This window comes from Rhamphochromis sp. 'chilingali', assembly GCF_963969265.1.
Source record: "Rhamphochromis sp. 'chilingali' genome assembly, chromosome: 4".
NCBI classification, from domain to species: Eukaryota; Metazoa; Chordata; class Actinopteri; order Cichliformes; family Cichlidae; genus Rhamphochromis; species Rhamphochromis sp. 'chilingali'.
The window spans coordinates 43,497,967-43,570,055 of NC_137948.1; the positions used below are offsets into that span (position 1 = coordinate 43,497,967).

Here is a 72,089-nt window from a genome sequence, read left to right on the forward strand (position 1 = left end):
AGGGCCACTTTAGTGTTCAAGCAGTACAAAAAACCAACCAAGCAAACGTGAAAACACCCACAAATATTTCTGAAAACATAGTTTTTGTTTGTTTTTTAAAATGTCAAATATTGCATAACAAGACAAAACTGCAAACATGAACACAGTGTGTTTTTCTCACTACAGGAGTGAAGTCTGGAGACAGGCTAGGGTACTCCATGTGCTCTTTATCCACGTTTTTGTTGCCATCACAGTGTGTTTTGGTTCATTCTAATGCTGGAAGACCCATCCACGACCCATGTTCAGTGTTAGGGAACACGAGACTTTCACTACATGGTTGTGTCCATTGGCTTCTCAGTGCGGTGAAGTCATCCTGTACCCTTAGCAGAAAAACAACCACAAAGGATAACGTTTCCACAACCATGCACAGCTGTGGGGATTGTGCTCTTTGGATCATATGCAGCATTTCTCACATTCCCAACATGGCAGGTCAAAGAGCTGCAGTTTGTTTGATCAGACCTCAGCACTTTCTGCCAAGTCTTCTTAAACCATGTAGATATTCACTGGCAAACTTGAAATGGGTCTCAACAAATGCCTTTGTGAGCAAGGGCAAGTGCTGCAAGATTTTAATGCTCTGCCTTCTGATTATTCACACCCCATGAGGCAAGACTTCACAGAGATTTAAAAACAAAAAACCCCTTCAACCTGGCAATTTTGGTTCAGGAGGCCCACCACGGTCCAGTTAAATGTGTGCAGATTTGTGCAATTTCTTAAAGCAATGGAACAACTGAGTAATACATGTAAAAAGGGAAATCAAGTAAATATGGAAACATCAAAATAGCCATTATTTTAACTGAATCCTTGCATCTCTCCCTTCATCTGTTTTCTTACATCTTTATCTGCAGGTAGTCTTTATCCTTCGAGCCTCTACCAGAGGCCTGGGAGCTCCAGGGTCTGCTGTCCTACCCCTGCACTCTTCTGGATAGAGATCAGGGATGTTGTTCCTGGGCTCTACTGGAGCCACTGGCCCAGTTTGGACAGTTCAGACGACCACTGTTGCCTTCATGAGTGTATTTGTTTATCCACCTTGAGAAATCACGAACACTTCATCTGTGATTGTTGTTTTTTTTCTTACCACTGTTCCTGCTATGGCGTTACCGCCCATCTCTGATGATTACCATCACCATAGCAGGAAAAAACAGTGGTAAGAACACCCCCCCCACTAACTAAGAATAACAATAACATAAATAATATAATGTGTAACATGGGCAGTATTAATGTGTCCCAGTTTTTTTAGCTGCAGTGACAGTTGACATGGCTGTGAGCAGTGTTTCCTACCTGTGTGGGCCTCAGTGGTGCACGGACACAAAATAAACAAATGATTCGTTTTCACGCGTGTTTAATGAATGAAAGATTTACTGTGGTACAATCAAACATTCTGTTACAAAGGTCCAAAATAACAACGGTGTGCTCTTGTTTCTGACACTTGACTCCAGCTGCAGTAAAGACATTCTTCACTACAGAGGAGGCATTAAAGAGTAGAAGTAAAACGTCAGGGATGGGGTCAAATTTACAGACATTACTTTTGGTAAACAGGTTTGATGAACTTAATTGCAAATAATATTGGCAGCTTCCAGCGTCACACCTCATCCTGTAGTAGATGCAGCTGCACTACATACACGGGGAAATCGTCCTGACTTATCACCAAGACTTAAAACTTGACCTCTGACACCGACTTTGAGGTCAGATGTTGAGGTCACCAGGATTCGACCTCATCCAAGATCTTTAGTCGCTGCACCTACGTCACCTGGATCTGCAGTAATCATATTTACAAAAATACACAATCAGCCTTTCACAGCTTGTTTGCTTAATTAAAACTAGCATTTGGCTCTAATGAGTGATGAGGCTCAGCTGCATGAAGCTAACTCGTATTAACAATATTAAAGCCCAGTATTGTAGAGGTGGCATCAGCCGAGAGGAGGGAAGTAGTGATAAAATACTGAATGCTGAAGCTCCGAGTGCCAGCAGTAATGACAGCATCTCCCAGTCTCAGCTGTGAATGTGAACAAAGGTTAAGTGATCTTCATGGAGGAGAACGAGCCTGGAAGCTTGACAGAAACAGATTTCTGATTTACTCACAACAGTTTGTTCATAAGCCTTATGAATTCCTTGACCCAGAGGAAGTTTTAAAAGAAAAACGTTAAAGCAGCAAATCAAAATATCTAAGATGCCAAAGTCAGGTTATCCTTGAGTTTTCCTTTGGACAAAGCAGGAGGCGAGAAGACAAACACAAAAAGAGGCATCAAAGTCCCTTTGACTCACTGCCTCATTCAACAGCTCCCCAAGGTGAGGCATTTGCATTTTCACTTGGTTGCACAGTTCAGCATTCCAGAGCAGTTAATGGAGCTAAAATCAATGACAATCTCAGTCCTCTTGGGCTTGAACTGCCTGTGAAAACACCAAACACACACAGACTGGTCAGAGACGCACCTTTACACACAGAAAATGCTTAAAGAAAAGAAAATGCACCTTTGAAAGATTTTTATTGGCCTCCTACTCTGATAAGTTATAACAAGGTTCATGTAGAGGTTTGTAACCACAAAAATCCATAGTTCAGCTCACAGACACGTCTTGGGATCTTTTTAAGCCACATCGAGCATCATAACTTGGGTCTAGCAGGTGTTCCTGAAACGGCCCCCGAGTTGCACAGGCCTCCCCGAGTCTTGTCTGTATGATGAGCTTTCTAGAAGTGCAGGGTTACGATACTCGTTTGAAACAACTGTGATACAAACAGTGCTGTGGCTGCAGACAGACACAGCTCTTCCCCTCACTAACAGCAGAGTCCAGACTGTAGAGAACTAATCGTAGCAAATAAAGAGTCGAATCCAGAGCAGCACAGCTGCAACTCAGGCCTGAACAGAGAGGCTGCATGCAGGTCTGTACAAGATAATAAAGTTGATCATTTCTACCTTTACGATTATTTATTAGTGTGTTTCTTATTTTGTTGTGACCAGCTGTGTTCTTATCTTTAAAATGCAGGTGTGATCAGTGCATCGTTCACAGTGAGTGCTCTGGTGGGTACCTTTTTATTTTAGTCTAACAGCAGACCTTATCTACAGCTCATTAGATCTTGTTTTAACATATGGCATAGAAACTGAACATTTAACAGTGTTTTCTGAAAACCCTCTCCTGTCTGATCATTTCCTGATAACATTTACATTTACAATAATTGATTACACAGCGGTGGAGAGTAGACGTTTATCACAGTAGATGTCTTTCTGAAAGCGCTGTAACTAAGTTTAAGAATATAATCCACCCACTGTTATCATCTTCAATGCCCTGTACCAACACAGAGCAGAGCAGCTATCTGAACGCTACTCCAACAGAGGTCGATTATCTTGTTAATAATTTCACCTCCTCACTACGTACGACTCTGGATACTGTAGGTCCAGTGAACACTAAGGTCTCTAATCAGAAGTACCTGACTCTGTGGAATAATTCTCAAACACGTACCCTAAAGCAGATGACTCGTAAGCTGGAGAGGAAATGGCGTGTCACAAATCTAGAGGATCATCATTTAGCCTGGAGAAATAGTTTGCTGCTTTATAAGAAAGCTCTCCACAAAGCCAGAACATCTTACTATTCGTCACTGATTGAAGAAAATAAGAACAACCCCAGGTTTCTCTTCAGCTCTGTAGCCAGGCTGACAAACAGTCAGAGCTCTGTTGAGCCAACCATCCCTTTAACGTTAACTAGTAATGACTTCATGAACTTCTTCACAAATTAAGTTTTAATCATTAGAGAAAAAATTACCAGTAATCATCCCACAGATGTAATATTATCTACAGCTACTCTTAGTACCATTGATGTTAAGTTAGACTCTTTTTCTCTAATTGATCTTTCTGAGTTAACTTCAATAATTACTTCCTCCAAACCATCAACGTGTCTTTTAGACCCCATTCCTACAAAACTGCTCAAAGAAGTCCTGCCATTAATTAATTCTTCGATCTTAAATATGATCAGCCTATCTCTAATAATCAGTTATGTACCACAGGCCTTCAAGCTGGCTGTAGTTAAACCTTTACTCAAAAAGCATCTCTAGACCCAGCAGTCTAATTATAGGCCAATCTCCAACCTTTTTTGCTTTAGTAAAAAACAAACAAACAGTTAAATGTGTAACTTCTTTACACTGACAGAAAAGAGTTTCACTGGTCTGGCCACCTTAGGATCAAAGTGAGCTGTTTGTGGTTGTAAAATGTAAAATGACTTTGATCCCTCTGGTCTATAGGGTTGGTGAAATCTTGATTTGGTACTTTCTTGGGATCACCAGCAGGTGGAGCTGTGGCTGCTCTGCACACCCTTGATCCTATTTTTCAGCCGTTCATCCCAGCTGAGGAAAACGACACGTTTCTCCCGCTGAAACAGGCGCTTTACTTTTCTTTACATCTTCTTTTCCCTTTAAATCAAATACATCAATCATCCTTTTCTGACCTCCATAACAATTCCAACCCTTTCACCACATTTTCACTTGCACAGTTCATTTGTTGTGCTCCCTTCCATGTCTGTCCGCTTAGTTCTCAGATCTGGTGGTCCTTTGTTTATACTGACTTATTGTAAGTCAACACGTCTAAAAGATAGCTGTTGTTGTTAATTGGGGCTATGTAAATAAGCGTACTGTATGTCTTGATGCATGCTCAGTCATCCAGGTAAATCCCACAGTTTGATTGTGTTCATCTGGACGCAGCGCTGTCAGAGGGAGAAACCTCTCGTCACTCATCCAATTTACAAATGCAACCTGAATTTTGTGAATTTGCAGAGTTCTTGGTAACTTTGTAAAGCAATCAAATAGAAATAGAACAAAAATACACCCACTTTAGCCTCTGCACTCAAGAAATGTTTTATTGCAACTGATATAAAATCTGAAGTTTAAGATTTGGATGCAGTTCCACTTACTCGTGCTATTGGATTTAGCATGCATCTATTGGGCAGTCTCAACTACAGTCACAGTATGACAACATTCACAGAGATTTTTCTCTGTACTGAATGAAGGAGGAATTGTGTGAAATTTAGGTGAAGCACCATCATCACAACAACTTTTAAGAACAAGCACAAGCTTTCGTTTTGCTATTTGGCCATAATATCTGCAGCAGTGGGATTCTGCAAGCATGGAAAAGCTTCCTGATACATCCTGAGTTACAACATTCTGAAAGTGTCCGAGACAGACTACTGCAGAAACGTAACCACCGCCTGGCCTGAATTCAGTCTCTGGTCCGGAGTAGTTTGGCCGTACTTAAGGCAACAAAGCATCAGTTTCTCCTTCTAGACTAACGTGTAACTTACCTGCACTCGATCTTTGCCATACTGAGCAGCCTTCTGGAAGCAGTCATTTCAGGTGTGTCATGGTACTTATCAGAAAGATACACCACCTCCTTCAGACCTGGAGAAAGTGAGGGAGGGGTCATAAATTAATCTTATTTGATATTACAGAGGATGGAATATTGCAAATCAATTAAGGTTAATTGATTAAACACTAAGTAACAGACACACCGATGAGGGTTTAACACTTTTTAAATATACACGCTTTTCTGTTCCAAAGGACTGACCCACTCTGCAGCCTGATGTAGCAGTGAATCACATTCTTAAATGTAAAAAAGGCCATCTATGTCCACTGTGAATGACCATTATTGAACAGAGGTGGTGGCCACAACCCACACTCACACTTTGCACCAGGTTACATCGTGTATGTCAAGTTTATTTATAAAGCACATTTAAAAACAACCAAGGCTGACCAAAGTGCTGTACAAGAAAATACAAATATAAAATACAATAAAACACAAGTACATAAAACACCTCACTGATAAAACAATAAATTAAAACAATAAGTTAAAGCTTGCTAAAAGCCAATGAGAAGAGGTGAGTTTTAAGAGCAGTTTTAAAAGTTCCTAGGCTTGTGGAGAATCACAAGCGTGAACCTTTAATCTGACAAGTAAGTCAGGTGATAGGATGTGGCTCACCTGAAACCCCTGGAGGTAGTAATAATAATAATAATAATAATAATAATAATAATAATAATAATAATAATGGATTGCATTTATAGCGCTTTTCGAGACCCTCAGAGCGCTGTACAATTCCACTGTTCATTCAGTCTCACATTCACACTGGTGGAGGCAGCTGCAGGTGTAGCCACAGCTGCCCTGGGGCAGACTGACAGAAGCGAGGCTGCACCACCTCCGGTCAACACCAGCAGGTGGTAGGTGAAGTGTCTTGCCCAAGGACAAAGACAGACAGAGCTGGGGATCGAACTGGCAACCTTCCGGTTACAAGATGAGCTTCCCAACCCCCTGAACCACGGTCGCCCCCTACGCCCTCTTATCACACCTTGGCTCATATGATAACACTGATGACTAATAGATGGTCAGCGACCACTGGGGTTTAAACACTGTTGGTTTGAAAACAGCCTCTCGTCCTCTTGGATGAGAGGCTGTTTTCATCTTCAAAAAACCTAAAGAAGTCAAACTGCCTTCCTTTCAAGCTCCTAAGACAACCACATCCTGGGTGACCGAGTACCTGCACAGACAGCAAATCGCATTGTTATTATAATTTATGTCTTCTCTGAGCAGTCTAAATCATCTAGAACTAAATGAAAATGTGAATAACTGGGTGGTCTTTGAAACAAATAGGGGGAAAGATGTTGTTCTCACGATGTGGTCAAGCATGCTGCAAACACTGGTACTTAGAAAATGTGCCAAGAAGAGGCAGAAAATGAAAGCTGACTGAAACAGATGCCACACACCTCAAACTTTTAAGTACTGGGAGAGAAAAGAAGATTACTGCTACGAAGAAGTCTTAACTAGTCTGAGAAGATTTTCAGAATGACCATAATCAGACAACTGAATGAACAAGGCTGAAAAAGGAAGAATAGCTGCTAAGAAGCAGCGACTGAGCATTAAGGAGGTCAACAAATGTACAGGAAGACTTCAGATCTCTCAGGGAGCTGCAGGTGACTGCAACTAGGTACTGTTCCTGTTCCTGTGCACGCACGCACGCACGCACGCACACACACACACACACGCACGCACGCACACACACACACACACACACACACACACACACACGCACGCACGCACGCACGCACGCGGGGTTACATTTCTGGAAACAACATGGGGAAATTTGTGAAAATTGACATTGTCTACGACAGCATCTTGTTGCATCATGGAAACCCTTCTGGACTGTTGTGGGCACCAACAAGACAAAGGCCACAAGCAAACTTTAAAGCGACGCCGAGCTTAACTAACCAAGAAAAAGTAACTTTGATTCGGACAGTCCGTCAGTTCAAGTACTCAAGTGTGGACTTTAATTCCACTGCACACTTTTGGGATTTGGTGGATTTGGATGGATCACACAAAGTTTCATCCAAAGCAGGTCGATGGGAACAGCTAGAAACCTTTTGTAAGTCACTAACAAAAGAGCATCACAGCAAATACAAGAGCAATGCCAGAAAACATGCAAGCTGTTATCAAAGCCGAGAGAGGCCATAAAAATACTGTTTCTAACAAGTTTCTTTGTAGAATAATAGCTGGGCACAAATGGAAATGTGCTTTAATCACAATTTTTTAAATAGTTTTGACTCTACTTGACAACATATTTTAAATCAGTCATTATGGGATGGAGGTGTGGACTTTTAACTGAATATATAACTCTTACAAGGGACAAGTCACAGAAAGACAAATACAGTCGTCTGACTTTGTTGGGTGTCTGCTAGATTTGTTATTCAGACAAACTGGTGATGGCTAACCAATCAGACCATAATAATCCATTATTATTATTATTATTATTAAAAATGAAGTGAGTTCTGCCAACATTGGCGGCTGTGACTCCTAATATTATTACCTGGACCTTCATGAATCAGTATGAATGTAGAAACAGTTACAGTGTGTGCTGTTAATACTCACCTGCCTGAATAATGAGCTTGGCACACTCATTACAGGGGAACAACGCCACATACATGGTGCAGTCCTTCACATCAGCACTGTTCTTATTCATAATAGCATTCAGCTCTGCGTGGCACACTGTGAGACATGACATCGAAACAAACCTCAGTCACTAAAACACACTGCAAGTTTGATAGCACTTCATCATGTAGCCTCTGCTGCCCCCAACTGGCCAAACGTTTGAAAATTGTTCCACCCACTTCCATGATCACAGGTGCATAAAATCACACACAGATAAACATCTGTGAAAGAATGAGTCGCTCAGGTGTGAGGGCAGATGAACAGATACTTTTGGCAGTATGGTGCAAATGTAGATAGGATTTGGTTTACTCCAGACATTCTCCCACACATAAGGTGGATGAAAGCAGGAGTGCTTTGTTACTTTAATGCACCAAATACACCATTTTAAAACAAGCTGTTGTAGAAGAAAGCAAAAATGACAGTGTGCATTCTCACCATAAGGGTATTTAGTGTCAAGCCGGTCATCAGCAGAGCGAGACCATGGCAGCAGGTCATCATTACAGCCATTAGGCATACCATTGTAACCGATGCCCACTATCTTATTCTCCTGGTTCACTATACATGCTCCCACCTGTGAGAGACACCGAGACAGAGGGACATAAAGAGAGGGACACACACAAAGAACTGATTCCTATATTTATAAAAACAAGACCATCAAATTAAAATTATTATACCACCACGTCCTATTTTACAATAATGCATGCCCCAAATTCGCTCCCTGACAGACTTTCTAATATTCAGCTCACCTTAAATTTGTGTGTGTTTTCTCTTTCTTTCATCTGCATATTTAAATTGGGAGGAAATACAATTTTTGGGGCACGTTCAATTTTTCCCTGTTTTTCTTTCCTTCAGAGTCTGAGTAACTGTGTTAAATAATCATTACATCAACAGTGAACATCACATCTGAGCAGGCCTAAACCTTGTCTCCCTGTTTTTGGCAGCAAGAGGAAACAAACTAAACTAGGATTGTGCGAAGACAGCTTGACAATGAAGGTGACGTTTGACCGTTTTCACATTAAACTATTGCATTAGAAACATTCCTGCTAATACATTATATTTTAACACAATGGGAGATTGTGCCTTTCGGCCGGCCTGGGAGCTCCTCAGTGTCCTCAGACAGCTGGGGAGAGATGAGCGAGCAACCACACATTCTCATGCCAACATGCAAATGACAACAACAACAGTAAACTCATAGTAAAAGACTCTTCTAAACCTGAACCACACCTCAGTTCTGTACACCAGAAATTTGGATATGAACTCATAGTAAAGTATCTGTTTCAGCCCTGACACATAAGCAAACGCAGACGTACCTGGGAGCTCGGGTCTTTGCTTCTTTGTGCTGACAGAAAAGCCACAGCCATGAAGTACTCTGGCCACTCAAGGTAGTCCTCTCTTTTCTTGGTTTTGCCACTATAGAGAAAAAACCCAAGAGATTTATGAAGTTATGTGAGAGAAAACAAAAACTGTCCAATTCTGGTTTAAGGGACTTCACAGCTTTGTGAGCCGTCACTCTGGTACCTCACCATCAATGTTACGATTCAGTTTGTGTTATCTGATGTGTACATTCGTATGTATTAATTGATGAGCTGCCAAAACAATCATTTACATATAAACACCACAGAGTCTCCTGAGTAGAAGCTCAATGTGCATAACCTTTAGTAAAAGCTTGAACATAATGGTTTTCAGTATCAGCACTTGTAACAAGACTGATACTATTCAGATATACACCAATTAGTCACAACATTAAAACCATGTCACTAATACTCGGTAGATCTTCCTCCTGCCCCAAAATCAGCTAAGCTGTCAGAGTATGGAAAGAGTGGACACAGTGCCTGTTGTGTCTGGCACTGGGATGTTGCTCTGGCTGCCCTCTGCAGCAGTTTAGAGGGATGGTAGGGTGCCAGCGTTAGTGTCCAACAGACAATGACAACACTGAGAGTTTTTAATTATATTAAAAGATGAATAAGAATTGTATTACTATTTAGTATTGCACATTATTTTTTTAATTAACATTATGAATAATAAAAATAATATTTCCCCCAAAATGACTCACATAAGCCCCCTGACAAACAAACCTCTGTACTGAGCCACAAACGATAACACAAACTACTGAGAGCCACGGGGCTTATGTTTGGAGAAACAAGGGCCAGATGTGCAACCAAAGAAAACTGTCCCAGCAGAGAAAAAGCAGAGGCGGCAGTGTTAGGCTGTGGGAGATGCTTCCTAGTGTCTGGAAAGGGGGAACTCATCGAGGTGGAAGAAATCATGAAGACAGAAGGATAATGGGAAGATGATGAAAGCTTTAAGCAGTCAACAGCAAAACTGGGTCTGTTGTTGCAACAAGGACCAAAACATGTGTCGATCTCGGAAAACTCCACTTCAAGCGAGACTAAACAGATAACCTGGAGTACAGGAAGTGTATTTGGGACTGACGTCACTCCCGATTATCGTGTTTGAGAGAATAAATGTAGAAAAAACGGGATTTAATTTGGTTCTCGGCAAGGTAGAGCCGTGCAGGTATCACTGGGAGCAGCATAATACTTTGCGCTTATCAGGAACAGAGCCTCTGCACACGGTGAGTCAAAATCCACAACAGTGCAGATTAAAGGTTCACGCTTTTACTATTGGATCGGTAACTTGGGGTATGTTCCGACCTTTTATGCAATTTTTTTTTTGGCATTCCACAAAATCTCTCCAACTGGGAACTTCCGGCGATGCAGGAACGCACCATAAAACTCGAAACGTCACTAACAGCCCAGTGAGACAGTTTTACGACCTCCGAGCATTAAAAATAAATGTGAAAAACACTGTGACGGACTGATAAATGAAAGACATTGGCTCAGGGTGGAACATATACTAAAACACTACGTAACAGCGCACCACACGCGGACAGACTCAGCTGCTTCTCGGTGGAAATCCGAGCCTTTCCCGTCACGTGTAGAGAAAGGTTACCTGTTTAAACTAGAACGCTGTTGGGTTTCTTCCATATTGTAACAAGTAACTGGTATAAATCCCTCTGACAACGGCAGCCTTTGTTGATACCGCACGATGGTCGCTACGACACCGTGAACCACGTCACAACACAGGAAGAAATCTCCCGCGCTTAAGGCCGGACTGTGAGGAGTTTTTCTGCCCTGACTTTTGCTTCAAAGGACTGCAGCTTCTTCGGTCACAGTGGCGGATCGAGAAAGTCTTACAGGGGTGGGGCAGGGTGGCATATACGTCGTTGGTAAAGTACGTGAAAATCACCTATATGTAAATGGAGCCAACAAAGCACTTTAAAACTATTTATTATATCATTCTCTCCACAGCAGGCTGAAAAGCCTCCTGTAGACCCGCCCACATGTAACTCACACTGGGTTAATTGTGTTAGAGGACAGGACAGTGCTCTTCCTTGATAATTATTCACACAATGACCATATGACACATTTATAGTAAGTTTAACATTAATGACGTTTCTTATTGGCCAAAGGTCCTTGTACCCCCTCAACTGAACTGTACAGATCCACTTCTTTGAACTATGACATTCAGTCATAATGAAAACGATAAACACCCACATCACTAATTACTTGAGCTCAAGCTCTAAGAACATAATTAGAAGGTTAACAGCTGCCATATAAAGAGCAGCACTTGTGAAGTACACTTCATGTCTGTTTGGCACTAACAGGTCATTCATCAGCTTGTGCAGCTACACTATAGAGATAAAATTCAGGTATTTGCAGTCAACAAGCTACAAGGGTATAAAAGTGGCTCATTCTAAGGAGCTCTGAATTCTGAGCACGGTAACGTAATAGCATGGCACCTTTGCAACAAGTCCCTCTCTCCTATATTCTGTGACCAGCTGTAAGTAGTATTACTGCAAAGTAAAAGAGTTCAGGAAGCCCACCAAATCTGTAGCCAAACGTTAAAGAGGGAGGGTCACTGACTGATGAACTCATGGTGCACCAGGACCTTTATTAAGACAAAAGTAACAAAAACATCATGTGAAATCACAATTTTCCATTTTAGTGCTGGAACTGGTGACACCAGCAGACTCTTGTATGCGAGGCTCTCCCAGAGCGCTCTGTTTCTGGTGGAATGCCGTTCAGTCGGACGCAGGTCAGGTGACTGATAATATTCAGTCTTTACCCTAAAAAGCTCTTTGTCTGAATCGTTGTGCTGATAACTTTCTGTTGATGCATTGAGCTGACTGTGAGTGCTCCGGTTTACATCTCTGCATGAATTATATTAATGCTGTCAAACCTTTTACTCCCTTTGATATCTCTGTCTGTTTGTTAAGCCTCACTATTTTTCTCTGATTAAACTCATTAATGGGTGGATATGTACCTGTATAATAAGTATACAGTATACTAAAGTATAGTAAAGCTTTAGTGCACTAAAGTATAGTAAAGCTTTAGTGCACTAAAGCTTTGAGTGTTATTATTCAGTGTGTTGTGGATGATTCAGTGTGCAACAGACTGGAGGTGCTCTTCAGCCTGCAAATCTCACAGTTAAAGAAGTATAACTGCATCAAAACAGCTTTACACTGAAAATCAGGCTGCTTCTACTGCAGAAGTACAATCAGGTACTTACAAGTTGGCAACGTTTTGTATCCCGTCAGTAGCCCATTTACACTCTTCCTAAACAAACAAACAAACAAACAAACAAACAAACAAACAAACAGCAGGTTAAGAAATAAACACTTCAATTTGGACACCTTGGAAAGTTTTCTGTTTTCAAATGACACAATCTCAAACACACACACACACACACACACACACACAGGTGATGGCAAAGCTGCGTGTAGCCACAGCCACCCTGGGGCGCACTGAGGAGAGGCTGCTGGACACTGGTGCCACCGGGCCCTCTGACCACCACCAGTAGGCAATGGGTGAAGTGTCTTGCCCAAGGACACAACGACCGAGACTGTCCGAGCCGGGGCTCGAACCGGCAACCTTCCGGTTACAAGACAAACTGCCCACTCTTGAGCCACGATCGCCCAAATAAATAAAATCCAGGAATAATGTTCTCAATTGGTCAGTAAATGGTGATTTCCTACCAAGTTTGGTCTACAAAATAAGTTTCTGTAGTGATAGCAGAGATAAGCCAGAAGTCGTCCTCATACGCCCAAATATGGGCCTTGTACCAGGAAGCAAGTTTAACATACCCAGGGTATCTTTTTGTTCTGGATTCACTGACACTAACATCAGCAATCACGGTGAATGGTCACATGAAGCTGGTTATCAACCTGTTAAGTTACCCTGGCTTTCCTAATCTAGGTACACGCGCGTGCAAGGGGTGACACTGGCAACATCTGACCAATCCCACTGAATACTGAGCAGCAGCTTTAAATGTGTCAGACAGTAAGACTGGAAAAAATCTACTATAAAGAAAGAAAAGAAAAGCTGGCAAAAATGCCAACAGACTTATTCCATTAAATGAACGTTTAAATTAGCATAAGACAGTTTTGTATTTTTTAGCTGCATCCCAGATGGTGTTGAACAGTCTGATGGAAAGCATAAATATAAAAACATAATTAAGTGTAAGTTTATTCTATTTGCGACTGATATAAAGTACAAATAGGTGTCCTGAGACTTAATTATAGGCAGTGATTTAATGATTCCACAAAATCCCAGAACACTCCATGTTAGTGACTGAGCAAAACTACAAACATCTCAAATGAATTTTCCTAAACGACTGTGTGATTTCTACCATATCATGTTGAGGTTTCTCTTTAGATACGTGTCACTGTGACTCGCAGCCAAAGAAGTCGTGGAGGTGCCAGCAGGTCTAAATGAATGGTACTTAATTGCATAGACAGCATAACAGAACAGAATTTAAAATAATAACACAAAATTTAAAGTATGGTTAACTCATTCCAATCATGAGAAAGCTTGAAAACATAAGGTTTTCAACTCAGCTTAATTACCTTTTTTTCCAAATTACTCAGTGCACAAACAGTCAAGAAGGTCACATGTCTACACTTTGGTCTATTACGACTACAACACAGGACAGATAAGGAGCAAATTACTCACCTTTGAAGGATCAATTGTGTAACTGGAAGCATGTGATGAGGTAGACGACTGGCATGGCTGTGTATTGTGCACCTAAAAAAAGACGAGAAGGCAAAAGGAGATGCAACTAAAATGGCCATTTTTAAACCATTTGGGTAAACTGGTTGCAGATTACCAATCATTTAGAAAAGGTGGTTTAATTTAATCTGAAAAAGCCGATTCACGAGGTCCTGATTCGATTCAATTAAATTTGGACTCAGATATAAAAATATGGATATGCACTTATAAATGATCAGAATTATAATATATTTCCTGTCTATGTATAAAACCAAAGCTGACACTGTGAGACTTCATCAGAGGTGTGAGCATCACAGCAGAGGCCTTTGTGTCAAAGTGACTGAAGATCAAACAGAGAAACATGAAGCAGATTTTCCTGGATTGGCTTTTTATAGCAGATAATCTTAAAAATATTCTGCAGTAGAACAAAAACGTAAGAAAACCATCAATCAGCATCTGAACATGACCTGATGCTGCTGAAGTGAAGCAGAGCAAAGTTAGAGGTTTGATTACAGACACAGCTGAGAGTTTTGCAATTTGGCATCAAGTTTACATTTGTTCGATATAAATTTGATTTGAATCAGGAAATCAATGTTTTAAACCCACCCCTAATCAATTGCCACGTATCAACAGAATTACAGGGAGAAAAGCAGACGTCACAGCATGTGCACACACCTACCTCTGTATTTCTCTGTTCGAATTTTGTTTCCAACAGCAGGACTCTGCTTATCAGCTTTTCCCAGCTTTCTCTGGATACGGTGACGACTTCTCCCACATTCTGGAAAAGAATATGATAATTACAGAAAAGAAGCGCTCGGGTTATTCTCTTTCCTGTTGTCTATCAGAGAGAAGACTAAAACAAGACTAAAGAAAGGGCAACATATTTTAAATAAGTAGGGAGTATCTTAGCTTTGTCTGTTTTCCTGCCTTGCTCCAGGCGTTTCTCCAGAATACTGACCTTGCTGAGGCCAGACACTGCATAGCTGAGCTTTTGTTACCATCCCTGAGTTTGGACCCAGTGTTTTCAGTTGAACGTTTTTCAATATTGATATTTTAAGCGAAGTAGATGAGCGCTTTCTCATCTACTTCAGTTCTGGGTTTTAGTTTATTTTGCATCCTTAGGGTCCCCAATGAATCTTGTTTCCACTGTGGTCCCTGTGCTTCTGTAGCTTTGTCTGTTTGTGATTCCATGTTTTGTTACTTCCTGTACTTAAGTAGGCTTTTGTCTCCTGTGCTTCAATGTCCAGTTTAGGTCCAGTTGCCTTGTCATGCCTTATTTGTTCCCTTTGTGTCCCTCTGTAGTTACTCTCATCTCCTCAGTCAGTCATGTGTCCATGTATTTTGACCTTTTGTCTGTGTCAAGTAAGCATATGAATGCTCAGTTGTTCTCCCAGTGTCTCCCAGTTTGTTCCTGCCACTCTTCTTCCTTGTCCTCATCACCTGCCATGTTTCTATTGTCTCCATGTGTGTTCTTTGCTGTGTGACTCCTTTGCTACCTAGTGCCATGGTTTTCTCTAATTGCCTAGTGTTCTGTATTCCTGGCTCCAGTGAGCTCTTTATTTTGCATTTCTGGAATGTCACATGCAATAAAGCCGTTTTTGAGTTCAGGTTTTGCCTCTCGAGACCTGCATACTGGGTCCAAAACCTGTCTGCCATATACACCACTCATGGTGTTGACATGTGTTCAACCTACCCTGAACATATCCTCAGACTTTCATGCCTATTAAACCTTGAGACGCACTGAATCTTTTAAGATTTTTTGACATCATTTGTTAAAGAATGTCCAGTATATTGGACATGATACACCCACCCTGCTAGGGAAAACAATGTGCATTTCCCGACTGGTTGTAAGTGACTGCGGGAGGTGACGGTAGCAAAACTTCAGAAAGTGTGACACAAGCTTCAAAGTGAAAGAGCTGTACCCAACATCTCTCAAAGCACAAATGGTCTCAGTTTCCAATTTGCACTTTCCACAGATTCATTATAGCTTGGAGAGTTGCCAGCGAGTGTTTATAAATAAATTTGTTACTTACGGACAACTATGGCAACTATGGGGCGATCGTGGCTCAAGAGTTGGGAGTTCGTCTTGTAATCGGAAGGTTGCCGGTTCGAGCCCCGGCTTGGACAGTCTCGGTCCTTGTGTCCTTGGGCAAGACACTTCACCCGTTGCCTGCTGGTGGTGGTCAGAGGGCCCGGTGGCGCCAGTGTCCGGCAGCCTCGCCTCTGTCAGTGCGCCCCAGGGTGGCTGTGGCTACAATGTAGCTGCCATCACCAGTGTGTGAATGAGTGGATGACTGGATATGTAAAGCGCTTTGGGGTCCTTAGGGACTAGTAAAGCGCTATACAAATACAGGCCATTTACCATGCTTGCCAACAAATCAATCACACGGTGCTGTTTGCCAACTGGTGAGCGAATCACAGGTCTGTCTGACAGGGGCTTTACCAGAGATGTTCCCATCAACCTCGAGTAACCACTTGCAATTGGTCAGGGAGTACCCAGTTTCCCCCTCACAACCGGTACTTGCCAGATGGCCACTGACTATCGTCAAAGCCTGTGTGATTTGGGCCTTATTCATTTTATTCTAAATTATCATCACGATTTTCACGGGTGGAGACAAGTTAATGTCACATGGTTAGCAGTCACGTGTTAGTAAAATCTCAAATAACCAACATCTGTCACAGGAGTTCACTAACATGGAGGCTGTTGTCCTTATCCTCTTTTCCTGGCAGCTCTGCAGCGTCACTGCTGGAAGAATCAGGGGAGTGTACGTCACCAGAGGCACATGTTCCATTATACAAGGACAATGGTTCAGTATGGGAGGAGTTTGTGGGAGATGTCATAGGATTTTCCATGTGATGTATGACAAATGACTTCCTGGATACCTAAAATAGATAAAAACACAACGATCAGCTGTTAATGTTACATTATTATCGTCACGCCTCTCTGTAAACGTGATCCTCCAAACATCTGTGAACGGCTTTCAGTTAACAAAGACATGACTTTCTTTGAGTGCCTGTCGCATTGAGTAAACTGCATCACTGATGTACAGTTGTGTACAATGCTATGCCATTCTCTGGACATCAGCTGGTCATGTACGACTTCACACCAGACTTAGGTGCCAGAGCATTCGACTCTGGGCTACAGGACTGCTGTATGGTAACCGTTTCTCACACTGTGAGGTGGAACTATGGGCTGTGACTGATGAAGCTTCCAAAGTCCACAAGAACACACAAGTACGCATATTGATAAATGGCCCACGAGTGGGGTTGAGCTGTACCATACAGTGGAAGAAATGCATATGTACTTTATTGTTACCATTTTTTAAACTGGCAAAAACAAAAAAAAGCACATGGGTGGCAGTTCTGTTTTATTTTTTAACTGGCAGGTCCACTGGCACGATTATTCAGCAGCAACCACCCCATCTCATGTCCATAATTTGTCTCTTTTTTCCACTGCTGGAGAATATCAAGGCAGCTCTCTGATGTTATGAAATGTATTGAATGCCAATGAAGTAAATGACAGTGTATTTGACCACTTTAGCACCTCTGCTGTTTTCTGTGTGGCTGCAAACTGTGGTACAAATGGTATTTCTATTTATCACTGTGAGAACAAACAAGTCTGACTTTTAAAAGTCAACACACTTGTATTTGGTTCAGAAAAATCATCAGAAACATTCTTAATATTAGACTTTTTTGGCCTAATATATTCATCCTATACTACATATGATTTGTGGTGAGTATGTAACAGTTATAGTTTAATGTAGTAACTAATAATCAGTACATTACACTGCTGTGTTACACTGTTACTCAGCTGAATTGTGTGTGTCTCAGTGGTTTGTCCTCTGAGCCATTCAAATGTTTTGGGGGGGTTTTTTCGGGGCTATTTTCGGGGCTTTTCTTTATTTCTTTCACTGTCCTTTCTTTACTGAGACAGGACAGTGAAGAAAAGACGGGAAAGCTGGGAACGAACAGGGAGAAGACACAAGAAATGGCCTCAGGAAGGATTCAAACCTTTGCCTCTCCAGTAGGCGTGCAGCATATGGGTCACCTACTTGAACCAGTGAGCTATACTGGTCCCTGTGGAGATCCTGTTCAGAGTAGTTAACAGTATTTTTTACTCAGGAATAAAACATTGAGCAACTCTCTGTACCTTTGGATATTATTATATCTTGTGACAAGTCATATATTAAATGTTTGCTTTGAGAAACTTGGAGTGAGAAATGACTGGTGTAACACAGTGTGCCACTTGTGACCCAGCAACAAACACAAACTCAAACACACTACAGAAACTTCTGGAACAAGCGCTCTCCATTTGAGGCAAATACATGGAAATAAAAACAAATGGCAGGTTTCGTACCTTCTTCAGCTGGCTGTGTTTCTGCAGGACCAAATTAATAATGTCACAGATGACAGAGATTTTCCTTTGAGAGAAGCCCCACTGCAGGAACTGCTGCTTGGTCAGCAAGGGCTTATACTGGAAGATATCTCGTAACACCTTGACAGACAAAACGGAGACAGGAAACACACTCACAAAGCTGGACACATTGTTACAGGACTGAATGGACTTTCTTATAAAGCACTTTTCTACTGTAAATGGGATTAAAAGTAGAGAGAGCGGGCTCGCTGTCTGCTCTTTGGTCAGATGGAGGCAGTGTACACAGTACGTGCTACAGCCAGTCTGTGTGTACTCCTGCTGTTGCTGGTCCACGATGAAGAGTGAAGCACATACTGAGCTGAAGTGTTGAAAACAAAAAGATCTAAACTGCAGTCTTTGCTGTGCTTTTCATGCTTTATTTTTTGGTGTTTGCTGTTTTTTAGCACTTCTTTCGTTCCCAGTGAACGTTATCATTATTGGATTAAAACACACATGACATTATCGAGCAATGCTACATTAGGCTTGTGTTTAGGAATGGGCACGCTATAGCTCTATTAGCTATCCCTTGTGTAACATGTGTTAACACTGTATGTAAACCCTTTAATTTCATATCTATTCTTTACATACCTGGTCAACAAACCTTTTCTCTGCACCCTTGCTTGTGACCATGGCTAGCTTTCCTTACTTTGGCTTGCCTTCCTTAAAGTGTAGCGTGTGAAAGTATAATATCTACACATGTGGAAAATACTGGCAGTGACCAGTGGTACCGCTCAGCATCCTCGTAGATACACCTACAGCATCAGTTTCAACACCCTACATCACCCTGCTCTCAAGTGATCTCATTCACACGATTTTCAGAAACCGTGACCTCTGACCTGGAGGTAGACATCACTGATATTCAAACTTGTCCAAGGTTTTGGTAGAAGGGTGACGACAACACCCCACCAGCTTTTTACTACTGAGAGGTAAAAACTACTGACAAACGATGTTGTATTATTTTAAATGTGTCTCACATTATCCTTACAAATACCAAGCTACAGCCACAGACAGCTTTGTGTCAGTGTTTAGCCTCCTGCTTGCTGCAGCGCTCTGACATCATCAGATCTACTCTTCAGTGCAATGAAATTATAAGAGCTGTTCTTATCCATACACCTTTTCCTAATATTTAGCATTTCTTTATATTTATTTTTTTCCTTTCAGTAATAACTGCTTTCCTCACACAACAAAAGGCTAACTGTGTGATTACTGAACATAACATAACTCAATGAATGAAGCATGACAGGATTTGGAAACAAACAACAAGGTGAACCAGATAAATGTTCTGTGTTGTAACTAATGTGGGTGAGTTCCTCATGCTTTTCATTCCCTATACCAAACATACTGTTTCTTAAGTCTGTTTGTGTGCATCCTTTATTCCTGTTGTTGCATCCCCGTAACAATGTTTAATCACAGAAACAGGCCTCACACAGAGTAACACAAATAGACCCATGTTCTTGGCAATGGTAGGTCAACACTTTTAGGTCAATACCATCTTTGAACGGTTGTCATATAGTGCTCTGCAAAACTCTTAAGCAATCCTTCATTTCTTTCTTATTTTTTTATTCCAATAAGCTTCTGTCATTTCTTAACAGTGGTCTTGAGTAATAGTTCCTGAGGCCTTTTTCTTTGAACGTTGGCGGCTTTTTCATTCATTTCCACTCAAGTCCTTGTATCTGACCATTTTCAGAAGAATGGTTTTTCTTTGTTAAGCCTCTTAACACCAACCTGTAAATCACTCGAGCATAAAAAGCGGCCTAACTCGAGGGATGAACCAGTGCTTTGTCAACATATAACAGAAACAAAGAATCAAACTTAAATTGTGTCTAGCACAGACCTGACAGAGGCATCTAACCCGAGGGCGCAGACCTCAGCACTTTTGAAGCACGGAGAAACAAGGGGCGGCTCAATCAGTATAACAGTTTTTGCGCATTAGCAAAAAGACAACACTCTAAACACAGGAATTTGTTACCTTATAAACGGCCTCTGTAAAGCGGAGGTCAGTTTTACCCGTCAGCTCTAAACCAGCTGCCATCAGTTGCTCAGCAAAAGGTGGAGAGAAGGAGGTGAGAGTGAAACTCAGTATTGGCAGAAAAGCTGATGGATCTCCTTTGGACAGCCTGGCAGAGTAACACACAACAGCATTCACAGCATTAGAGCAGATACAGAAATCCATCTGCTGTGCTGATTACACATTCGTCGCTTTTCAGAATCAGGTCGTTCAGAACATTCAGATTTACATTTTGTTCTTTTTTTATTCATCTGGTATATCTGATATGTATTTACACAGACCTGACAGAGGTACAACCATCTGTATTATGTGCAAATTTACATTCAACATAAATACTTACAGAATATGTACAAATTCATGCAATCATGCAATCCTGCATCTTCCCAAAATGGTAAATGTAGTATTATGGGGTATTACAGGCTTTTGGTTGTTTTGTTATTACATTATTAACATACATTCACACATACTTAATCATGTAGAACAAGCCAAGTATTTTCTTACTATTTCTTACAAATGATTCCAAGAACCGTGAAATGATGGGCGGTGCTGCCAAAGCTGCAGAATACACACATGTGCTCTGATACCAATTCACAACCTCTGCTTAACTGGAACCCCGGTGTGAGGCTGACACTTGGTCTGCATGGCCTTAAGTGGCAAACATTTATCTTTCAGTCTTCACAAAGAGCAGCCAGTCTATTGCCAGAATTGTGAACAACCTGCTAAGGACCAAAGTGCTGAACAAAAAAAACATACTGGAAAAACCTGGAAGGTGCAGAGATATTTCTCAGTATTGGGTGGAGCATGTTAGAAAAAAAAAGGGCAAAAAACCCCCAAAACAAAACAAAAAGAAACATTGGACCTAACATTCATTTGATGCACAGGCAGGGGTGGAAATTAGCACTCGCCACTGGCGGGTTTAAATTTGAACAGAAAAATACGTTCAATTTGAGATGCGCCTGGGTTTCTGCTATCTAAATGCCACTATGCGATCCGAGCAGATACTAAAATGTGACGTCGTCAGACTGGCTGGTCAGTAGCGTCACACGATGAGTCATGAGAGCATCCTGTTCACAAAAATTAAAACTGCCATTTTTGAAACCCGGCAAGGGGAGAAATGGCTACAAAAAACAAGTCGATCCGAGGAGGTGCTAATGGAAAAGGGGCTCTGGAAGGAGGAGGAAAATTTCAACAGTAGCTTTTGAAATGTAGATTTACATTTCTGGAGTTTAGTGGGACGAGTCAAGGGAAGAACCCAAAGTTAAACTGTGATTTTTTTTTTTTTTTTAACGAAAACGTGAAACAAGCTGACAATGGTGAGCTACACGACTGGCTTGTTTTTGATGAGAGCAGCCAGTCAGTGTTTTGTCTTTCGCCCGTGCATGCACACACACACCCCTACTATAAGCCTACAATGAGAATAAGCATGTAACCTATGTAGTTAGGTCAGGTATTATTTACATGTATAATATAAGATTATGCCACATGCTGACTGCCTGTTGTAAGATTTAATCATTGGGATTAATGTGCAATGTTTGACTTGGTTCTGACCTATTGTGATAAGCCAAAGAAAAGGCTAGTCAGAGTGCTGACTGGCCTTTGGCCAAGACTTTTGTCGGTACCCGTCCCTGCAGCTGTGTTTGGCCTGAGGACGGGTGGGAAAGTTACCCAGCAGCAGGGGCGGGGATACTGGTCCTATATTAGGGGACCAGAGGACACCCCAGCACTCCCTTTTCTCCTGCTGCTGTCCATCTCTGGGTCGCTCTGCTGTCTGTGCTTAAGGCTGTGCACCCCGGGATTTTTGCTTTGCTTGCTATACTCTGTATGTATTTTCTTGCTGTTCATATGATTCAGTGTAAACTCTGTTCCAAGAATTCTCCTCTTTTCCAGCATCTTTTTGACTGCCTTGATTTTAATTGGATCTAAAAAAGTTGGATCTCCACATCGTCGGTGGGATAAGGTTATCAGGATGGCTTCAACCACACTACGTAGAACGTGTTAAAATCTGCAGGGTTCATTTTGTGACAACAGTGATACCTAGTGTTTAACTGGCAACATCAAGGCGATCCATTCAAGCTCAGTTAAACTAAGAGGCTCCACTCACAAAGATTATTGTGCAGCTTGGGGGGAGCAAGTGTCAGGTAAAGAGTAGGGGTGGGGGAAAAAAATCGATACTGTGTAGTATCGTGATATTTTGTTTGCTAATAATGTATCGATACAGGGACGGCAGAAATCGATATTTTGTAACAAAAAAGGTTTTTGTGCTCTGATTTCAGAGCATGTTGATCCTTTTTCTGAGCAAGAATCCTGACATTCCTTCACTGTCCAAATGTGTTTAACTTTTTTTTGGCAGCAATAAACATGACAGTTTACTTATTTTAATTTAAGACATGTTTTATTTTAATTAAGTTTAAAACTTTTTTATTTAACGTAAAATTATATTTTGTTTTAATTTACTTTCAAATTCTTCAGTTGCTGCAGGGGCTGCATAGTTTTCATAAATTGCATAGTTCAGAATAGCTGTAATTGTACCAGATGGTTGCATTCAGTTAAGTTGGACTAGACTATAATACAAACCGTTCAGTTTGTCAACAATAAAACTGACTGAAATGAGAGAAAGACTGAGTGTGAGACTTTGTTATTAGATAAAATGAATATTGATAAAGTTTACCTTCATGTACAGAATCTGAATATCGCAAAATATTTTTAAAAATTGCAATAATATCGTATCGTGCGTTAAGTATTGTGATAATATCGTATCGTGGGATGTATGGTGATTCCCACCTCTAGTAAAGAGTGGGCTGTCTTTCTTTATGAAGGCTGATGGATTGATCCACGGCTCCACGAGCCCACCTGTCAAAGTGTCCCTGAGCAAAATACTGGAACGGCTGCATCCATTGGAATGTTATCTAGCATTTATGAATGGAAATTAAGTAATACGCTTATAATATTCATAATAATATGCTCACTAAAAAAGACAAATATTACTAGCAGTAATTGGAGAAACGCTACAGAAGAAAATGTTTAAGAAAGCACTGGCAATTCACAAAATATCACATTTCTGCAATGAAGAGAAGGAAGGAATAAGTCAAAGAAAAGAGACTTAAAACAAAATCTATTTTATTCATGAGCATGAGAAGTTCACTACTCTCTGAATTAAATCTTATTTATTAGCATTGGCTATGGGTGCTTATTGTCGCACTCAAAGTAAATGGATGGAGCAATGCAAAAGGAACACCAACTGGAAAAAAGAAATCAACCACATACATAAACTTAGAACGAACAATGAAAATATCTGAAAACTCAACAAATCTCTGTCGTTATTGAGGGATTTTACCAAAAGCTACAGTCTGAAAAAACTTAACCTTTCTTTACACAGATTAAAATGAGGGCACAAATTATTGACAAAAATCAATGGAAATGATGTGATCAAGAATTATCTCTGAAAGAACTCAAACAGTTTATCAGTAAACTGAACAAGAAAAAATCCCCAAGTGATGATGGACTCACTGGAACATTTCAGAGGCTCTTTCAAGATCACATCACTGACTTATTAAATGTTTTAAAGGAGGCCACAGAAGCTTGTAGGTTTCTTTCACCAATGTGTCGGGGCTTAATTACACCTGAACCTGATAAGAATCAAATGATACAAAATGATAATTGGAGGCCAGTTACACAAATTAACAATGATGTCAAATTACTATCTTATATTTTTACAGAAAGACTTCAATTCTGTTTGGATGCCATTATAGTTGAGTGTTAATCAGGCTTTGTGCAAGGAAGACAATGATGCATTTGAAGGGATCGCCATCTCAGGCCAGGAAGTTAACAGATGATACAGCTATCTCCTCGAAAGATGAGTTTCAGATTAAAAAACTGTATTAATGCTTTCTCTGAAGTATCAGGTCTTACTTCAAATAACAAAAGGTGTCCTGTTCCCTCTCAAAGAAGCTTGTATCCATAAAGAAATTGAAGGTATTCCTGCCAAAGAAGTAGTAATGACCTTATCTGGGGATTCATATTTGTCAATATCAGTCTGAGAGAGAAATATCTCATTTTCAGCATCAAATTCAACCTGAACTGGATCAAACGTGTCATTAGAGACAAACATAGATTCTGGTATTTAATACCAAACCTTATTTTTAAACATAGAGGGACAGAATCCCTTCTTATGTAGCGCTTTACACAACTTGCCTCATTCGCTGCCATTTGCACAAACACTTTTTTCTATGCTCTTTCTACACAAGTGCTTTCTATCTAACATTCACACACATTCATACTCCGATGGATCATTGTGAAACTTGGTATTAGTATATTGCCCATTCAGACTGGAGGAGACAGCGATCAAACCACCAACCTTCTGATTAGAAGGTGATCTGCTCTTCCTGCTCACCCAAACAAAACTCCAATTCCGTTACAAGCATTTTCATGCTGGCTTCATCTTTACAAACATAATTTTTCCCGACATAAATCTCTGATTTGGAATAACAAATGTATTAAATACAAAAAAATATTTTATATCATAGACTTCATTAGGGCAGCCCGGTGGCATACCTCACAGCAAGAAGGTCCTGAGTTCAAGTCCATCACCTCGCCGGGCCCTTTCTGTGTGAAGTTTGCATGCTCTCCCCGTGTTTGCGTGATATTCTGGGAGTTAGCGGGGTTAGGTTCATTGGTAATTCTATATTGCACATAGGTGTGAATGTAATTGCAAATAGTTGTATGTTTCTATGTGTTGGCCCTGAGACAGACTGGCAATCTGTCCAGGGTGTAGCCTGCCTCTCACCCTATGGAAGCTGGGATATGCTCCAGCCGCCCCGCAACCCTGAAAAGGATTAGCTGAAGAGGATGGATGGATACTTAATTGTACTTCATATCAATATTGATTACATCCACCTTTGTTCTAGCGTTCGTGTCACATACAAATGATGTCACGGGATGGTCGACTGCATTGCTATAACGACCTCAGGCACATTAGGCTGTACTCGATAGTACATGTAATGGAAACATCAAATGGTATGCTTCTCTCCAATGAAGAATTTTGTCTACATCTCAATTTAGCTATAAATCATGACGATGATGCTAAAGTATTTGGCTCAATACCATCAGGGGTTTGTATGCTTTTTAAGAATAAACCTAATATTCCTTCATACCATATGCCGTTGGTATCTCCAATACAAACTGTCATTGGTAAGATATGCTTATCTAAGTATTCTGAAAACAACAATAAATCTATTAGACCTTTATTTCAGAATAGCATAACCAGGGCTGCACATAAGTGGTCCGCGGGTGAGCATTCGCTGTCAAAATAAAAAATGCGCACAAGATAAGAAGTTGCAACGCGTGTTTGCGTACATAAGATTTTCTGGAGGAGGACAGACATTTGTTTAGAACTCTTAAAGATGTCGAAGAAGCTCCTTTAAGCAATTACTGTGATGTTCCTCCACCTCCAAAGAGTCCGAACCACAAAAGAAGCGCGTATTCTCGGAAAAGTGGTTGCAGGAGGTGAGCTGGCTTCAAACAAATGATGAACGCACAGAGATGTGGTGCAGAATATACATATATATTCTAAGTTTGGAAACTACCTAATCAGTTTTTAATTACCAACAAAGTTAAAGACATTTCTTATAAGGTAATACACAGAATTTACCCATCTAAAGATTATCTTCAAAGCAAATTCAAGTTAGACATTGATGCAAACTGTAGCTTTTGTAAGACTTGTAAGGAATCTGCTATGCATCTTTTTTGGTTTTGTCCCCTTGTACAAAACTTCTGGCAGAGATTACGTGTCTTCATCTCAGAAGATGGATTTAAAGGTTTTGTACTATTTTGGAAACGTGTATTATTTGGTCCCCACAAAAACCAAAGACAATTCAACATAGATATGATTAACTTGTTAATCTTAAAGGCTAAATTTCATATTCACAAATCCAAATGTTTAGGAAGACATCCCTCCTTTTCTATGAGTTTTTGCAATATCTTAATTCAATTAAGAAATCCGCTAACCCAAAACTATGGTTGTATGTGGAAAAATGAAGATCCTTCAATCACCGCTCTTTGGTTTAATTAGATAAACTTCTCCCCCTAGCGTATGTGTATTGTATGTTCTGGCTAATGTTTGTTTGTTTCTGGTACAGTTTCTGTAAGTACAAAACCTTTAATGCAATACTGTTTCATTTTACTTTGTATTGTACCAATCTTTAAATAAGGATCTTATTTAAAAACAAACAAACAAAGAAGATAGGAATGGAAAACGATGGCGTCGAGCCGAATAGGCACTCTTGGGAACGAGCTTTGTACCCTTTAGCAGTAAAAATGCTACAACTGAAGAGCCGTGGTTTTTAATCAAAGTGTTTTTCTTACACAAATTACTAATAAAACATTGTAACGCGAATACTGTTAGTTTGGATCTCTTTAGTAACAAGGGACTGGCGGTGGTGACGCTTACCCATTGTAGTCGACGTATCCCGGGTACTTGATCACTCGCAGGAGAGCTTCCAGTTTACGGAGATAACCTTGAACATCTCCAGTAGACAACATTTTAAATAGATGTAAAAGAAAGAAGAGCCCGTTGATGCCAATCCCCGCTTTATTCCCAAAAAGGTACGAAGGAGTTTCTCTGTTGTGACAACGCCAAATTTAAAGAAGCCGAATTGATTGTTTAAGAAGTCGAAGCTCTATTAACACTCCTTTATCCTCTTTTCCACAAAGAGACATAACTCGTATGAATCATTCTTCTGCCGCTTTTCCTTTTCCTTTAGCTAGTTTTGTTTCTCCCGGGTCGTCAACAACGCGACGCTCGATTGGCTCTTCTTCTTCTTCCTTAGTTATTAACGGCAGCTTGCATCCAACAATGTTGCACTACTGCCATCTCTTGGGCTATACTGCTACATCATTTCCTTATATGCTCCTGATGACTTTGGTACTTCTCAGAAACGAAATCCCTTTCCCTTCATCATGATTTAACTGAGCAACCACATTCTCAAACTTCAATTCCCTGTTAGTATCCATTTCTACACTCGATATTCTTCTTTGATTGACTTATTTCCGGCAGCTAATAAGCACACGTTCTATTGTTTCTATAGCATTACACCGATTACATAAACCAGCTAGATGTTTCCCCATGTTGAAAGGAGTGCCATTCAAAGAGCAATGACCTGTTCTTATTCTATTTATTATTATCCCCTCCGGCCTACTTATTCCTCTGTCTTGTAACTCCAACTGTATTTTATACAGTTACCTTTTACCTCATTACTCCACACCATTTTTCATAATGTACTATTTTCCAAACTAATATATCTACTAAAATATCTACTCTTGTAATAGCTTCCTTAGCCAGCTTATCTGCTCTTTTGTTACGCTAAATACATACATACATACAATTCTACACCACATATACTAAAAACTAAATTGATGTTCTTTTTTGAAATCTTGATATTTTATTTTATAATTCAGGAGCCACTACTGCTACACCAGTTGTTTCAGTTTTTGGCTCTTTCGATCCATCTGTATAAATCTGCAAGTAATCACTCTACTTGATCTCTACTCTGTTATAAAATTCTTAACAAATATCTGTTATATTTCTTCTCTTTTTAATATCTGATGTCTACAGTTGTGTATTTCCATGGGTCCTAATTCTGTGCTATATACTTGAAATACTCTACCAACCCACCCAAAACTATTTTTTAATCCTTTCATTTTTCCAAAACACTTTCTTAACAGGATGACGCTTATTATGAGCTTTCAGGTGTATCCAATAATTAACCATTAACCACTGTCCCCTGATCCGACTTGTAAAGCAGGCTGATTGGCTCTTGGGTCTGTGCGCGTTGCCTACGTCATGCAATAAGTTGACGTCAGTGACGCAGACGCTGGTTCTGCTTTTGTTTTTTTTGTTTTTAAAGCTTATTTATCACATTCATGTTAAATACGTAAACTTTAATCCACTGATAAAGACAAACCGGGGGAAGACACATTTTCTTTCGATTCAACCTTTTTTGTCTATATGACGCGATACAAAAGGTGGGCGGGCCGACAGGAAGAAGAGAGTGGAAACATAATTCAGTTGGTAGACTCCTGTATTGAAGGGCTCTGCTGAACCGGAGGACCTGTTGTTCTGTTGTTATCTGTACTCGGCTTAATGAAATTACTGCAGTATCCGTTTGATAATAAGGAACTCGCGCTTCCAGCTGTCATTGTGCGCAGGTCAGGTTGTCAGAGGAATCATTGAAGTCAGGTTGGTAGCGCCACTTACGTTTCTGTGACGAACTCATATGTTCTTTAATATGTAAATAAAGAGAACGCATTTGTGTCCTCGGTGCACTTAAACTATCTTGGTAGGCTAACTTGATGAATTGAAAGACTAGCATAAGAGTGAAAGACAGTTCAACCAATGGGTTAAGAGGTTCAATGCTACTGTGATTTTGTGGCCAGTGGTATTGAAGGGAGGGCGGGTCTGCAAGTCAAACTACCGTGCTGGCTGGAACTTCCAGCGTTGATGTTTACAACAGTGTAATGGAAGTTGTTTATGTAAAACAGCTGACGTTTGACCGGCCTTCAGACTAGCCGCTGTCTCCTTGCTGTTGGCACGCAGGTACCGAACAAGCCAAATTTGAAGCTAGTTAGCAGCATGTGTGCTCTGTGGATCTGACAGTGTTTGCTAAATGTAGGCCTGTGTCGGTGATCGTTATTTATTCTGAAGCAGTTAGAGTGCTGTCAGATTCTGGTGGCTGCGTAGGCTTTTTAATACATGAAACGGGACACAGCGGCTCATTACTTTGCTTCAGTCTTAACCCTTTATAATCTCGATTTTTTAATAACCAGGTTTGATCTAAAAAGTATGACCCCTGTTCATAAAGTAAATGGTCAAATGTTGCCTCGAACAGTGCTCACTGTATACATCCATTGATCATGTATTTAATGTCATGTCAAAGTATGCAAAGAAGAAACATGCGTGTACAAAAAAAGATGTAGTCTACTACTTTATTTTTCACACAGGTAAGTGGAAATGTAGCATATTCCTTTATATCATCTAAGTGTCTCCCTCCTGTTACAGATGGGTCAGGCACTGTGGAGGCTGCCTCCCAGACAACAGCAGCAGCTTCAGGAAGAGCTCGCTGATCGACTGGCTGAGAGAGGAGGGGGACGACAGGAGCAAGGTACTCTGCTTCAGAGCAGGAAACAGAATTGACTTGGAAATGATGGAAATTCTATATTTCACTGAAATTTTGAAACTGAAACGTTCTGGTGTAATTTATATAAATATTCCCGGTGTTAGACTGCAATCCAGGGTGCGGCGTCATTTATAGATGTAGCCAAGTTCTCTGAATGATATAGATTTAAATTACTATCTCCTATTTGTAATAGTTTTATATGTGAAGATAATGAATCAAAAATATACATTTTCTTCCGCTCAGTCCAGGGTCATGGGGTGGGGATGCTGTCACAGCTGTAACAGGGGAAGAGCAGGGGCTCACCCTGCACATGTCACTGATCTGTCAAGGCTAACACAGACAGATAACCTGTCACACTCATGGCCGATTTAAATTCACTAATTACACGTCTTTCGAGTGTGGCCAGAGAGGGGAACATGCAGACTCCACACAGAAAGGGCTCCTGGATTCAAACCAACGGCTTTCTTCCTGTGAAGTGATGGTGCTAACCACCACACCGCTGGACAGCCCTAAAGTCAGCATATATTTATTTATTCCTAAATCTGTATATATTATTAAGCATTAATGAGTTTCTTATGCCATGTACAGTAATTACACATGCTGTCATTTGAACTGACAGCTAACTGCATTTATCCTCTCCTCTTTAGGTTTATTTTTAACTTTTGGCAGTTTCTACCAAATCCACTGAAAACAATTAACCAGTGGTGAAGCTTAGAGTCAGAAAATGATTCATTTTTCTCCTCGAGGTGAATTTCAATGTCTGCGACTGAATAGAAAAACATTTTCTTCTTTACCCAGGGAGAGATGCAGGCTCGCAGAAAAGAGCTCCACAGCACTGCTATCGGCCTGACATCTATCATCTGCTGAGAACACGCAGTGGCGGTATAAACATACAAACACACACGATGCAATCTGTATTAACAATTCATGCCTGTCGGGAATCCAAACATCTGTGACCATGTCCCCAGGGAGGAAAAAGTCCTTCATTCTCGTTTACTTACATTTGGGCTTCACTTCTCTTCACTTTCACTATGAAATAATCCACTCAGTGAGATCATGTGAGATAAGGATTTCTAAACTAAAACAAGGAAATAGGTTTCTGTAGCATCCTGTCCTTTGAGGCTCCATTTTTGTTTGTGTGTTTGTTACATTGTCCATTCCACACATCAGTCGGGTCCCCCTCTGACACGATCGTGCTTGGGTAAAAACTTGTGATGCACATGTACTAACTTGTTATGTTGTAAACTGTTTGGAAGAGGGACAGCTTTACTGAATAAAACCATGCTGATCGCATCTTGCAGACATCTGCTCTGTCAGTTGATTGCACCACTTGATAAACCTAACTAAACAAGAAACAATCAAACAGTGTCAGTAACTACAGCTTGTTGGTCCAACATAAACTAATCAAAGTCTATTGGCAGCAACCAAACAACCCAATGACATCATACTCTGTACTAAACATGTAACTTTAGACACTTATTTCTTAAAGCCAACTTGACATATAATGTTAAATCGATGCCTTTATTAATGTAGTGTTTCATCTCCACTTCAGTACTGTTTAGTTGCTTCTTTTAACATTTTGTACATAATCAGAATAGCTGTAGTTAATAGGCTATTACTTTTGATTCATATGCAGGACGTTAAACCTAAGAAAGAGATAAATACTTTCATCCAACTTGATTATTAGCCACACAGAAAGGCTCCATCCGGGGTTTCAACCTGGATCTTGCCATTAGGTGAGGCTGGTGGGCTGTAACTATTCTATTGTAGGAAAGGATTGTATGCTGTCCGAAGGTTTCCAAGAAATTTGGGTGTAATTAGTGAGAGGCATAGCTGTTTGGCCATGAGTTCTGCTTAGTAAATGAGTTTTTTAGCATGTACTTAAAATCAGGACAAAGTACGCGTACAGTGCTTCAAGTCAGTTTGCATTTTGAAGTCCTGGTACTGGGGTCTCTTAGTTGGCCCCGAGGTCTGAACACACTGCAGCTTAAGAAAATGTATGCAAATCGAAAAACAGAGCAAATTATGAAAACGTCTTCATCAATTTCACAGCTCATATGTTCTAAAAGCACACAGTGCAACCAAATACAGAAAAATGCTACAACTAAATCTGAATACGTCTGTCTATTTTGTCTCTCCTTTTTTGGTAGGTAAGGAACCTCATGGTTTTATAGACTTGGAGATGCTGCCACCTGAACTGGGCATCACCATACTGTCATACCTGAATGCTACTGATCTGTGCCTGGCTGGATGTGTGTGGCAGGGTCTGGGAAATGATGAATATCTTTGGCAGGGGTAAGGCACTTCACCTCGGTTTTTTCTTGTGGTAATTACATTTTTACTAGAAGTGTTACAAATGTCTATGTTGTTGTTTTTTTTTTTTAATAATCCATGTCAATTCCTCCAGTCTATGTAAGTCCACTTGGGGCCACTGCTCCATCTACAACAGAAGGCTTCCTGCTGGTTTCTCATATAGAAGACTATACCTACAGCTAGATGAAGGCAGCCTGACATTCAATGCTAACCCACAGGAGGTAATATATAAAGTTACACCCAGGATCTGTAGTAGAGACGCATCAACTGTGAATATTTCTTTTGTTTCCATCAAATCTCCTGCCAGCCAATATGTTAATTTTTCCAGGATTTCAGTGTAAGAACAAAATAACTTAATCCCCATCCTTCACCTGACCTAATGATTTAGTCAAAGGGTCAGTATTGGTTGATGCGCACATCTGGATTTGGGGCATCTGCAGTCTGTTGTCTAAACCTTCAGTGATAACAGTTGATACAGTTATACACTGGAGGAAATAAGTATTTGATCCCCTGCTGAATTTGTAGGTTTGCTCACTTACAAATAAATGAATAGCATCTGTGTGAAGGGAAGCCAATGCAGGAGAAATATTTATCTCTCTTTCTGGTCCCTGTCAGTACTCCTGCTGGAACATTTTGGATCAATTGAAGGCTTTTCAAGGAGCTTTTAGTTTTTAGCAATAAATGCATGAACTAGTTTTTCAGCGTCACTCTGAGACAGGATATTTCTAACTTTAGAGATGTTGCACAAATGGAAGAAAGCAGTCTTACATATTTGTTTAATATGTGCGTTGAAGGACATGTCCTGGTCAAAAATGACTCCAAGGTTCCTCACAGCGTTACTGGAGGCCAAGGTAATGCCATCCAGAGTAAGAATCTGGTTAGATACCATATTTCTAAGATTTTCAGGGCCGAGCACAATAACCTCAGTTTGATCTGAATTAAGAAGCAGAAAGTTAGCGGCCATCCAGGTCTTTATGTCTTTAAGACATTCCTGCAGTTTAACTCATTGGTGTGTGTTATCTGGCTTCATGGACAGATAGAGCTGGGTGTCATCTGCATAGCAGTGTAAATGTATGCTATGTCTTCTAATGATGCTGCCTAAGGGAAGCATGTATAATGTAAACAGAATTGGTCCTAGCACTGAACCCTGTGGAACTCCATTATTAACCTCAGTGTGTGAAGAGGACTCTCCATTTACATGCACAAACTGGAGTCTATTAGATAGATATGATACAAACCACTGCAGCACAGTACCTGTAATACCTACAGCATGTTCTAATCGCTCTAATAGGATATTATGGTCGACAGTATCAAACGCTGCACTGAGGTCTAGCAGGACAAGCACAGAGATGAGTCCACTGTCAGAGGCCATAAGAAGATCATTTGTAACCTTCACTAAAGCTGTTTCTGTGCTGTGATGAGCTCTGAAACCTGACTGAAACTCTTCAAATAAACCTCTGCAAATGATCTGTTAGCTGTTTGACAACTACTCTTTCAAGGATGTTTGATATGAAAGGAGACTGACTTATGATTGGTGATGGCTAAAAAGTGGCTAAAAGTGATGGCTTTTTAACTACTGCCAGCTCGAAGGCCTGTGGTACATAACCAATTGAGTCGATAGGTTGATCATATTTAAGATCGAAGCATTAATTAATGGCAGGACTTCTTTGAGCAGTTTTGTAGGAATGGGGTCTAAAAGACACGTTGATGGTTTGGAGGAAGTAATTATTGAAGTTAACTCAGAAAGAAAAATCTCTAAATAAATATCAATGGTGCTGAAAGTAGCTGTAGATAATGTTACATCTGTGAGATGATTATGGGTAATTTTTTCTCGAATGGTCAAAATTGAGTTTGCGTTTTCCAACAGGGGTGGACAAGGCTAAGCATCAGGCTTTCAAACGAATGAAAACTCTGTTTAGGTCTTTGGTTGATCAACAAGCTAGAGTGGGAGATTGCTAGCATAACAAAATAAACTAGCAACCTGACTGCTCATTAGTTTGGTAACTCTTGTAGTTCAACAGCGCAAATGACGGCGCTGGGCTGGGGTCAGCATTTACTCAACGTTAGTGTCATTGTGGGTTATTGGCTAGCTTAGCTTTAGCATGCTGTCTGTGCAGGTGCATGTTGTGTTAGCAACATTGTGCTGTTGTTTCTGTCCTCAAATAGTCTCTACTTTACCATTGCGCTCGTGTCCCTTTGTGCGAAAAAAATCGAAGTAATGTCCGTATCCACACTATAAACTGTGCCACTATTTTCCTTTCCCCAACACACGGACTGAAATCAGCTAATCGTAGTGAGAGTGCAAGAACCAAGCTGTCGTTACACTGTCACCACGCCTATATAATAAATACTGCATGAAAATTGAGTGTTTTGTAGATTGGGAGACGCTGCCGCTCACAGTAAAAGAATTTGTCGGCTACAACTTGTAGTTTTCTCTTGGGAAGCATTTGTTTTAGAGCTGCCTCTCTGTTCGGCGGGCTTTCTGTGTCTGACCCTGAGACGCAGACGTCCCCCTTCCCTGAGTCGCTGAGTCAGTGTCTAGATTCTAACTTTAGTCCTACAAGTCTTTGCTATTTCAGAGCATCATTTTCCTCTTTGTGTTTGTAGGGTATCAGTTACTTCATGTCCAAAGGTATACTAGTGGATCACCCCACTGAGCTGGCAAAGTTTATTTTCTACACCAGACGGCTCAACTGGAAGATGCTAAGGATTTATCTGGATGAGAGGTTAATACACACACACACACACACACACACACACACACACACACACACACACACACACACACACACACACACCACTCTTCACTTGACATTCACAACAGTTTGTTAAGCTGAAAGGTTGACACTTGCAGTTCATAGGTCCATGAATGTTTAGAGACAGTCACATCATAATAGATTAGTTTGCAGTCCAGTGTGATGGTGCTCAGAGGGAAAATGTTTACCTACTGTGTCCAAATACATTTGGTCCTAACTATCCCCAAATATATAAATATGCCTTTACTGCTAACTATTAAATGTATTTTCATGTTAGTATAGATATTTTAATATGTTTGTCTGGAACAAGTCTCTCTTGTAAATGACAAATTGAATCTCAATGGGATAAATAAAGGTTAAATAAATAAAGATAGTATCTGTATGCTATTCTGTGACTGCAGCTTGTGTGACTGTATGTTTCTGTGTGGGCAGACGGGATGTCCTGGATGAGTTGGTGAAGCTCCATAACTTCAGTAACCAGTTTCTCCCCAATGCTCTGAGGGATTTCTTCAGACACATCCATGCGCCCGAGGAGAGAGGAGAATATCTGGAAACCCTTATTACCAAGTTCAGCCACAGGTTTTGTACCTGTAACCCTGGGCTTGTTCGAGAGCTGGGCCTCAGTCCTGGTTAGTACTTAGTGTTCCTGCTTTAAGTACAGGAGTTAACTTAAGTGTCACCAGTGTGTCTGGGCCTCGAGATGGCTCTTTGATAGAAGATAGTCTTCTTCCTCTTCAGCTGCTTCCTTTAGGGCTTGTCACATAGGATCATTTCACCGTATCCCTCGCATCCTCCTCTGTCCAACCAAGCCCGTGCATGTCCTCTCCTCTGTGGGCCTCCTCTTTTCTTCATGTCTGACAGCTCCAAATTCAACATCCTTTGTCCAATGTGTCCACTATCGCCTCTCTAAACATGCCCAAAACCATCTAATCCTTGCTTCTCTGAATTCATCTCCAAACCATTCATCATAGCAGGTCTCACTATCATCTTGTAAACCTTCCTTTTGTCACAAATCACCCTGACGTCCATCTCCACCCACTCCACCCTGCGTGCACTTGTTTACCTTTCTTGTGCGTCGCGTTAAACGGTTGACCCAGCATATTTAAATTCATCCCCTTTCACTCTTTCTGCTCTGTGTTCACCGTAGCACCCGCCTGCCTCTCACACACACAAGTGTATTCTGTCTTGCTCCTGCATAGCTCCACTGTTGCAAGCTCTCTTTCACCTGCTCTCATCTGCAAACATCAAAGTCCATGGAGACTCCTGCCTGACCTTATTTGCCAACTTGTCCATCACCATAGCAAACAAGAAGGGGCTCGGAGCTGATCCCTGATTTAATTCCACAACCACCTGGAATCCATCTGTCACTCCGACCGCACACCTCACCACTGTCTCACTTCCTTACTATCCTTCCCCAGCTGTTTATGCTTCTGATTTTCTGACTTCCTCATACACATTTCCTAGCAGCTCCATTTGACCCTCTCAAAGAACATCTCATTTGCATCTGTAGAGCTCTTTCTTGGCATGAAGATGGCTCACCAGCTTTATCCCTCTGTAGTTGCTGCACATCACTCTTGTTTTGGAAACACTGTACCCTTCCTCAGCCATCCTTTGTTAAATAGTCTGATCAAAAACTCCTCCAAAATAAGACACGGTACGTCATTTGAACGACCTGCCTTTCCACTCTTCATCTGCTTCATAGCGGCCCTGATTTTGTCTCATTCACTCTGTCCTCCATCCGCCCTCCTCTCTCTCATTTTCTGTGTTCATCATCTCCTTAAAGTACTCCTTTTATCTACTCAACACACTATCTTTACCTGTTAGCACATAGCCACTGCTATCCTTAATCTGCTGCACATCTTTTCCATCTTAATAATCTCTCTGCCTTGCCAGTCCAAGTCCTTTCATAATGTCCACCCTCACACACAACTCTCTGTAAAACCTTTTCTTTGGTGCTAGCATTAAAGAGATGCCCAGCAAACACTAAGATGCTAACATTCGTGGATATTTTGTTTTTGCCAGAACTGTTAAACTGATGTTGTCATTGACAGCGAACCGTCTTGTATTTGATTTCTGAAACAGATAAATGATAATAAGAGTAAAACTGGAAGCTTCAGTTTTTCGGATTCAGAAATGTCGAGGGAGTGTGATTTTCATCGTCCTGCTGTAGTAACAACAAACTGTAGTATGCAGACATGACATGAAAACCTCATTCACTGCCACAGAATAAGGATGTCAGAAGGTTTTATTCTTTCCCTGCATTTACCAAAGGCTTTGTTAATGTCAGCAGAACACAGAGAAACCAATGCCTCTCTGGATTATTGCTAACTCGTCTGAACTGCTTGTGTGGTTAGGAATTGTAGCAGGATCAGTCTGACACTTTAGAGCCCAAGACTAGAGAGGGATGGATTACTGCCTTTTCATGGATGTGGTAATCTAACCACCTGTCCCCTCTGGAAAGTCTTGGAAACAAGAATGCTCTAGAGCTATTTAGTAGTAGAAATCACTCAGATTGACGAGTTTTTCCACTTTCTGTTCCTCTCTCCAATTCCAATCTGGTGCCTTCTCTCTGCAGATGCTGTGTATGTGCTGTGCTACAGCCTTATCTTGCTCTCCATCGACCTCACCAGCCCACACGTGAAAAACAAGATGTCCAAGAGGGAGTTTATCAGGAACACACGACGAGCAGCACACAATGTTTCGGATGACTTCGTAGGCCACCTCTACGATAACATATACCTGATCGGCCACGTTGCTGCGTAGCTCCAACTGTCAGCTGACCGTACTGCACTGAAAAAATAAGAACCGGCCTCGTGTCTAAAAGTATGGATCACCACAGAAATGGATTCGAACAACTTTTCACATCTAACGAGGAATACGACGGCTAAATCTTACTGGAAAGATCAGAAACAAATAAAATTGTCACTCCACTGCGAGAGACACTGCGCTACCAAAAATTAATGTTGACATGTGAAAGAACCTAATTTCTTTAAAACCCAGTCACTGCAGAGGAGGAGATTTGAAGCAGAGCCACGAAGACACTGCACTGATTGAAAGGGACTACTGACTGATGGTGGAGGAAGAGCAGGAAAAGCTTCGTCTTCAGTCTGTTTTCTGATGTCAGGGTAATTCTGCTGATTCCGTTTAGCTAAGCGCTGCTCATCTCTCAGCTGCAGGACGAAGCCTGGCTCACTCTTGTTGGTAGTGACACACGAAATTAAATGGAGCTAACACAGTATCAAACATACCATCAGTTTAATAAGAAGATTAATTGTTAAGCAGTTGAGCCCATGCTATAAACAGTAGGCTTGATCAGCCGTATGGACACTATGGCTAGTAGATCAGTTGTAGACTGTTTTTGAAACTGCTTTGCTGAATAAGCCTAAATATGTCTCAAAACCCTCCGAACTATAATTTAACCACTGGGCTCTCATCCTGAGGCATAAGAGTCAGTACACATGAACACTAAACGATGCCATGTAACAGGGTTTTACCTGCAGTATCTGTAACAAACACAAGTTATGGAGGCTATAATACTACTGTGGCAACGCTGAAGTCAAACAGAGGATTCCTGCTGCAAGTCGGAAAGATTTTCTAATTATATTAATGAAAGAAAATTGAGAGACTCTATATCCACATGTAGTTTAAAATGAATGTGTGAGAATCTTGTTCTTGCAGGAGGGCTGCTGTTGTAAATTTTAAATATTGCAAATTGCAATACAGTTGATTGTTAGTAACAGCTAATAAACATGCATATCTTTAGTTACTTTTAGTTGAAAGTGAGTATGTGATTTAAGAAAACGTGTCATAGCAGTGGCTTGGTGGTGATGGAGATGGATGCTTATTAAGAGAAAAATAGCTCAAATCAAGTGTAGAAGGAGATAATGTTAGCCAAGAAAAGAGGAGTTTTATTGGGTCTTTGGGGATTTGCCTCCTGAACAGGGGTGGATGCCAGAACTCTGTAAATAATATTCATAACAGAGTATAACTATGATTTAGGGCGTTCATAAAACTTTGTCCTGAACAGAGTTTAGCCCAACTGCTACAGTTTAGTTTTATTTCCTGAACAAAAAAGTCTTCCACTTTGTTCTGTGACATTAATCACATGTAGTGTAATTCTGTTTTACAGTAACACCACAACCCCTGCAAAAGCAGTCCCATGCTTTCAGAGGTCAGTGAGAGTGAGTCGGTGCTCTCAAGTTTTATTTAGCTTTCTATTTATATAACTAGCTGCACGGTGTCTGAGCTGTTATTGATGGATTTGTAAGGTAACACTACAATAGGGAGGACATAGATTGATTGTGGATACAGATACTCATTCTACTTTTTACTAAAAGTAAAGTTTTAATCAGGTGACCTGAACCATCTTGTAGATGTGCTGCAATATGCTTCGGGTGCTGGGGGGCTTCCCATGATGCACGGAGCACTTCTTCTTCACTCACCTCTCTGTATTTAATTATGAGCAGTGATTAAACTCTGGTTCTCTCCTGTAGCGTGCTTCCTGTCCTGTCTCTCTCTGCTCTCTCTTCTTCTCTTTATTCCCCACCACAATACTCACTCTGTGCTCGTAGCTTCTAACAGCGAGTGCCAACAGCCAGAATGTAGCTGCAGCTAAAGGGATCACAGCGTTCACTTAATGTAACCATAGCAACAACACATTTTCTGTGGTTTAATTAAGGGTTTGATTTTATTTGATCACGGTGGGGGTATTGTAAAACAGTCAAAAGATACTGGTTTTGTTTTCTGTCCAACTCATTCTCTTCTTTAGATCATTATCACTCAGACATTTGACACGAATGTTTAAATTATGAAATCTTTATTGTTGTTTTTTTCTGTGTTCTTATGCTATGAAAGTCAAAATGCACTGAGAACTTGTTCCAAGGATGTGTCTTTATTTTCCTGACGAGTTTCAACCAAGGGAGAAACTTGTGGCATTCCCTCAGAGCAAGCGAGACAAGCAATGCTCCTCTTGTCTAAATTAAAACGTACGAAAGTAAAGCGATCTCTCTCCTTTAATATCAGACGTGCTGTCGTGAATCCTTATGCTACGCTAGCGTTCTCTGTGTCCATCTCGTTAACAACGACTGAAGCTGTGCAAAGCTGAGATGCCGGCAGCTGCTTTTCTGGTGAATTGCACATGCACAGCTAAATGCACTGAGATCAGTTACAACCTGTGCTTGGTGTGAAACTCAGCTAGCATTACCAAGTAAATGACATTAAGTGATTTATCAAAGTCACAGATGAGTTGCCACCTTAGCAGGCGTATAACAGAGTAGATGGAGTATGGAAAAGTATTTAATAACTTAAAAGTAAACCTCTTAATTCAGCAGATTTTAAAATTATTATTCATAAATTTTACCTTTAAAGAAATTTTTTTTTTCCAGCGATACGTGAACCAATCATGAACCAGACACACATTGGGTTGTCAGACGTAGACTAATAGAAACCAAAAACCCAACAAACACTTACACAGCTATGAAAAACCTGATGGGGATCAGATAGGAGCAATGCTCCACGTTCTCAAGCTTTCTAATCGAGCAGCAAGCTGTCCGCAACTAATTAGCATTAAGAATAAATGAGAGAAGGGCGAGAACATGATAATGGGACTGACAATAAAAAATGCAACAGGACAGTGAGTGTACAAAGGCTCCGAGGTCACGTGCAACACGTCTTTGTGTATAAAAACTGGTGAGAACCAGAAAAGGTTAGGTTTAGATTCTGCAAGGTCGTCATTTTCTGTTAAGCAAAGCTCAGGCTTCAGTTAAAGTTAACCTTAGGATATGTGGTTGTTAAGTTCATGACTCATTACACCGGCTTCTTCCTCAAACTCAAAAATAACTGGAGTGTGTAAGAGTGTTCGTATTTGAGGTAAAACATTCAATCTCGACTCCAGATACTTGATGTGTGTGATTCAGAGACAGACGCAGAACAACCTGTCCCCTGCTGCTATTTGTTTTATGCATTGCAAATGATTAAAGATCGGGGGCTACAGACACATTCCCATCCATACATACATGTAGGCACACTTACTGCTGTGCATGTGTGACCATATTCATACAGTGCCAACACAACTGATTGCTAAAAGAAGGAACTTAATGTTGTCGTCAGCTGTGTTACTACTGGAAATGCTTGAAAATTGGACCCTTTTTAAAACGTGGATAATACAGCATTTAATTTACAGAGAGAATGAATTAGGAATTTGCACTATTTTTCATGAAATTAGTGTTTCAGTAATATGTCACTGAAAACACAAATGTACCCACATCAGCTGTAATATAAGCACATGGTTGTCTTGAACAGATGCGTATGACACTCTAAATTATTTTGTTTAAAGCCATGTTTACTTATTTTCGTATTACATGAGGCACTGAGTTTGTCAGACTCCAGTTATAGATTATACCTTTAGAAGGAAAGACATGTACAGATGATGTCAGATAATGTGACATCGTGTGGTGTAATGGCTCCGCTTTTGCTGATGATTTTGACCCAAACGTGTCTCGAGGCTTTGAAACGATCTGAAACTCAACTCCGTGGTGACATCTGCTGGCCAGTTTGGCTATCGCCACATCGTGATTATGCTGTCCGGTGAAACGATGATGCAGACAAGCCCAGTGCAGACTGTAATGATCAGTGTGGTTCATCAAGTATCTCCCTCTGTTAATATTTGTGTTGATCAAAAGAAATGAATTCATAAAGTAAAACATACAAGACTGTTGTGTTTACTGTAATAAGCACACAGGTTTCCAGCTGTTTACGGCTTCGTTTTTTGCTCACAGCTCTCAAACTTTGATTGATTTTTTATTACTTTTAAGTTTTCTGGGAGTTCCTGTCATCAGGTTTGTTCTACACACTCTCAAACAAAGCTACAAGCTGGCGTAGTGTGACTTTTTAATTATTTGCATAAATATACACACTACCAGTCAAACGTTTGGACACAGCTTCTCGTTCAGTGTTTTTTCTGTATTTTTGTGTAGATACAAACTGAAAACATCACATATATGAAGCAAGAAGCGCCTTGAGGCGACTTTTGTTGTGATGTGGCGCTATATAAATAAAACTGAATTGAATTGAAGATGGGATTATATGGGATTATAAAGATAATATATAACTCTAAATCTGTTTTATATTTTAGATTCCTCAAAGTAGCCACTATTTGTTTTTCAATGAGCTTCATGATGTACCTGAAATGGTTTCACTTCACAGGTGTGCCTTGTCAGGGTATTTAAATGAAAATTCAAAATGAGTTTTCCTTTTTTAACTTTTATCACATTTTCATGGGCTAATTCTGACCATGTGAACACAAGGAAAGCGGCGGGGCCAGACGGCATCACCGGCCGTCTGCTGCGCTGACCAGCTAGCAGGTGTGTTCACTTCCGTCTTGCCCAAGAACAGCAGACCCTCATCCCTGAACGATTACCGGCCAGTTGCACTGACCTCGGTAGTAATGAAGGCGGTCGAGAGGCTGCTGAAGAACATCATCTCCCCCTCCATCCCAGACACCATAGATCCGCTCCAGTTCGCCTACCGACCCAACAGATCCACAGAGGACGCCATCGCCCACGTCCTGCACACCACCCTCAGCCATGTGGACAAGAAACAGGGTAACTATGTGCGAATGCTGTTTGTTGATTACAGTTCAGCGTTTAACACAATAGTGCCCTGCAGACTGTTCACAAAGCTGAGGGATCTGGGACTCAACAGCCATCTGTGTGCATGGGTGTTGGACTTCCTCACTGGGAGAACTGGGTAGGTAGATGCCTCTCTAACATCCGTCGGGGCAATCGTGACTCAAGAGTTGGCAGTTTGTCTTGTAACCGGAAGGTTGCCGGTTCGAGCCCCGGCTCTTGGTCGTTGTGTCCTGGGGCAAGACACTTCACCTACCGCCTACTGGTGATGGCCAGAGGGGCCGATGGTGCGATATGGCAGCCTGGCTTCTGTCAGTCTGCCCCAGGGCAGCTGTGGCTACAACTGTAGCCTCCACCAGTGTATGAATGTGAGAGTGAATGAATAGTGGTATTGTAAAGCGCTTTGGGTGCCTTGAAAAGCACTATATAAATGCAATCCATTATTATTATTAACAGCATCACCATGTGGAGAGCATCTTCACACAGAACATGACATCGTGGTTTGGGAACAGCTGTGTGAAGGACCAAAAAGCTCTCCAGAGAGTGATCCGTACAGCAGAACGCTGCTGCAGGATTGCTCTTCCCCCGCTTCAGGACACCTACACCAGGAGATGCCGGACTAGAGCAGATACTGAAGGACCCGTCCCATCCAGGCAACAAACTGTTCCAACTTCTGCAATCTGGTAGAAGGTTCTGCATCTTCCGGGCAAGGACAGAGAGACTCAAGAGGAGCTTCTATCCCCAAGCCATCCGGGCCCTAAACCATTAACCTCTTACTGCTGTGGATGCTCTGTCTTGTAACACAACCACAGTGAACCTTTGGCTTTCTGTTATTTATGAGATAATTGCACCAGAAGCATCATAATGTCATAGTATAGTAATGTCACTAGAATCAGAACAAATCTTTGACTGGTCCTTTTTCATAGTTTTTTCACAACTTTGGTTTTGGAAAGTCTTTTATTCATTGGATAACAGCTCTATATAACTTACCCACCAACAGGTCATATCACAATGTTTCACCCTGGAGAGAGGGACCAGACAAGGATGAACACGGTCACCCATATTATTTGCAATTTTCCACAGACATACTGGTCGTCACAATACACGAGAATTGGAATATCAAAGGTATTTAAACCTCCCTATTGGAGCACAAAATTAATTTATATGATGGAAATGTATTACTGTGTCTACAGGACAAGCTCAGTAGTTTGTAGTTGGATAGAAGTAGAATAAATAGATTCTAATAACGTTAAACTTTCAGACCTTACAAACATATTACCATTTCAATTCCCAATTAAATCTTCTTGGGAGGGAAGGTTGGGATGGTTTTAAGGTAACTGGTTTTGTCCAACATAGGCTGGACCAGGGGTAGGGAACTCCAGGCCTCGAGAGCCGGTGTCCTGCAGGTTTTAGATGTGTCCTTGACCCAACACAGCTGATTTAAATGACCTCCTCAACATGTCTTGAAGTTCTCCAGAGGCCTGATAATGAACTAATCATTTTATTCAGGTGTGTTGACCCAGGGTAAGATCTAAAACCTGCAGGACACCGACTCTCGAGGCCTGGAGTTCCCCACCCCTGGGCTGGAGTGTGCAGTCTGCATGTATGAAGCCTGGCTCATTTTTGGTGCAGCATGTTCTGGGGTTTAAAAGCCACAGAGATGCAGTGTTTGTGGGAACGGTGCTTGTTCTGTGTTGTAGCGTCCTAATGACACCCAGTTTGTGCTCCAGTGGATGATGATGATGATGATGATGGAGCACAAACTGGGTGTCATCAGGACACTACAACACTCTTTCAATGATGAGGATGTACATCCTGGACAGGGAGGAACGCTGGTATGAGCGCGGAGTCAAGGAGGCCATTTACATGAAAGGGGAAAGACCATCTCTGAATCAACGAGGGGCCCAAGGGTACATCTGTCACCATCTTACAATGCTGTGATTGCAGCCATTCAACTCTCTGTGAATGGGACTCATGGCCATTGATCAGTGGTCATGACAATTTGCATATTAATGACCTGGAACTGACCTCACAGCCCATTGTTCATTCAGTGGGCTGGTTTCAGTCATTGTGCAGATGTGCTGTTTATAAGGTTGGAAACCTGCAGTCAGCTGAGGCTACGTCCACACTAGCCCGGATAAATTTGAAAATGGTGCCCGTGTCTGGAAACGCTCCGCGTCCACACTATCGTTTTCATTCGTTTTCACAGTTGTGCGTCCACATTGAAATGGCCGAACACGCTTACGTTCCAGTCCTGCGCATGCGTGACATGCATGACGACTCGACCTGCCTCATTTCTTTCTGCCGCTTATTTACTTTCCGGCTCTTTGAAACGTTGCGGCAAAATGTCGAGGAAAAGCACCGAGTTTTTCAAATGGACTAACAATGAGGTGGAGTTGTTGCTGCGAGTAACACAAAAGTACAAAGTTGCAAACGCAAGTGTGCATTAAAGAATTTGAAGAAAAGATATCTGGAGCGCAACTGCTGTATAACGCCCTCCGCTATCTTAGTTTAATTGGTCACATGACTGCATCACATGACTAAAATGCGTCATCACTGTTTTCAAAAAGGCCCCGGGTTCGCTGTCCACACTGGGACCCGAAAACGGCGTTTTCAAATGTGTCCACTTTGGAGAGCGTTTTCAAAACGTTGCGTTTTCCTTGACCAAAGACGGCGTCTCAGTGTGGACGGGACGCCAAAACGGAGAGAAAAAGATGCGTTTTCAATCAATAACGTATTAGTGTGGACGTAGCCTGAGACTGAAGAAGTCACTTGGTTTTATTTTCTCTAACTCAAAGTATGCTGAAGTGAGCATGAATGAAGTTTCAAAATATGGTGGGTTTGAAGAGAAGCATTCTCCATTCATTTGAGTGGAAAAAAAATTATTGAAAAGTTAAATATGTTAAAAAGCCGGAAAAAAGAAATGTAGCACACTTTTCCAGAAGCAGCTGAACGTTTTGATATCAGAACGGTTTCTGTACCACAAAGAAGTAGCTTAAGTACAAAATGATAACGTGAACACCTTATAAATAAAACTGAATCAAAATGAACTGAATTCAGTGTTTTCAGATTTTATTTCTTTGTCTGTTTTCCGCTGCAGCAGTTTCACGAGCATTACTTTGCTTTTCTTGATTTTAGCATTTTTGTAAAGTTTCAGACGAATCCTTCACAGTGCATTTTTGTGTCTGAACTACGTTTACTCTACCTTATCCTACAGTTTTGCTGTAGTTGTTATATATACTGTAAGGCAGCGGGTACATTATAGTGCTTGAATTCAAAGACCATAGACCTTTGCATGACCCAGCCCCCTCCCCTTTCCCCTCCTAATGTCATCTATGCCCTTTGACCCCAGCAGGGCTGCCAGACCATCAGAATTTTTCACTTGTGTTGTTCCAGAGCTTTCTAAGCAGCTGCTGTCCAGGCTTTGTGCTCTCAGCTGAAGACTATGCTGTTCATGTCTCAGCTCTTGTCAGATGTTGTACAACACTCAGCCACAGCTGGCAGAGCCATGCAGCCTGAGCAGAGAGCCTCACAATGATGATTTATTAGTTCAGAAGAAACACAAGGACACAATCACTGTTGGCTCACGTTTTCTTTTTGTCTTCTTCAGTTAATTTACTGCTGCTAGTGCAGTTCTAGGACAGCAGAGAGCTGCTAGCTTATGTTTTCATCACAGACAGGAAGGAAGGAGGAAATTGAACGAGGTGAGTTCTGAAGATTATGTGAATGGACAAAGTTATTTTATCAGCTAAAATGTAGAAAGGAGTTGCTGATATCTGATGAGGGATCCTCTGATAAAGTTTATTTTAATTAAATATTTTTATACCAAACTTGAAACAGAGCAACACTGCTGGATGTAGAAGAAGCTTCCCATCACAGAAACAATGAGCGTACTTAACACTGTGTTTTCAGTGTTTTCACAGCAACCAGTTGTGTTCTTTGTTTTTAAATCTAGCTTTCTGCACTTTCATAACTCTGTGAGAGGTCTTTAATTATTAGTGATTCATGAGTCACTGGTAAGTTCAAAACACTCCGATGTGGAAAGTGTTAAAATGATGTGACTGCTCACAGCTGAGGAAAACCTACAATATTCTGATGACAGGGGAATAGAGACGTCTGACATGGAAAAAACATTCATCGGCTCCAAGCTATTAGATTCAGCAATACTATAGAAAGATTAGTGTGAACGCTGATTAAGCATTGACAGTAATGAGATCCAAGTCGTTTTTGGCATCTTCAACACTGTTCAACTTAGAAAAAACGTCGATTCTGCTTCTTTTGAACATGTGTGCATATATGTTCTAATGTATTTCAGTGTTTAAATCCTCATTCAACCTACTTCTCTTTCAACTCTACTTGCTTCCACATACGTTCATCTATAGACACCATTTAAACTTTAAAACGAAGCCAAGACATTGAACTACACAACTTTATAATAATAATGGATTGGATTTATATAGCACTTTTCAAGGCACCCAGAGCGCTTTACAATTCCACTATTCATTCTCTCTCACATTCACACACTGGTGGAGGCAGCTACAGGTGTAGCCACAGCTGCCCTGGGGCAGACTGACAGAAGCGAGGCTGCCATATCGCGCCATCGGCCCCTCTGGCCAACACCAGTAGGCGGTAGGGTAAAGTGTCTTGCCCAAGGACACAACGACCAGGACAGAGAGCCCGGGGATCGAACCGGCGACCTTCCGGATACAGATGCGCTTCCCAACCCCCTGAGCCCGTGTGCATGGTACGCACTGTTGACAGCTACAGTGAGAGAAGCAACTGGCAGTGTGGCAGAAAGGATTCATCTGAAAGCTGCTGCTGTGTCCACAGCTTTCAGTCTGCAGCCATTCTTTGACCCTCAAAATGTAGCACCGTTTCTCTTCTTTCCAGTGATGAAAGTGATGAATCTCTCAAAGCTAACAGATGTGAACAGATCCGATTGGAGGGAGTACCTTGTAACTGAAGCATAGATGCACAATGTATTTTCAATGAGGAGATTGTCTTAACAGCAGGAAAGACCCTAGTTTTTAAATTGCTCAACAGGAGCAATTTACCAGGAGCAACACCAGTGGACTTGCTGGTTAAGGTCTTGCATTTAGATGGAGTTTGAACCAAATTTACCAGGGATTTGCTGCAGAGTGACAGTACGTCACTATTTCCTGCAGTCCAACCGAAAGCTGTTGGCAGGTACTTTCAGTTGATGAATTTTTCTTTGGCAGACAGGTGGTTTAAATCTGGGCAGTTGATGTCAGTTGATGGTTTTCAGATTTGTCTTTTCTGACTGGATGATTAGAATTTCAACCATTTATCTGTCTGTAGTGAATCCCCCACATTTCAGCTCATCTAATGTAATTCCTCTTTTTTCAGTTCTTATAGTTGAAACATACGTATTTTAAAATAAAATACAACACACACACACACACACACACACACACACACACACACACACACACACACACACACACACACACACACACACACACACACACACACGCACAATATATTAGAGTGAACAGAACATGCAAATATTTTGGTTTTGAGTTTGAGATTTGACATAATTACAGACTTAAGTGATTTAAAGTATGTGAGCTTTCAATATTCTGATTCAACAAGTTTCCCCCAAATTTGAAGGTTACAGCTATTGAATTCAAATCATTCAGCTATTCAGACTACACTTTCTTCAGGAAATGAAGTGGCCTGCTTGATAGCCTAGACGATCTAGACTCTCAGGAAAGAGTCACTTTGATCCACAGTGCAAAATCTATGAAATGTTGTTGTTCACAGTTGCTACGCAACCCTAAATCGCTCGTGTGAAAGTGCTGTATTTAAAAGCTGTCTGTTCAATTCAAATTAGATAAAGAAACTTGACAGTGAAGTAGACAAACAGCAAAAATAGGCCCAAAATAAGTAACTGAGGCCATCCCGTAAAAAAATAAAAAATGCTAACCCCCAGCTGTTCTGTTTTCACACAACATCAAGTGTAATTTACTGCTGACGATGAAGTCTGTGTCAAAATCATTAAAATAAAGCACCTCGGTTATTGCATTCCATACTGAGGGCACCAAACATATTTGTATTAAAGGTCACGGAAATCCTAAAACCAAAAATGTCACTGTTACAATGATGCAAGATGACTCAGAGATGATGATTCATATACATCCTTAATTTGCATCGACACCAATAGATTTGATAGCTTAAAAAAAGGTTTCTTCAGATGACATCAACATTTGTTGCATATACACAGTGTTAGTTGGTCAGTGGTAAGCAGTCATATTACCAAACAAAGAGTTGGTGCTTACCTGCAGTTTATATGTGACAAACAGTGAATGCAGTGTAAGCTCCAGCCATCTGTTAAGCAGCTGTGGAACGATGTCTCCTCGTGTCTCTTTGTTGCTCTCTGACACTCTGACTGTTCCCCTCGCAGACGAAGAGATGAGCTGAGCTAAGTGGCGCAGAGATGCTTTATGGGTTTAAGAAAATCGTCCGAGGAGCTTAGCTCAGTGACAAATTACTAACATTAATCTTGTCATACACACCCATAACTTTTACCTTTACCATTGACAGTATTAGGAATGTAATGTTATAATACTAATTGCTATTTTCCAAGTGGGATTTTTAGTGTGTCTACATGTGACATGATAAATACCTAACCTGCCAGTTTACAATGAACATTCCAGATACATTTGTTTCTAGAATGACAAAAACAAGCACAAGCAAAAAACAAAAACAAAAACAGTGCAGCCAGCATTTCCCAACTCAGCACGCTCCTCTGTCATTAGAGAGCTGTTATTGTACAATGTGCATTGCAATTTTTACAGTAATCCAGATCAACTGAACTGAATAAATTGAAGTTAATTGATATTGACAATAAGAGAAATGGTGCTACACTCTGCAAACAAAGTTACCACACTTTTATTGGAAATTTAAAGTAACCAAAATTAGACACATATTCTTTGTTAAAGACATTTCGAAATTTAAACTACAGACTTACAGGTTTTTATCAATTTGCTGTTTTTATGGTTCTCTAATCACAAGAGGACAGCATAAAAGGTAAAATTCAATTCACTTTTATTTATATGGTGCCAAATCATAAAAGTCTCCTCAATGCACTTTATCTTGTAAAGCAGAGACTCCATGATAATAGAAAAAAGCCAATAACCAAATGGCCCTATGTGAGCAGCACTTGGTGACAGTGGGAAGGAAGAACTTTAACAAGAAGAAACCTTTGGCAGAACCAGGTTTAGGGAGGAGCAGTCATCTTTGAAAAAACACTTAATGACTACAGACATGAGGGCTATAGGTCTGTAATCACTAAAGCTGTCTATTCCAGTCTTTTTGGAGAAGGGAATGATGGTGGACACCTTCAGACAGGTGTGAACAGTGGCATGAGTCAGGGAGAGGTTGAACAGCCTGGTGAAGATCCCTCACAAGGCCTTGGTTAAAGCCTGCACAGACAGCCTCTGGGATGCCCTTGGAGCCAGGATATCTTCTGGGGTTCACCACCCTCAGCTTCCTCCTGAACTCCTGTTCCTGAAGGGAGAGGGGGAGGTTGGGGGCAAGGGCAGTAGAGGTAGGGTTGGTCTCAAACCGAGCAAAAAAGGTGCTGAGCTTCTCTCACAGGGCTAACACATAGAGAAACAGTCCAAGGAGCTTGGAAAGAAAAGCGTCTGGACTTCTTTATGTTGCTTGAAGACGTTTCACCTCTCATCTGAGAAGCTTCTTCAGTTCTAAGGTCAAATGGTGGAGAGTCCCAAATTTAAGCCCTAGGGGAGTGTCCCCCAAGGGGGTCATGAACCCCCTGTTGATCCTCTACCTAATCACACGAGCAAAGGTCTGAAAACGGGTCTAGGTCACAATCAGCCAAGGTTTCGGATGAGCTTCGGATGCTCCAGTACATCTTTCCAGAAGGAAGCAGGCTGAAGAGTGTGTGTGAGGGGTGTATGGGGTCCTCCACAATGCTGGTGGCTTTGCGGATGGAGTGAGTGCTATAAGTGTCCGTGATGGAGGGAAGAGAGGTTCCAAGGATCTTCTCAGCTGTTCTCACTATCCGTTGTCGGGTATTGCAATCTGATACGGTACAGTTACCATACCAGACAGCGATGCAGCTGCTCAGGACGCTCTCGATAGTCCCTCTGAAGAAGTTGGTAAGAATGGATGGAGGAAGATGTCATGACCCTGTGCCTTCTCGGCTGACTCTGTATGGCTACAAGTGTTTTTGTTGCGCTGCATCTCTCTCTCTCTCCCCTGCACTGCGCTCTACCGGGGCGGAGTCATGACGGCTCCAGCCCCTGGCTCGGACACCTGCAAGCAATCATCTCACTCACTTCTTAAGGCGGCTGCTGAGAGTGCTTCCTCGCTGGATTATTGTGTAACACTCGTCAGTGTCATCACCTATCTGAGCCTTTTTCTGAGTTTCTGTCGTGCCACTACTTACCTGCCTTTCCTCTCTGTGCCAGGATTCTCGCCAGCCTGAGGACCGCCGTTGGTGAGCTAAAGCCGGAGTCCGAGCTGCCTGAGCTTCAGTGGATTTTGTACATAGCCCTCTTCTTCCCGTGCCTGTGCTTCCCGGAGACCCTCTTCCTGTGCCCCCTCACCTGTATATATTCGCACCTGGTGTCTGTGTGTGTAAATAAAACGTGAACTTTAGTGACGGTCTGACTCCGAGTCCCTCCTGAGCCTGACAGAAGATGTGCTTTTCTCAGCATCCGCAGGAAGTAGAGACGCTGTTGAGCCTTCTTGGTTATGGAGCTGGCATTAAGGGACCAGGAGAGGTTCTCCGCCAGGTGGGCACCAAGGAATTTGGTGCTCTTGATGACCTCCACAGAGGATCCAATGATGTTAAGTGGGCAGTGATCTCTTTGTGCTCTCCTGAAATCAACAATCATCTCCTTTGTTTTGTCCACATTCAGAGACAGGTTGTTGATTCTACACCAGTCTGTTAGCTGTTGCACCTCCTCTCTGTATGCTGACTCATCTTTCTTGCTGATGAGACCCACCACAGTCGTGTCATCGGCAAACTTGATGATGTGGTTCAAACTGTGCATTGCTGCACAGTCATGAGTCAGCAGAGTGAACAGCAGTGGGCTGAGCACACAGCCCTGAGGGGCTCCAGTGCTCAGTGTGGTGGTGTTGGATGCTGTTGCCGATCCGAACTGTCTGAGGCCTCTCCGTCAGAAAGTCCAGGATCCAGTTGCAGAGGGAGTCTTTGAACAGCATTCGTACATATGTGTCCACAGATGGCGTCATCTGTGGACACATATGAACTGCAGTGCGTCCAGTGTCATGACCAGCCTCTTCAAGCACTTCATCATGATGGGTGTGAGAGCAACGGGACAGTAGTCGTGGTGGCAGGACACTGGGCACTTCTTTGGCACAGGAACAATGGTTGTGGCCTTGAGGCATGCTGGGACAACAGCAGTGCCCAGGGAGACATTGAAGTTGTCAGTAAGGACATCTATTCAATTCAATTCAATGTTATTTATATAGCGCCAAATCACAACAACAGTCACCTCAAGGCGCTTCATAGGTACAGAGAAAAACCCAACAATCATATGACCCCCTATGAGCAAGCACTTTGGCGACAGTGGGAAGGAAAAACTCCCTTTTAACAGGAAGAAACCTCCAGCAGAACCAGGCTTAGGGAGGGGCGGGGCCATCTGCTGCGACCGGTTGGGGTGAGAGAAGGAAGACAGGATAAAGACATGCTGTGGAAGAGAGACAGAGAGACATCTGTCAGCTGGTCTCCACGGTCTCTGAGCACTCTTCCAGGAATGTTATCTGGACCCACTGCTTTGCGTGTGTTAACTCTGCAAAGAGTTTTCCTCACATATGCAGAGGTCAGACACAGAACCTGGTCGTTGTGAGGGGGGGTGGACTTCTTCACCAACACATCATTCTGAGCGTCAAATTGTGCATAGAAGTTGTTCAGCGCATCTGGTAGGGAGACATCATCATGGCAGGCAGGTGTTGCCTTCCTGTAGTTGGTGATGGCCTGGATGCCCTGCCACATGCGCCGCGTGTCGCTGCTGTTCTGGCAGTTTCTCTGGATTCGTCTGCCATGCACGCGCAGAGGGGGAGGAAAAAAGAAAAAAAAAAGAAAAATGGAGAAACCAAAAAATAAACTTAAAGTTAAAGAGGTACCTACACAGGGAATGTATGTAATAATGTAAATATCTACACAGATATCTACAAGTTATATATGCCATGTAAAGGAACAGGTGCAATATAAGGTGCAATGTGATCAGTGGTACTGCACATGGTGTAAGAGGTATGAGTAGAGGTAGGAATGTTGGTTGCATTATATTAGAATAAGTACGGTTTATAAATACAGTGAAAATGTCCATAAATCTTAACAGCACAGTCAACCTTCAATCAGGGTGGAGGTAGGGCATGTTTGACAGCCTGTGGGTAGAAACTTTTATTGAGTCTGTTTGTCTTTGCCCTGATCGACCTGTAGTGTTTACCCGAGGGAGGGGGGGGGAGGGGGGGAGTGAGTGTCCAGGGTGCGAGGAGTCCTTGGCTTTCCGCGGAAGTCTTCCAGTTTAAATGTCTCTGAGAGGGTTACTGAAGTGCCAGTTGCCTGCTTTGCTGTCCTCACCACCCGCTGCATCTGAAACATTTAGGAGTGACCAACGTACATGAAAACAAGACAGGAAATCAGGAAGTGGGCAAAACACTTTCTAACACTATTGTAGAGCCTCAGGGTGCTGGACTTTGGGTTATGACCTCTATCATAAGGATCTATCAAAGCAAATTTGTCTGGGATGAGGGGCCAGACAAACTAGGCATCTAGTGCGTGAGGTTGCGAGATGCAGACTAAATATAGTTGAGCTCAGCTCAATGTATAACTCAGCTCTGGAACCAGTTTCCTGGAGTGATTCTGGATTTTGTTCTTACTGTGTTCTGTACATTGGGATTTTCCTTGGTAGATGAAAAGGTTGCTTCTCAGCAACTTGAGTCCCTGAGTGGGGTGCTGGAAAGTGCTCCATCTAGGGACTCGATTGTTCTGCTAGGGGACACTCGTGTGGGCAATGGGTAATGACAGTTTGACGTATGTTTTTGGACATTTTTGGAGCTCAGTGTTCCAACATTCAGAAGAAGGAACTGCTCAAATGGCTAGAGATTGATGAGGTACAACACAAATGCTACGGCAAGGGGGAGCCAGGATGACAGGTCATGGGGGACATAATCTTTCTTTCATTCCATTCTTCCTTCTTTTCTTATTTTTTCCAAAGACAGGATCATGGTGAAGGTTGAAACCTGGGGCCTCCAAGACTATATGATCCTACATGAAAACTATGTGAAGTACCCTCTGAAGGTCTACTAGATGATGTGAATGCAGTACAATATGGGCCAGACAATATAATGGGGAACAGAAAGAAATAGGCAGGAATACAAGAGGAGCGAAACACCAGCTACTGGTAGAAAGAGCTGTATCCCAAGACTGCAAGACCAGGCTGACCAACCTGTGCACTGCCTGGATTGATTACAAGAAGACCTATGACTCAGTGCCCCACACCTGGGATGCCTAGATCTATGCAAGATCAACAGGACCCTAAGAGCATTCATCATGATGAGATAGCCTTTATTTGTCAGTTGCAGTTGCCCACAACCGAGATGACAGACCGTACAGCCAATACACAAACATCACATTGGGGAGACAGGTAAGGCTAGGTAGCAAGGGAAAAAAAAACATCAAAATGTGTAACATAAAAGGATAATCCAGCAATACACAGATATCAACACACCATAACACAACAAAACACAGACAAGCAACATGGGAGAATATTCCAGTGTGTATAGCTGGATCTGGGACCGCTGCAATCTTCGATTGCGCCTCCAGCTGATCCACTGTCCACATTGGATGGGAGGTAAGCAGGAACTCAATGGGGATGTGGCGGACAACACTAGAGGCCAAATTCAAGCCCAAGCCCACTAGCACAAGTCACCATCAAGTGCGGGATATACCAAGGAATTGTGCTGTCCCCACTGCTGTTCTGCATAGGCCTGAACACAAAGCTAGGAAAGTGAAAGTCATGACAGGTCAGCTGAATGGTAAGAACAAGATCCAGGCTATCAACACCTACGCCCTGCCCGTGATCAGGTACCCTGCCAGGATAATAGGCTGGCCAAAGGAGGAGATAGAAGCCACTGACATCAAGACAAGGAAGCTCCTTACCATCGATGAAGGGTTTCACCCCAAGTCCAGCACCCTGAGGCTGTACGCTAAGCAGAAGGAAGGAGACCGGGGACTAGTGGGTGTCACTACCACAGTCCAGGATGAGACAACAAACATCCACGAGTACATCAGTAAGATGGCCCCAACTGACAGCATGCTCAGTGAATACCTCAGGCAGCAGAAACCCAAGAAACAGGAGGAAGAGGAGGCACCATCATGGAAGGACAGGCCCCTGCACGGTATGTACCACCGGCAGATAGAGGAGGTGGCTGATATCCAGAAATCCTACCAGTGGCTGGACAAAGCTGGACTGAAAGACAGCACAGAGGCACTAATCATGGCAGCACAAGAACAAGCTCTGAGTACAAGATCCATAGAGGCTGAGCAGCCCGTTCTCACTCCTGGGGCGTAGCATCCCGACGTTGCACGTCCCGCGGTGTTCCTGAGGAACGCGAAAGGTGACCTTCTGCGTTCTTATGGTCCGCGAAGGCTTATGGCTGAATTCCAGTGGAATGACGGTCCCGCGGTAATAGACATTCCAGCCATGTGTTCCAGACCTAAACCTAACCTCATTCCAAACCTTAACCAGCAGTTAAATGACGTAAAATAGTGTTTTCCAAAGCCATTTTAAGAGAATGAACGAACATGTGTAGATTGAGTCCAAACCATTCTCATGTGTTCTTCTTTTTCCGATGCTGTCATTTAGGAACGTGTTGGGTACCCGAAAGTGTAAAATGTTGACGATTTGTCACATAGCGTAAAATATTACGCTTAGGGAGTGAGAACGTGTTGGGCTGAGGTCTATCACACCAGGCAAGACCCCAGGTGCAGGCTGTGTAAAGATGCCCCAGAGACAATCCAGCACATAACAGCAGGGTGCAAGATGCTAGCAGGCAAGGCATACATGGAACGCCATAACCAAGTGGCCGGCATAGTGTACAGGAACATCTGTGCCGAGTATAACCTGGAAGTCCCGAGGTCAAAGTAGGAGACTCCCCCTAGTGTGGTCGAGAATGATTGACTGAGCTAAGATCCTCCTTAGCTCTGAGCTGATCTGAGCTAAGATCAGATACGACTGACAAAATGGTGGTGGTTAAGCAACCAGACATTGTAGTGGTGGACAAGCAGAGGAAGACGGCCGTAGTGATCGATGTAGCGATACAGAATGACAGCAACATCAGGAAGAAGGAACACGAGAAGCTGGAGAAATACCAAGGGCTCAGAGAAGAGCTCAAGACGATGTGGAGGCTGAAGGTCACAGTGGTCCCCGTGGTAATTGGAACACTCGATGCAGTGACCCCCAAGCTAGGCGAGAAGCTCCAGCAGACCCCCGGAACAACATCCGAGATCTGAAGAGCCAGAAGAGCGCAGTCCTAGGAACAGCTAAGATACTGCACAGAACCCTCAAGTTTCCAGGCCTCTGGTAGAGGGCCTGAGCTTGAGGAATAAAGAACACCTACAGGCGCGAGAGGGGAGCTTTTTTGAAATTAACTTAAAAAAAAATACAACTTTAACTTTTTCAAATTATTTTTTTTATAAATGTAGAGACAAGGTTTTTCCATTTTTTGAAAGAATGGAACCCAAATCTAGTGACTTGTCAATGTCATTTCCAGTTTCTGTGCTCCTATCACAAGACCAAGCATTGTTAATTCAGAATAATGTCAATGATGCAAAAAACAAAACAAAAAACAAACAAAAAAACAAACAAATAAAATACAAGTGTCCAAACATTTCCCATGAAGTTAAATGCTATTCTGTTTTCACGGTTGTATTTTCTTGAAATGCTGTATTTCTTCTATCTTGCAAGCAATGATAAGTTGTTGTAGCTACTGAAAATGAATCCAGTGATGCAATGTTTGTGTAAATGCATAGTTTCTATTTTATTTTATTTTATTTTATTTTATTTTATTTTATTTTATTTTATTTTATTTTATTTTATGTATTTAGTAATATCAGCTGGGCTCCCGTGATTAAATAAAGGTTTAAAACAGGTCAGAATGAGATGATGAGAGATAGCCTTTGAATGTACCTACTTATGCAAAATTTGCTGCTACTGCATAAATTCATTCATTCATTCATTTATTTGTTCATTTTCAGGCACAACAAATACCTATATTGAACATAAAATCCACAAAACAAATTCAAGTCTTAATCATGCTGGATAGGAGAGTCTAAGGGAGAGGAGTGATTCTGTATTAGCTAGCCGTTGTAAACATTGTAACTGTTCCCACATAATATTGCATGTGCATACTTGGGTCCTTGATCAGTTGGAAATGCACGGAGTCCTTGACAGTAAATAAAATACCCCTAGGTTTTCTTTCCGGTGTCTGTTTAAAACACAGCGCAGGCAGCTTTCTATCAGAACTCATCCTAGAACAGAACGGTGTAAAAAACCCCGACAACAACAACAAAAGCCCCCCAAAAACCAGAGGGTGAACAGAACTTTCAAACAGACATGCACATTACAGCCGTGATGGATCGCGTGTTTCCGACGCATTGATGAGCTGCTTTTTCAGACTAATTTTCTCCAAGCCCACATGCTTTCTTCACAGTTTACCTGCGCTCACGTCTTTGTATGTGTATTTTCGAAAGTTAATTTGTAATATGCATCAGCGACGTTACCATTCATCATCTTTACACACACACCCACACACCCACACACACACACCACAAGGTCAGCCACTTAACCCTCTTTAATCACAGGCGCCATTATCATCATCACGGTATTATGTGGAAATCAGCACCGAGACATAAACTTGCTGTCACGTTTATATTTCAAACGAAAAACGCTCCTGTTCCTACCACAAGGGTTATTTAAAAGCTCTATAATAATCTTCTTCTTTGCCCGAAAACACCCAATTACCTGGACTTTCATTTGCAGTTATTCTTTTCTGAAGCAATTTAAAAGCATTTTTTTTCATCTAACATTTTACGGGAGTTGCGCATAATTTTCCAATAGGCTATAAATTTGCGCTTTAATCATACATCCAACGTGACCACAATTATATACCTTAATAATAATAATAATAATAATAATAATAATAATAATAATAATAATAATAATAATAACAACATTACATTATGTTACAAACACACACTGTAACGGATTTGAATGATTGTAACACTTTTCCACGCAACGTTTAAAAATATTTCATTATATTAGATTTCATCATTAAAAACAATTTGTAACATTTTTAAACACTCAGACAAAAATCTAAATAAAACAATTTTACTTGCCCACCAAAAGCCTCAACATTGATTTATATGCCCCTGTTAACTTATGTACAGTGTTCCGTGAAAGGATTGCACGGCAATCTAGTTTTGCATTGCAGTGAGTAACAGCTAATTCTTGGCTACAAATGAAAAGCTACTACTGTTAGATTCGACAGGAACAGATTCTCTTGGTTTACTGCGAAACTCAAAATGCATTAATAATAAGTTTTTCTTTTCTTTTTCTAAACCAAATTAGAGATGGTTTAATATTACCCTTTCATACCGCAGGCTTCAGGCCTTCACCTTGGAGACTGTATAGGCGCATTTACCATATGCGCTCAACATTAAATGTTCATACTGGTCGGAGGCTACACTCTCCTTCCCGTCTAAAGAAAGTATTGGTCTGAATGAGTGTGAAGCTTAATAATGTGTTCGAGTGATTAGAGGACGTTAGCGCATTAGACATTAGCTACTGACAGTAGCAGAAAAATATGAACATAATCTCAGATGGTCCAGTAAGCCACACTGAATCCGTTAGAACACGCACCTTGTGACAACAACACGGTGCGTGTCATCCATATGTTTAAAATAAGTGCGCATGAATGTTTCAATTTTTTGAAACAAAGAAAGGAAAAATATATATTGTCACATAAAAAAAGAACTATTATATACAATAGTGTTATTATATTATATTATATTATATTATATTATATTATATTATATTATATTATATTATATTATATTATATTATATTATATTAGCAGACACCCGAAAGGTTGGTTTGGTTGCGACCTACCTTCAGTCCTGTCCTCGGGTGCCTGGAGCCAGTGCACCGCTGCCGAGAACTGCGCACTGAGCCTCGAAGCAGACTGGCAGACCATGGACACGCAGTCAGCTTTTCAGCTGCAAGACACAGGCGCCAAAGACGATATCCTTCACAGATAAATCAAGTACTGAGTGCACATACAAACAAAACATACAAAAGCGCTCCACACTTGATGTAGAGTGAAGTTTTCAAAAGCTTGTCTGTCCAGGTTCCGCTGCCTAACGGATTTGATCCTCCACGTCTTTTCACCGGTTCTGGGTGAAGAGAATCGTGAGCAGAAAACAGGAAAGGATAAGATTGCATTTAAAGCAGACTAGTTTTCTTGTCTCTCAAATACTGGATTTACACCTGACAATGGTGATATCCCCATTTTTGGAATGCTATATTTATTTTATTATTTTTTGCTAGTATTTTGGATTAATTCCCACAGAATGTACAGAGAAAAAAATCTGTCGCTTGGTTTTAGCTAATGTTTGTTATCTTTTTAGCTCTATTGCTTCACGAAGGCTACAACATGTTATTCATTTACAACATTTAAAACGTTTGAAACAATTATATACAAATCCAAAACCTTTAGCATCACGTTTTTAAAATTCCACATATGTTACTGTTGCAGGGATCCCAAGGTCATTAACACCGACATAAAATTATATAATAAGATGTATTTAATTATGTCTTCTTTATTTATACATGTATTTAGTTGTTTATTTATTTATTTTTGTGAAATTAAAGAAATGTGTTGCCCAGTTTCTGTTCAGTAATTACACATAATTGCTTACCTTTAATTTTTAATACCAGGCCTTTTTGAAATAAAGTTCTCCCAACTGAAAAGCAGGATGTTAATTTCAGGTGTGACGGATTACCTGCTGCCTTGATTTAAGAATAAGAATTTATGAGTAATGACGCCATTTGCCAAAACTGTTTCAAAATCAAACTCAGAAATCTGTTTTTAGACAAGAGTGTCTTATTAAATATATTAACATGCCTTTTTCAGACGTGTTTCATGGATAATTCATAAATATATATCTTAAATAACATATATCATACTTTGCATTTTTTTTCTTTGCGCAGCCTTCAGTGATATGTGAAAATAAACGAATAAAATAATGATATGAGGAAAATACAGGTTTAAATAAACCATACGTGTTGTTTTGTATTGTTTTGAAACATATATTATTGTCTTTTTGTACCTGAGAAGCTGCTTGATTATTATTGTCTGAGAGTCTTTATGCTGTGGGTGTCTCTGTCTTTCAGTTTCTCGGAGAATTTCTCTGTGTGAGACTCTTTCAACCTTAGTGTGTGAGTGTCTCTGTGCGCATGTGTGCGGGCGTCTGTGCGCGTGCGCGTGCGTAAGGAATATCCTCTTGGCCTTGGGAAGAAATCGGCATGCGACACACTGACAGAAAACAGACTGTGGCATACAGGTTCCTCTCAACTAATGAATTCCTGATCTCTCTCTCTCTCTCACACACACACACACACACACACACACACACACACACACACACACACACACACACACACACACATCGTTTTAGCCACACGCAGACCCTTAAAATCAGAAGCTGCAGCTCACAGCGCAATAAATAAACAAATACATAAATAAAAATAGTGCTTCATCCTTTTTAAAATTTTACTCGGATTATAGTTAATTGAAGCTACAGAGCGCACAAACAAACCTGATTCTGTTTCTTTGTTTACTTTGCTGCAAACACCACGTATTCATTAAATAATGCTGGCAATGATGAGATTAAAATGTCTTTGTGTAAGGAGAGGAGGGCAGTGCTCACTGCGTCAGTGTGTGGTTTCACCAGCTGACCTGCAGGGGGCAGAATAACCCTCTGAAGGTCACCATATAATATTAGAGACGTGAGAGCAAGAAGTCTGTAAAAATAGAAGATTTAACACCTATATACTTGAAAACACAGTATGAACACACCTTTACTTGTTTTAATATTAGTCAAGCAGTAAAACTACTAATATTCAACATAAGAGTTCAGACACGGTGTTAATACCAAACTGTCCAAGCATATTTAATTGATCACAATCTTCCATTGAAGGTTATTTTACCAGGAAAAGTTGTGACTGAATCTAAATTCCTCTGCGTGAACAGAAGCCAGATTGGTTGTAACCTTTCCGTGGAGTCTTATTGAAAGCAAACCAGAAAAAATAGGAACTGTATCAATAACCACAGGCATGTAACTTTAACTAAAAGTGCACGCTGCTCCACAGTGAGCATGGATGGAGAGACGGGGCGTCGTTCTGGACAAAACTAAGACTTTAAGAGCATCCATCAGCTTCTGGAAGTCCTCTTTTTCTGCAGCCACGGCAGCTGAAGGCCAGCATAGACGTTCCCCTATGGTAGCCTCTTACCGCTAAGGACTCAACCACAAAGGTTTATCACTAAAATGAAAACTGATCTCTTAGATCCAAACAGTTTAGTTAAACCTGTGAATAAAATGACCACCACAATTGTCCTGTTGATAATAATAATATTACTAATAATAATGATAGTACTTTTTCCTTCTTGTATTTGTTGCCAGCAGACAAAAAGCCTTGGTGTCATTATTACATAAAAAATAAACCTTGGGCCCTAACATGGAAAATATCATCAACTCTGCTTTCTCTCTTCTTGAAAATAAAGGTAAGTTGGGACCGCTTTTGTCCCTGTGCATCAGGGAGAACACAGTAGATTAGACTACTGTGTTCCTATAGACCCAAATATGTTATCATACATTCAGAACTGCATAAATGTTGACCAGGGTCAGAAGGAAAGAACACAATGAAGCCAGAATAAATCTATTGTAATCTTTAAAATTCTTTTGTTTTTGAAGCACTTTGTGGTCATGTACCCTGCTTCCTATGATGTTACATGATTGGCTCATGCCATCTGAAATCAGACAATTATTATAATATCATTTTGGTAAAAATCTATGGTCCAGTGTTTGAATATGTCTAATGACTGTTGTGAAATTAGCTTCATATATCTTAATATATTTTTGGTGGGGGAAAAATGATGAACTTGAATATTTCAAAAACTGTAAGATAAAAACCCCCAAAGTCTTTCTTACCATCAACATGATTCAGACTTTTTAATTTGGACGATACACCAAAAATGACGTCTCACTAAAATGTGAAGAAAAAAAACCCAAAACAAAAAAACAGCCCTCCCATATTTGAGCACAGATTAATAAAAAAACAACTGCTGACAATTTCTGAATGGTTTGGAGTTCTGTTCCATCACAATGCAAATAAGCCACGTGGAATAAACAAGTAGGAATTCTTAGCTTCAGAAAAGAAGAAAATGGTATTAAAATATCAGTAGGTAGTCTAATCTGAATCGAGTGTGCAGAATTTACTCTGATACTAATAATGTTAGTCAAATTATACTTTAGAAAATAATTACAATAAATATATTTTAAATACATTATTATAATAAAATAACAATACTGGTTATATTATTATAGTTTTCATTTTTGAGACGTCACTCCATCTCAATCTTCTCCAATTTGCATTAAAATGTTATCGTTGCAAGTTTGGACAATTTTAGCTTCATGTGTATAATACTAATATGAAGATGAGATTTACATTTTAACATTGTTGTGGAATGGATCTATGTACTATTCAGAAATTGGCAGCAGTATTTTTTACAATACATTTTTTTTCTTTTATTAGTGTGTGCTCAAATATGGGACTTTATGGGATATTCATCATTTTACATGTAGCGTCCCAAATTACATCCTGTATTATTCTGATGTTAAGAAAAGAAATTCCAGGCCTTTGTCTCCAACAGTTTGAGGGATCCGTGTTCAAACGTTGCCTCCAAATTAAATGTGCAAAGAAAACGTACTAAGAATTTCATCTTAAAAATGATTCTACATGCTTCATTTTACAGTATTGTGTTTACCATTCATAGATTATCATTAATTTTCTCTTGCAATATGAAAGATAATTTTATTAAAGTGTACTCAAATATGGGAGTGTTGGCCTTTTTTCATATTTTAATTAGCCAGCATGTGCCTCAGGTTTCAGTGTTCAGGAACATTTAGTGTGTTTCTGCTTCACTTCTGCAGAAAGGTTAACGTTAGGTTTACGATCAGGGTTAGGATGTTTATCATGTTAAATTACATATGAAGAGCAACAATTCATATGGTAAAACTCTGAAGAGATTTGGATTTAGTTCTTATATTGTTTTATACATATTATTATTTTTATAGAGTAAGGGGTAGCTTTTCCATCCCCAAATGCTAAGACAAAAACCAAGCAAGCTAAAGGTAATGCCACTTCTTGTCCAGACAGATATATAAAGCGTAGAATTACCGATCAAAAAGGGTTTTATGTCGAGGTCTCTGAGTTGAAAATATGTCAGAATGTCTGTGTAAATGAAACAGCTTACAAGAAAACTAGCTAATAGGCAGAGATGTGAAAGTACAAAGATTATGTGTCTGTTTGAAGTTTCCTTACACACGACTACATATACAAGCAAAAACACATGACTGAGGCCACCACAGTGGTTTTACAACCCGAGACATATATAGGCATTCGTGCACACGCACACACAAATGCACACGTACCAACACACAATGTATAAGAGGCAGGTTAATAGCTGGCTTAATGGGCTACTTACCTGAGTCGGACATACAATAAATCTTGTCCTGTGAAAGGTCTCTCATTTTCAGCTGGAGACACTAAACACAGCATCACTTCAGGCCGATGTCAGATAATCACAGAAGGTTACTTCCCACGGCAGTGATATGTTAATACGAACCCTCTTAGGCACTGAGCTTACATCTCTGTCCAGAAGTATATTACTGATTAATCAGTGTAAATTGTGGATCAACCTGGCAACCATTTATTTATAATACAAATCAGAAAATGAGAAAGAAAAAAAGAAAGAAATGGAAATGAATCTTGAATAATTTGGGTTGTTGAAAAAGACAAACTTGGTGAATCCAGAGACAGAAACCTCGGATCATCTTCAACAGGAATCTCTAAGAATTAAAATGTTCGTGTAGACGTTGGCTGATGACAAATGTCTAACCTCCTATTGGGGTAAGATGCATGCCATACCCCTTTATTTATTTTAAACTTTGATAAATGCTATAAAAATAAACTTCATACTACTATTACAATTATTCCCGAAGACTGTTCCAGACTGGCGCTCTTAACAGGTACTGACTTTCAATCCCATGAGAACTGTGCAAAATGTTTTGGTCTTGCATATATGGAAATACAGCATTCCCATTTATGTAGCACATATTTCAATGAATTACTCCAAATGTTTCCCATTAATATGACAAAATACAAAGAAATGACGGATGGGTCAAGACTTTGTATTTCTTTGTAGGAGTCAACTGTTGCAACCTGTTTTTAAATATATGAGATAGTTCAAAGCGTGACCTGCTGCACTTCCTGAAGCAGTAACCCATCCGATGGCATCACTCTCACCTCTCCTTATGTCAAACTTGACCAACCAACTCTCCCACAATTTGTGTACTTTTTGTGTACAGACATGTTTTGGCCACGAGCCCTTGTCTTCAAATTACTGAAAACAAATAAAAAATCCCTGAGTCTGTGTCCTCAGCTGAAATATATCGATGTATTACTAGACAGAGCATAAAGAAGTAGATCGTTCAGACAACAAAGTTATTTTCAGCTTGAGTAATTAAGTGCCTGAGTTATTAGAGATCTTCCACTTGCGCTACAATCAGCTCCTTTCAGTGTGTGCTGGAAGAGGTAAATAGTGACCCAGTCTACAACATGGATATGGACATTACATATTACTGCACAATATATATTATATTATTGCACAAAAGGATGAGATGCTGCAAACTGCATCCATGACAGACACAACTGCATCATGTTGCTAACACAGTATAATCGTTGTAATCACCTGTAAAGACAGCAGCATAATGCAGGGTTGCTAGCCAACAAACAGGACTGATGTTAAAGTGAATGTTGACCCCAGCCCCAATCCAACACCACACACCAAAGTGGTCAGTAAGATGAAACTCATCTATTACGATGATAAATCACTGAAGCTCGTTTAGCTGCTAACGATAGCTGTGTTTCCATAAGAAGCACAGGTCGTAACTGATCTCAGAGCAGTGAAAGCTGAGCCAGTGGCAGCTTGCCTCACATGCTGGTCTCCCATCAGTTTACTGTGAAAGACCAGACATTTATCCTCACAGCGCATTGCAAATCACCAGGAAACAGCTGGTGATTTGCAATGTGCTCCACTGGAGCTGGCCTCACTTAGTTTTTCACAGGACTGCATATTCATGACTGTGTTAGTTTTCACTGTAATGTTTTAATACATTTAATGGATTTATTTATACATTTACACAAATGTAATTTAAAATTGGAACATTTTGTCTTTCATACTGAGACCTAATGAGGACACAAATGAACTGTATGACCATTTTTAGGCTACAGTCAGACCTGAATGAAGATCACAGTCACGGATTTCCTTCAGAGCTCTTGGTGCCACCAGAGATTACAAATAAACTCTGGTAAAGGGGGAAGTAACAAAGTGCAAAAACATTTTGCTCTTTACATTTAAACAAATATCTGTACTTTTTATTCCTCACATTTTCAAAACAGGCTTGTTACGCATTTGACGGGCGTTATTATTTCATGTCACTGCGAGCCTTCAAACATCAAACTGGTTTCAGCCTAAACAGTAACACATGAATGGCCAGGGCATCCACCAGGGGATTTCGCATAAAAGGAGACGAAAGATGCAAAACTTTGCCAGGATGCCATTTTTACGCAGTCTCTTTCTTACTGTTGAATCATGAACTCTGACCTTAACTGAGACATGTGAAGCCTGCAGTTTTTAATGTATTTGCGGGTTTTTTCTGACCTCCTGAACGAGTCAGCGCTCTTGGAGTAATTTTGGCAGGTCGGTCACTCCTTGGACTCCTTCCTCCATTTGTGTAAAATGGGTCTCACTGTAGTTCACTGTAGTCCCAGAGCCTTACAAATGGCTTTGTGACCCTTTCCAGACTAACAGATGTCAGTTACATTTTTTCTCGGGTGCTTCTTTGGATCGTAGCATGATGTGTTGCTTTTGGAGATCTTTTAGCCTGCTTTACTTTGTCATGTGTCTCTTGATTTAACAAGAGGGGCAATTCCTTTTTAACACAGAACCAGGTAGGTTTGGATAGTTTTTCTCCTTTATTCAAGGAAATCATCATTTAAAAACTACATTTTGTATTTACTTGGGCTATCTTTGTCTAATACTAAGATTTCTTTGATGATCTCAACCATGTAAGTTTGACAATTATGAAAACACTGGGAAATCAGGAAGGGCGTAAACACTTTTTCACATCACTGCTATGTTTTTTTCATATTGTGAAACATGCTGCAAAACAACCTGACCTCGACTGTGTTATTTAAGGTTGCATGAAAATACTCTGCAGGTCAGTGCAGGATAAACAGGTTATTTTGCTGTATTGTGATGCATTTAAAGTGAAGAACAGTGTGTTGGACTGGTGCACAGTAGCTGTGTTGCTCATGGTCAGCAGAGATGGGCAGTAACGCGTTACTTGTAACACAGGAAGGGAACTTAAACTCAAAAGCAGGTGACACAAACAGGCGATGCAACAATACGAAACTAAACTGAAAAACGAATTATAATATGCACAAGGAGACACAGGGAAAATAACACACAGCTATGAGGGTAATTACACGTGACAGGACAGGAAAGACACAGAAACTGAAAATGCTGACAGCAGACATGAACCTTCAACACAACACACAGAGGCAACCTGGAGGGAGAGAGAGAACAAGGAGCAGCACATGATGGGGTGAGGAAGACACGCAACACAAGGCACCAGAACTAACATCACAATATAAACACAGTTACACAAAGGGAGACACAGAGGGCAACTACACGAGGGAACCCTATTAAATACACAGGGAACTAAACAAGTACAAGACACTCAAACTAGGACACTAGGCTCTGAATAAACTAGGACAACAAAGAGAACTTAGAACATAAATGTATAATACAGTGAGCCATAAGAAGCTCAAAACACTGGGTCTAGAGACCCAGGACCCTGACAGTCTCCCGGATGTCTGCTTCATGTTCTGTCTCTCGTGCTTTTGCGTCCCATGCTTCACCAGTCCTGACCTGGCCTCCTCAAATAGCACACCTCGAGCTCTACGGCACGACTGTTGGCTGGCCCTTGGCAACTTGTCCCTTAGCACTGGATTGGCTGCTGGACTGTAAAAACTAACCAATCTTAATCAAGGAAAGGATACAGTCAGCAGAATGTATATAAATGTATAAAACCACAGATCTAAAATACTAAAAAAGCTTACACAAAAATAAATCTAAAGCAAAATAAAACGTGCAAATAACAGCCAACTATACATTCTGACTTGTGACAGGTGCATGCTGACCCCAGACCAGCAGCCAAAGCTTGATCTTCAACAGGTAACAAAATCAGTCATGAGCCTCCCCTTAGGTCATCCTTCTTTTCCTTCCTGTCTGGCACCTCCATCTTCATCACCCTTTGTCCAGTATATCCACTATTCCTTCTTTGCACATGTCCAAACCATTTCAACCTTGCCCTTCTAACTTTGTCTCCAAACTGCTCGGCCTGAGCTGTCCCTCTCATATACCCAGTTTTAACCTTGTCTGTTTGGGTCACTCCCAATGAAAATCTTAGCCAAGCTGGTGGTGGCAGAGTTGAAGCTGTTGTCTTTCTGTCAGTGTCAAACTGTCCATCACCACTGCCAACAAGAAGGGGCCAAGGTCTGGTCTCTGATGCCACATCCACCACAGTTCCAGTTTTGGCACCCTGTTGTATCTTGTTTTTGTAGATCTAGAGAAAGTCTGTAACTTCATCAACACTCTCAGAGCAAACATTGCATCTGAAGAGCTCTTACTTGGCATGAAGCTATACTGTTGCTGCTCACTGATTGCCATCCCTCTTAACCTAGCTTCAACAACTTGTTCTCATCGCTTCATGGTATGGCTCATCAGCTTTATCCCCCTATAGTTACTTGAAAATCTATACCAGCACAATTGTTCATCAACACTATTCCTCAGGCATCCTGTCACTCTCCAGGACTGTGTTGAATGACCTGGCCAAAAAGTCCACTGTCCTCTCCCTAGACAACTCCATACTGCCACAGGTATGTCATTCGGATTAACTCCCTGCTGTCAGTAACTCCTTACTAATCTTCTGGAGTTTCTGATTTGCTAACTGCCCTCCACCATTCCTCTTGTTGCTCATATTCTATATTCATCACCTCCTTAAAGTATTTCTTTTGTCTTCTCAACAAACTCTCTTCACTTATTAGTCCATTTCCATTACCATTTAATCACCATGCTGCACATCTTTTCCAGCTCAATCTTTCTCAATCTCAAGCTTTAGAGAAAGATTATACATATTACTTGGCTTCTCACCCAGTTTTTTTTTTCCAGGATAGATTATTTATTATTATTTTTATGAATACAAAACATAGAGTGTCCCTCTCCAAAAGTTGATTCTGTTCGTCTGGACGTAGCATTTTCAGTGGGAGAAACATTTTGTCACTCATCCACTTTTGTATAAGGATTGAATTGCCCATATCAATGGGCCAGACACTGCATACTCTCGAAACACCTCCCACAGGACACTCTGAAGGACACGGTCAAATGCCTTCTCCAAGTCCACAAAACACATTTAGACTGGTTGGGCAAACTCCCATGCACCCTTAAGTATCCAGGACGAAAACCGCATTGGTCCTCCTGTATCTGAGCCTTGACTAACGGATGCTCTCTCCTTTCCAGCACCCTGGCATAGACTTTCCCAGGGAGGCTGAGGAGTGTGATCCTCCTATAGTTGGAACACACACTCCGGTCACCCTTCCTAAAGATATGAACCACCACCCTAGTTTGCCAATCCAGAGGTAATCCAAGACAGCTCTACAACATCCAGAGCCTTCAGGAACTCGGGGCAGACCTCATCCTTGGGAGCTCTGCCACCAAGGAGTTGTTTAGCTGCCTCAGTGACCTCGGCCACGAAGATAGATGATTCATCCCCCTCATCCCCAAACTTTCCTTCCTCCACGGAAGACGTGCCAGTGAGATTAAGGAGGTCCTAGAAGTATTCCTTCCACTGCCCGACAATGTTCTCAGTCGAAGTCAGCAGCGCTCCACCCCCACTATACACAACTCAGGTAGAGCACTGCTTTCCCCTCCTGAATTGCCTGATGGTTTGCTAGAATCTCTTTGCGGCAGTCCAAAAGTCTTTTTCTATGGCCTCTCTGAACTCCTCCCACACCTGTGGGCGATCGTTGCTCAAGAGTTGGGAGTTTGCCTTGTAATCGGAAGGTTGCCGGTTCTAGCCCCGGCTTGGACAGTCTCGGTCGTTGTGTCCTTGGGCAAGACACTTCACCCGTTGCCTACTTGTGGTGGTCAGAGGGCCCGGTGGCGCCAGTGTTCGGCAGCCTCGCCTCTGTCAGTGCGCCCCAGGGTGGCTGTGGCTACATGTAGCTTGCCATCACCAGTGTGTGAATGTGTGTGTGAATGGGTGGATGACTGAATGTGTAAAGCGCTTTGGGGTCCTTAGGGACTAGTAAAGCGCTATATAAATACAGGCCATTTACCATTTACCTGAGTTTTTGCCTCAGCCACTGCCCGCGCTGCGTTCCGCTTGGCCTGTCAGTACCTATCAGCTGCCTCCAATGTCCCACAGCCTAACCAAGCCCGATAGGACTCCTTCTTCACCTCTGGTGTCCACCATTTGACTCAGGGGTTACCACAACGACAGTCACCAAGCACTTTGTGGGCACAGTGCAGAGGCTTCAGCAATGGAGGAGCTGAACATGGTCCATTCGGCCTGAATCTGCCCAGTCTCCCTCGGAATACTGTTGAAGCTCTGCCAGAGGTGTGCGTTGAAGAGCTTGTGGACTGGGGCCTCTGCCAGGCATTCCCAGTGCACCCTCACTATACAGCAACTGGTCTGTCCAGTTTAATTATCTCCCATCACCTGATTCAACTCATCAACAGGTGGTGATCAGTTGACAGCTCAGCCGCTCTCTTTACCCTAGTGTCCTGAACATATGGCCGCAGGTCTGGGGATATGATTACAAAATCAATCATCGACCTGTGACCAAGGGTGTCCGAGCACCCTCAAGCACCCCACTGCAGGGAACAAACCCTCTCGTCCACGGGGAGAAACCCAAACGTACAGGCAACAAGCTGAGTGGATACTGGGATTTCCACTACAGCCCCCCACCTCTCATCAGGGGAAACTCCAGACTGAGTCCAGCCCCTCTCCAGGAGACTGGTTCCAGAGCACCAACCCGTGTGTTGAGGTGAGTCCGACTATATCTAGCTGGTACCTCTCAACCTCATGCATTAACTCAGGCTCCTTCCCCACCAAAGAGGTGACAATCTCATGTCCCAGTTGCTTGTCTTGGTAGCCGGGGATTGATTCAGACATGGTCTTTCCCATGTAAATGGCCTCCCTGACTCCCTGCTCAAAGCAGCATTCCTGTCCAGGACGTGTAGATCCTCATCATTGAAAGAATGTCTACTCACTTGTAGGAGTCCTGGCCTGACGAGTTGGCTCTTCTGTGTTGTTGCTTGGATGAGTGATGAAACGTTTCTCCTTTGAAAACACTATGTCCCGATGAACAGAATCAACTTTTTGGGATTTTCTTACCCGAATGATTGAGGATGCACCAAGAAGTATTGTGAATCATATATAACATACATCTCTATTCTGAATGCATACTATAAAATCTTCACTTTAATTATCTCAAAATGGTTTTAAAAGTTCATTCTGGATTTGATTGATGAATATCAATCGTGTTATAAAAGGTCAGAAGACTCAGGACAATGTAAGGTGCATCATCAATATGATAGATCATACCCCCCAAAAATGATTGAAGTTGACACCAAAAAAGCCTTCAATAGTGTTGGAAACTCTTGTATCAGGTGCTGAGCAAGGATTTTATCTGTAGTGCATTCAGTTTATCCACGCCCTGTTTCAGGCCCCTACAGCAAGGATAAAAATCAATATGCACCTGACTGAAAGCTTCGTTTTATAATGAGGAATGGGTCAGGGATGCTGCCTTAGCCAAAACCTCTGATCATTTGAGCCAATGGTTCTATAAAAAAAGCAGAGTAATAACTTACAAGGAATCAAAATTGATAGTGAAGAACATACTACAGGACTCTGCAGATGATGTCATTGTGGCTCTCCAGGACCCAGATCAAACCTTCCCAGAGAACCTTTTAGCCTCAGAGACTGCTAAACTGATAATGGAGCACATCTTTAGAGTCCATGGGATCCCCTCATTATTGTGGATCCATCCGGTGTTCCATGTTTCCTTGCTCAATCCAGCGCTCTTAAGCCCCCTGTGCCCTCCGTCTGACCTCCCACCTCCCGCCCAGGTTGTCGATGGACACCCGGCCTACTTGGTCCAGCGTATCCTTGACATGCGGTGGTGGGGTAGGGGTCAGCAGTTTTTGGTTGACTGGGAGGGGTAGGGGCCGGAGGAACGGTCATGGGTTTCCAGGCTTTAATCCTTGATCCCCCTCTAATTTCTTCAGGTCACGCCGCAAGTTGGAGTCTGGTCAGTCACCAGGAGGCGATCCTTGAGGGGTGGGGTAGTGTCATGGTCCGGGTGAGTGCAGGGTTTTCCATTGAGCTGGGGCTCCGAGTCTCATTCGACCTTCTCACCTGACTGCAATCAAGCTATTGGTATTTAAAACCAGCTCACTCAACACTTCGCCAAATCTTCAGCTAGCCAGTGTTAGTATTAAGTCACCAATTACTCATATTGTGCCTCGGTGACCTCGCTAGTTTTGTTTTTCTATTCTAATAACTCGCCTGGCCATCGTGTCGCTCTTGTGGACAATTCTCACCTTTGTTTTGGACGCTGGTCTTCCTGCCACCATGCAGTCAGGTCACGCTCACTTCCCCACTGCACTCCACCTGCTCGGCTCCCTGCCACAGCTTCTGGAGCCGTGCATTCTGGACTCACTCAGGATGGAAACCTCACCGGACCTTTGGACTACCCTCCTTCCACGCCCTACTCCATCTGTAACACGTAAGACATTAGAATCTTTCCCTCACGACACTTACTGTTAACAATTGGAACCCAGCTGACTCCCTTTTCTTCCCATTCCAGTGACTCCCCTCCTCCCACGCCACAGCCCCTTCAATCCCCTTTGGACCAGTTCATGGACTTTTGAATTAAGCTCCTCATTTTTGTTGATTTAGTTCATAGCTCTCAGTTCACAGTTAGCACTTAAAAGTACCTTCACAGTTCATAGCTTGTAGTTGTCACTTTAAAGCCTGACCTCAATCTGTAAATAAAGCACTGTTTTCACTTCTACTCGTGCCTCCGTCTGAATCTGCATTTGGGTCCATCTTGTGTACTGGCTTCACCAGCCGTGACACATTTGTCTGATGCTAGAAAAGATACTTTGATACAAGATCTCTAATACTGTTGGGATCTTGTACTTCTGTCTAAGCAGGGATATAGTGAAAAAAAAAATACCGTTAGTAGCCTGCTAAAACAACAACAACAAAA

General features: G+C 41.5%; 2 protein-coding genes across 4 annotated transcripts; one reads left to right on the forward strand and one right to left on the reverse strand.

Annotated features, from left to right (window-relative positions):
• Positions 1-1,361: 1,361 nt before the first annotated feature.
• On the reverse strand, positions 1,362-27,275 carry LOC308394833 (uncharacterized protein). 2 transcript variants are annotated; one of them, XM_080879395.1, is made up of 12 exons: positions 26,909-27,274; positions 20,425-20,572; positions 18,399-18,536; positions 16,736-16,924; positions 14,721-14,819; positions 14,006-14,077; positions 12,564-12,610; positions 9,302-9,401; positions 8,427-8,562; positions 7,932-8,048; positions 5,320-5,416; positions 1,362-2,427 (listed from the first exon to the last, which is right to left on the reverse strand). In XM_080879395.1, exons 1-12 carry the CDS (start codon positions 26,998-27,000, stop codon positions 2,343-2,345), a joined length of 1,320 nt encoding a protein of 439 aa, XP_080735521.1. In that variant the 5' UTR covers positions 27,001-27,274; the 3' UTR covers positions 1,362-2,342. The 2 variants fall into 2 exon arrangements, with proteins under 2 accessions (XP_080735521.1, XP_080735522.1); XM_080879396.1 differs by lacking the exon at positions 1,362-2,427 and adding an exon at positions 2,434-4,725 and having other exon boundaries at positions 26,909-27,275.
• Positions 27,276-28,455: 1,180 nt separating this feature from the next.
• fbxo8 (F-box protein 8) lies at positions 28,456-38,072 on the forward strand. 2 transcript variants are annotated; one of them, XM_080879785.1, is made up of 8 exons: positions 28,456-28,696; positions 29,516-29,618; positions 30,432-30,515; positions 31,784-31,928; positions 32,041-32,167; positions 34,554-34,672; positions 35,135-35,331; positions 37,278-38,072. In XM_080879785.1, the coding sequence occupies exons 2-8, from the start codon at positions 29,516-29,518 to the stop codon at positions 37,463-37,465; spliced, it is 963 nt and encodes a 320-aa protein (XP_080735911.1). In that variant the 5' UTR covers positions 28,456-28,696; the 3' UTR covers positions 37,466-38,072. The 2 variants fall into 2 exon arrangements, with proteins under 2 accessions (XP_080735911.1, XP_080735912.1); XM_080879786.1 differs by lacking the exon at positions 28,456-28,696 and adding an exon at positions 28,928-29,053.
• Positions 38,073-72,089: the final 34,017 nt, after the last annotated feature.

Excerpts from the sequence above, each read along its gene's own strand:
- fbxo8 (XM_080879785.1), top strand. The coding sequence starts at position 29,516 with ATGGGTCAGGCACTGTGGAGGCTGCCTCCCAGACAACAGCAGCAGCTT. Across the intron at positions 30,516-31,783 it reads GCTGAGAACACGCAGTGGCG|GTAAGGAACCTCATGGTTTT; the intron begins GTATAAACATAC and ends CTTTTTTGGTAG. Across the intron at positions 32,168-34,553 it reads TCAATGCTAACCCACAGGAG|GGTATCAGTTACTTCATGTC; the intron begins GTAATATATAAA and ends TTGTGTTTGTAG.
- LOC308394833 (XM_080879395.1), bottom strand. The coding sequence starts at position 27,000 with ATGTTGTCTACTGGAGATGTTCAAGGTTATCTCCGTAAACTGGAAGCT. Across the intron at positions 18,537-20,424 it reads TTACAGAGGCCGTTTATAAG|GTGTTACGAGATATCTTCCA; the intron begins GTAACAAATTCC and ends TTGTCTGTCAAG. Across the intron at positions 14,820-16,735 it reads ATAAGGACAACAGCCTCCAT|AATGTGGGAGAAGTCGTCAC; the intron begins GTTAGTGAACTC and ends ATTCTTTTCCAG.